General features: G+C 43.6%; 2 non-coding genes across 2 annotated transcripts; both read right to left on the bottom strand.

The window, feature by feature from the left end:
• Positions 1-31,770: 31,770 nt before the first annotated feature.
• Positions 31,771-31,857, bottom strand: TRNASTOP-UCA (transfer RNA opal suppressor (anticodon UCA)). Its single transcript has one exon. It is a non-coding gene; the product is annotated as a tRNA-Sec (tRNA).
• Positions 31,858-40,437: 8,580 nt separating this feature from the next.
• On the bottom strand, positions 40,438-40,524 carry TRNASTOP-UCA (transfer RNA opal suppressor (anticodon UCA)). The gene has a single exon. It is a non-coding gene; the product is annotated as a tRNA-Sec (tRNA).
• Between the last annotated feature and the right edge of the window lie 31,565 nt (positions 40,525-72,089).

Raw genomic sequence — 72,089 nt, 5'->3', positions numbered from 1 at the left:
TCTCTAACTCCCTTCAGGTTCTTTGAAAATCCCAGTCTAAATCATTCATAGGCAAAGAGACAGCTATCACAGTTACAACAGCTGCATCTTTTAAATCAAAGATGTATGGACAGTCCTTTGGAAACTCACGAGCGAGTGTTCCTCCCAAGAATTCAGCTGCCCTGCACATTTTAACCTGGCACATCAGCTGCCTTAGCCAAAGGTCAGTGCATGGAGAATGTGCCGGTTTCTGGAATGAATAGGGTGCTCGCTTGCAGTTAGACAACCCAGATGCTTTGCCAGGTGACAGTTTCAGAGACCAGTAATGTATAGGCCGTATTATGAAGTCAGTGAGATGAGGCTTTGCCACAGAAAAATGTGGATAATATATCTTGCCAGCTTTTTATGTGGTTATCTCAACAGTCCAGTGCACTATTTAGATTGAACAGCTGTCATAAATAGAAAGGGAAGGGTAAACACCTTTAAATCCCTCCTGGCCAGAGGAAAAACCCTTTCACCTGTAAAGGGTTAAGAAGCTAGGATAACCTTGCTGGTACCTGACCAAAATGACCAATGAGGAGACAAGATACTTTCAAAACTGGAGGGGGGGGAAACAAAGGGTTCTCTCTGTCTGTGTGTTGGTTTTTGCCGGGACCAGAACAGGAATCCAGGTCAGAACTCCTGTAAAGAGTTAGTAAGCAATCTAGTTAGATATGTGTTAGATTCTGTTTTGTTTAAATGTCTGATAAAATAAGTTGTGCTGAATGGAATGTATATTCTGGTGTTTGTGTCTTTTTGTAACTTAAGGTTTTGCCTAGAGGGATTCTCTATGTTTTGAATCTAATTACCCTGTAAGGTATTTACCATCCTGATTTTACAGGGGTGATTCTTTTACTTTTTCTTCAATTAAAATTCTTCTTTTAAGAACCTGATTGCTTTTTCCTTGTTCTCAAGATCCAAGCATTTGGGTCTGTGTTCACCTATGCAAATTGGTGAGGATTTTTATCAAGCCTTCCCCAGGAAAGGGAGTGTAGGGCTTGGGGGGATTTTGGGGGGAAAGACGTTTCCAAGTGGTCTCTTTCCCAGTTATATTTGTTAGATGCTTGGTGGTGGCAGCAATAAAGTCCAGGGACAAAAGGTAAAATAGTTTCTACCTTGGGGAAGTTTTAACCTAAGATGGTAAGAATAAGCTTAGGGGTTTTTTCATACAGGCCCCCTCGTCTGTGCCCTAGAGTTCAGAATGGGGAAGGAACCCTGACCAGCTATCTAACCATTCAACAGGCATCTCATCCAAATGTGATTTTTTTCATGCACCTCATTCTTCGCCGCCCCCCCCCCCCTGCACTGCCAATTTTATTTAAAGTTTCATGTAAGGTAAAAAGTAGGATTAGTGGTGTAGTAAGAGGCCCCCATTCCCCACTGCCTTGCCCCTTGGACAGTCATCTACCCCTGTACTGAGTGAAAAATGGAACCAGATCAAAATTCTACATTCACATTCACTAGGGAAGCTGTTTGCACCACTTTGCGGTTGCTTGGATGGTTCTGCAGATCTCATTTGACTTCCATGTGATACCTAGCAACCTAGGAGGTGGGAATAGAGATGATGTGACAACAACTTCCCATCTCTCCTCCTCCACCCTTGGGAAAGGCCAGAGGCCAGTTCAGCCCCCGGTGTAATTTAGATCAGGGTTTCTCAGCCCAGGGGTTCTGGCCCAAAATTGGGTCACCAGAATGTTTGAAAGACTCACGTGGCAGCTGCTGTGGCTCCTGTCCCATGGGGCTGGCTGGGCTTGCCTCCCTTTTTCAGGCACTGCAACTTCTGGTTTCCCAGCACCACTCAGGTTTGGCCCAGCCCTCAGGATGACGCAGGGCTGTAAACAGGGTGGGGTAAGTGGGGCAGCTGCCCAGGGCACAAAGCCATGGGGGTGGAAAAATGGGGAAGCAGAAATCTAGGGGGGGGCATGTGACCTTGCATATCCCCCCAGGCTGCCTCAATTTTCCGTCCCTGCTGCTTTGTTCCCTGGTTATGGCCCTGGATGCTGTAATCCCAGAGCATGTGGTGATATACTTTGCTTCCTACCTTATATCGTGTGTTACTTTGGGCAATACAAAGAGTTTTATCTTTATTTTCCATGTAACCATTTCTGACTTCTATGCCTCACTGTTGTACTCACTTAAGATCTCTCTTTTTGTAGTTAATAAAAATTGTTTTATTGCTTCATCTAAACCAGTGTGTCAAAGTTGAAGTGTCTGGGTAACTCCATTTAAGGTGGCAAGTTGTGTGTATATCATTCCCTAAAAGGAATAATGGACTTAATATATTTGAACTGCCCAGGAGAGGACTGGGCAAAACAAGAGATAAATTTCTGGGGGAAAATCCAGGACTGGGAGTGTGATGGGGTCACACTGCAGTATAACCAAGCCAGAGTGTAACCCATGTGTAGCTGTCAGGGACTCTGACACAGATACTCAGGGTGTGAATTGCCCACTGAAAGGCTGTTTGTGAATGGCCCGGGGAGCTACTTCAGCAAGGGCATTATACGGCACCCAAGGTTGCAGGGTAGAGGTGACACAGCCCCTCACTGGTCTGGATTGCACCCTGGTATGTCACAGCACCTCTTCTCTTTCCTTACACAAGTGAGAGGGTGGAAAACAAACATTTGTAAACCATAGCAGAATCAAAGCTTTCTGGTTCAGAAAGGGGTTTCCATCAAGGATAGGATAGGATAGGGCTTGAGTTAAATCTTTGTCCAGATCTTAAACTTTCTTGCCCTTCTTTTAGTTCTGACAAAAGTTTGAGGGGCAGATTCAACAATGCTTTGTGACATTCCACTGTCACAAAGTAGCTGTAAACTCATCTTAACTATCCAAATTCAAAGGACTTAGGGCTGCTTTGCATCACTGGAGTGAAATTCTGGCCTCATTACACCTGTAGAGTGGAGCACCCCATAGCACACTGGTTAGGACACTTTTGGAGGGGTGGCATCTCCTCTTCCTCCTCCTCCTGGCTCTTTTGTGATTCCAGCCTTTTAAAAATGCCCAGAAACAAAGTGTTTCAGGTTGGTTGATGTGTTTTGTTTGACACAGGATGGACTTTTTCAATTCACTGACATTTTTTCTGAATTCTTGGACACAGTTGGACCTGTTGATTTTTCAGAGCAGAGAGCAAACCAAAGAATCAGTTATTCACCAAGCTCTATTACAGAAACTTTGCTGATTTACACTTCTGGGGATCTAATGGAGTTAGAGTGATTTGGCTGAGGAATTGGCCTAAAAATGAGAAAATTGCTTTATTACAAGGCACCTTTCTCAATCAACCAAATTTAATTAGTTTCTTGAATAATGTTTTTAGACAGGTGTCAATGCACTTGTCTTTCTGTATTTTCTCCCACCAAAACCAGTGAAATGCTAGGTATGATCACACAAACAAAAATAATGTATTTAATTAAAAGTGTTTGCCGTGTAGATTTATGAAATGATGTTCAATGCCCACATACCATCCTCCTGACACCCAGCCTTTGTTTTAACAAAGCTGGTAGTCATGCACACCATACATGAATGCACCTGTGGGCATGTTGCCTTGGAAACATTCACTGCTAGCTAATATTGTTATAATTGTCAAGAAAATATAGGTTTTCACCAGTGACTCGGAGAATGCTTCTATTTCACACCCATACTTTTCATTTGCATTCTTTGGAGGATTATTTCTCCCTCCCCCTGCATTTTTATGACAAGATTATTTCTCTCTCCCCCTGCATTTTGTTTTACTGTTAAAAATGCCATTGTGTCAGCAGTGATGCTGTGCAAACACCCTGAGCTCTCTGTGTTTGTCAAGAAGGCTTTTAAAAAAGATTTTGAAAGAAGGGTGTCAAGGTTCCTTCCCCACTCTGAACTCTAGGGTACAGATGTGGGGACCTGCATGAAAGACCCCCTAAGCTTATTCTTACCAGCTTAGGTTAAAAACTTCCTCAAGGTACAAACTTTGCCTTGTCCTTGAACCCTATGCTGCCACCACCAAGCGTGTTAAACAAAGAACAGGGAAAGAGCCCACTTGGAGACGTCTTCCCCCAAATTATCCCCCCAAGCCTTACACCCCCTTTCCTGGGGAAGGCTTGATAAAAATCCTCACCAATTTGCATAGGTGAACACAGACCCAAACGCTTGGATCTTAAGAACAATGAAAAAGCAATCAGGTTCTTAAAAGAAGACTTTTAAGTAAAGAAAAAAGTAAAAGAATCACCTCTATAAAAATCAGGATGGTAAATACCTTACAGGGTAATCAGATTCAAAACATAGAGAATCCCTCTAGTCAAAACCTTAAGTTACAAAAAGACACAAAAACAGGAATATACATTCCATTCAGCACAGCCATTTTACCAGCCATTAAACAAAAGAAATCTAATGCATTTCTAGCTAGATTGCTTACTAACTTTTTACAGGAGTTCTGACCTGCATTCCTGATCTGTTCCCAGCAAAAGCATCACATAGACAGACAGACCCTTTGTTCCACCCCTTCAGTTTTGAAAGTATCTTGTCTCCTCATTGGTCATTTTGGTCAGGTGCCAACGAGGTTATCTTAGCTTCTTAACCCTTTACAGGTGAAAGGGTTTTACCTCTGTCCAGGAGGGATTTTATAGCACTGTGGACAGAAAGGTGGTTACCCTTCCCTTTATATTTATGACAAGGGGTATTAAGATTCTGCCAGTTGCCAAGCATACGTCAACCACATTTTATTCTGTGCACAGCTATAAGCCTGAAATGCAACGCTGGTGTAGGTAGTTGGCACAAGTCCTGCCGAACAACCTTACTTAGACTGTAATCTCTCCAGGGCAGGGACTCTCCTTTTGTGATGTGTTTGGACAGTGCATAACCTAATGGGGTCAACGACTGCAGTCCAGAGTTAATATTGTAATACAAAAAATAATAATAACTTGTTCTGCTGGCTGCTACTAAAGCACTCACATCCTTTATATGCAGCATAGGGGCTCTCCATATGAGGCCCTCATCATACTCCGGCATGGAAGATACCAATGGCGAGGTGGCCTGTGGGTAGCAACAGGAAAAGAGTGTCAGAATTTGTACTCATGCAGATCTAGTGGTCCCAACATAGCGTGAAAAGAGTCTGCAGTTGCTACTCTGGCCCATATGCTGTAAACAGACTTCATTGCAGCCCTAAGCCCTTACGTGAGCCAAATCCTGTGAATTTTTAAGCATATAAGTACCTTACAGGAGGCCACGCTGACGTCAACACAACTATGCATGTGTGAGGAGAGATACTCACATGCTTCCCTTTTTGCAGGAGCAGAGCGAGTGCCGGAAGTGGGACAGCAGCACAGAGATTTGTTGGAGGGGGGAGGTGTCTTTCATCATTGGAGCCAGACATTTTGATTCAGTGCTTACGATTGATCAGACCGCAAAAGTAAACAGAGCAATATTTTGGCCCAGTGCAGCCTCCATATTTTTCCTAGGCTATTCACAGCAAGCAAAAGTAGAATTTATTTGGCGTATAAACCTAACTTAGCAGAAGTGTGCAAGTGAAAGATTATGTGTGACTCGGATCATCAACAAGAGAAGAAAATATTGTTTGCACCATTAAGCTGTGGCAGAAGGACATGTATTATTGTGAAAGCAAAGCAACCAAAGACTCTAAAATACAACTCTGTGCTGCTGAGTTGAAACTGCAGTAAATCTAGGGTAGCCATGGTAACAACACAGCAAGTTGTGCCTCTCCCATACACTTTGTTGTAAAACATACTGGCCTTTATTTATCTGGTTTGGGAAGTCTCAGCTCTACAGGAGTAGAGCTGGGCCAACATTTTTCAGCTAATAGTTTATGTCCACTCCTAGTAATTCATAAAGATGATGAATAGTCACTGAGCCAGGGGAAAAGGGTGAGGAAGATAATGCCTGGTGGTTAGGGCGCTGGTGTCCTAAGATCAAAACCTTGTGCCAATGACTATTTAGTTGCATATAAAAAAGCAGAACAGCTTCAACAGGAAAAACTGAGAAAATTCCTCCCCAGAATATTCCCATAATCCAGGCTGCAAGTTTAAATCCCTTTTCCATATCAGGTGGCAGGGATGGAACTGAATCTGGGTCTCCTGCATCCCAGGAGAGGCCTCCGCTGGCATAAGGTACCGGTCACTTTGTCAGTAGGTGCTGCATTAGGACTACCTTACAGGATGTGCATTAGTTTGCTTTTCGCCTGGCACACGTTCATTGTTCTGTCACATTGGAACTTTGATTGTAGTTTCATGGAGAACTCGTACTTTCCCTAAGTCTCATGTAGATCAATATTATCCTGACATCTTGACATGACCAGGAAATGAGCAAACAATGACCTGTCTGAGGTTAGCTCTATAATAATCCCTGACACCTTCATTCTGACTTTCTACTGTGCATTTGAGCACAGCTTCAGTTTGTTCTTCTTGATTAGAGTCCATAGACTGACAGAGCTTTGGATAACTTTTTGGGTTTTGCAGGCTTCATACAAGTCCTGACTCAAAGGATCCATTTGATCGATAACTTTAGCCATCTCATCACTGAAAACTGCTTTCATCATGATATTGATTAGATCCAGTCAGTCATGTGAATAGGTTCCTAGTACAAGTAAGCTCAATCTGTAGTTTTAAAATTGCCCCTTCTTGGCATGCTTAATGTTTCATTCAAAATTCAATGGAGTTCTGGGGTTGTCCAAAAACCAACCAACCAAAAAAAACAAACAAACAGCTAAGAGCATTTGGATGCTGTTGCATGCCCACCAACCCCAACCACCCATCTTCCAATGGCTTTCATTGCTCTGTTATCATGTCATAAGGCTTTGTCTCAACCAAGTGCACATCAAGGGAACTGGTGACCCTTTAACAACCTAATTTCCTTTTTGAAATTCCTCCCATATATTAGGGTCAAACTTCTCTATGTCTCTTATTTCAGCGTGGTACCAGGAATCAACACAGAACAGCTGGTTAAATCTAAAGTAAAAAAAGTTTTTCATGAAGTCTTCCCGTGCTGCGAGTATTTCATGAAGTCTTCCTATGCTGCGATTGTGATTTCTAATTAGCAGCCCTGACTGTATAAAGAGCAGCAGAGACTCAACTATCTTCATGTGTTGCCTCACCATATTGAAAACTGGCTTTGGTGCTGAGTCAAACTCATCAAATTGTTTGTTCCTTTCTGTGATACTGCAGCTCTCCGTCATGTACAATAGGTCACTGAGAGTAGGATGTACACTGGATGTTTGTACGCCCATGCAAGGAGGGTTACAAAATGGGTAACAAAATGGAGGACTAGAACAATTGGTGCAGGAAGTGAAACCAGATATTATAGGAAAAACAGAAACTTGGTGGAATAGTAGTCATGACTGGTGTACAGGTACTGAAGGGCATGTGCTGTTCCGGAAAGACAGAAATAAAGGTAAGGGTGGTGGAATAGCATTCTACATTAATGATGAGGGTTAGAAGTAATGGAATGGATAAGACAAAGTCTGTTTGGGCCAAAATCACTCTGGGGAAGAAAACTACTAGACGTTCCCCTGGGACAGTGCTTGTGGTATGCTACAGACCCCCTGGATCTAATCTGGATATGGATAGAGACCTCTTCAATATTTGTAATGAATTAAATAGTAGTGGGAATTGTGTGATTATGGGAGACGTTAACTTCCCAGATAGAGATTGGAGGACAAGTACTACTAATAATAGTAGGGCCCAGATTTTCCCGAATGTGATAGCTGACAGATTTCTTCAGCAAATAGTTGCTGAACCAACAAGATGTGATGCCATTTTAGATTTGGTATTGGTGAGTAGTGAGGACCTCATAGAAGAACAGGTGGTAGGGGATAGTCTTGGTTCGAGTGATCAGGAACTAATTCAATTTAAATTAAATAGAAGGATAAACAAATATAGGTCTGCAACTAGGGTCCTTGATTTCAAAAGGGCTAACTTTAAATAAATAAGGGAAATAGTTAGGGAAGTGAACTAGACTGAAGAACTCGGGGATCTGAATGTGGAGCAGGCTTGGAATTACGTAAATCAAAGTTGCAGAATCTATCTGAAGCTTGTATCCCAAGGAAGGGGGGGAAATCCTATAGAAGTGTTGCAGACCAAGCTGGGTGAACTAGCATCTCAAACAAGTCATTAACAAAAAGCAAAAAGCCTACAAGGAATGGAAGATGGGATGGATCAGCAAGGAATGCTACCTCTTGGACATCAGAAATTGTAGGGATAAAGTGAGAACTGCCAAAAGCCAAGCAGAGTTGGACCTTGCAAAGGAAATTAAACTCAATAGTAAAAAGGTTCTACATCCATGTAAATAAAAAGAAAACAAGGAAAGAAGTGAGACCATTAAGCAATGAGGATGGGGTGGAGATTAAAGATAATCTAGGCATGGCCCAACACCTACATAAATACTTTGCCTCAGTTTTTAATAGGGCTAATGAAGAGCTTAGAGGTAGTGGCAGGATGGCTAATGGGAACAAGTATATGGAGGTAGAAATTACCACATTTGAGGTAGAAGTCAAACTCAAAGAGTTTATTGGGACTAAATTGGGGAAGTTGAATAATCTCCATCCAAGAATATTAAAGGAACTGGCACATGAAATTGTAAGACCAATAGTTAGGTTTTTTAATGAATCTGTAAACTCAGGGGTTGTACCCTATGACTGGAGAATTGATAATATAGTTCCTATTTTTAAGAAAGGGGAAAAAACTAATCTGGGAAATACAGGCCTATTAGTTTGGCCTCAATGATATGCAAGGTCTTGGAACAAATTTTGAAAGAAAGAGTAGTTAGGGACATATAGGTAAATAGTAATTGGGATAAAATACAACATAGTTTTACAAAAGGTAGCTCATGCCAGACCAACGTGATCTCCTTTTTTGAGAAGATAACTGATAGTTTAGACAATGAAAATGCAGTAGATCTTATCTACCTGGATATCAGTGAGGTATTTGATACAAAAAGAAAAGGAGTACTTGTGGCACCTTAGAGACTAACAAATTTATTTGAGCATAAGCTTTCGTGAGCTACAGCTCATTTCATCAGATGCATGTGTTAGGGGGCTTATTCCTTCACCCACTCACTTCCCTGGTCCTTCTCGCATGAACAGAGAGCAACAATACCCGAAGTCCAAAGGTGCAAACAATTCGATGTTTATTGGGGTGAACTTCCAGCAAGCATGATTCCAGTTTCCTTTCTTAGTGTCCCCCTTCCCAGGTCTGACACCACAGAGCCTTACACCTGTGTCCCTGTTCCCATTCCTGCCCTTAGCAAAACATGATTCCAATTTTCTTACCCCCATTCCCTGTTCCCATCTTCCCCACCCACCCCCACTCCCCCCCCCACTTCCTGATTGACTGCAGACTATATAGTAAAACTTGAGTTCTGCTTAGCTATACCTTAACCAATCATTTTTCCTGAAACTTAACTAACCAATCCTAACATATTGTAACATGATTATGTACCTAATTATATTCCACCACCTTAATTAGTTTACACCCAGCAAAATTAATTATACAGCAAACAGAAACAATCACAGAACCAGACAGAGATTATACAAGACAAACAACAGCAAAGTGGGAACTATAATGACAAAACAATACAGAAGTGAGGATTTCACATCCCAGCTATTGATAAGTGAGTTCTTGCCAGACAGGATGCTATCAAACTAAGTTTTCTTTTACATTTTCTAGGCACTTCCCTTTTTCTGGAGGTGATAGGCACTATCAGGACAGGATTGTATTCCTAACAGCCAAATAGCACCTTATTTCAGTGTGACTAGTTTGGAATGTGAGGATGTGACCATTCGCTTCCCAGCTTATGTCTGCCTCTGCTGCTTAGCCAAAGGTCTTAGCCTAAGCACAGGGCCACAAACTGTCAGAGTCAGAGAAGGCCCTTACACCGGCAGACAGTGAATTTGATTCTTTCTTTTGTACCTCTATAACTAGCCAAGTGATAAGAATACACCTAAATTCTTAGAGTATAGGCCTTTACAGACAGGCCTGAATATCTATATCCTAACAGCATGTAGTGGAAAATACAGTGGGGAGATTTTATATACACAGAGAACATGAAACAATGGGTGTTACCATACACACTGTAAGGAGAGTGATCAGGTAAGGTGAGCTATTACCAGCAGGAGAGCGGGGGCGGGGGGGAACCTTTTGTAGTGATAATCAAGGTGGGCCATTTCCAGCAGTTGACAAGAACATGTGAGGAACAGTGGGGGCGGGCGAGAGAATAAACATGGGGAAATAGTTTCACTTTGTGTAATGACCCATCCACTCCCAGTCTTTATTCAAGCCTAAGTTAATTATATCCAGTTTCCAAATTAATTCCAGTTCAGCAGTCTCTTGTTGGAGTCTGTTTTTGAAGTTTTTTTGTTGAAGTATTGCCACTTTTAGGTCTGTAATCGAGTGACCAAAGAGATTGAAGTGTTCTCCGACTGGTTTTTGAATGTTATAATTCTTGACGTCTGATTTGTGTCCATTTATTCTTTTATGTAGAGACTGTCCAGTTTGGTCAATGTACATGGCAGAGGAGCATTGGTGGCACATGATGGCATATATCACACTGGTAGATGTGCAGGTGAACGAGCCTCTGATAGTGTGGCTGATGTGATTAGGCCCTATGATGGTGTCCCCTGAATAGATATGAGGACAAATCTGCACAGACACACCCCTGGAACTCTGACCAGGGGTATTCTATCTGCTACCCAAGATCCATAAACCTGGAAATCCTGGATGCCCCATCATCTCAGGCATTGGCACCCTGACGGCAGGATTGTCTGGCTATGTAGACTCCCTCCTCAGGCCCTACGCTACCAGCACTCCCAGCTATCTTAGAGACACCACTGACTTCCTGAGGAAACTACAATCCATCGGTGATCTTCCTGAAAACACCATCCTAGCCACTATGGATGTAGAAGCCCTCTACACCAATATTCCACACGAAGACGGACTACAAGCCATCAGGAACAGTATCCCTGATAATGTCACAGCAAACCTGGTGGCTGAACTTTGTGACTTTGTCCTCACCCATAACTATTTCACATTTGGGGACAATGTATACTGTGACCAGGCAAGGCCAGATGGCTATAGAAAAGTAGTGAGAGATAGATATATTAGCTCCAGGCTAAACAAATCCCTGGTGCCAGGATAAGTGAAATGGCAGCTGTTCCAGGTCAATTAAGACACCTGGGGTCAATTAAGAACTTTCCAGAAGGCAGGGAGAATGCTAGGTTGATTGGGACACCTGAAGCCAATCAAGGGCTGGCTGAAATTAGTTAAAAGCCTTCCAGTTAGTCAGGTGGGTGTGCATGCCAGGAGCTGTGGGAGGAAGTTGCGCTGTTGGAGAGAGAGGCTGGAGACAGGTATTAATGTCTAGTGGTATGGGCCTCTGGAGAGGGCCCAAAAAGAAAAGGATAACTTGTGGCACCTTAGAGACTAACACATTTATTTGGGGGAGGAGGGATAGCTCAGTGGTTTGATCATTGGCCTGCTAAACCTTGCATTGTGAGTTCAATCCTTGAGGGAGCCATTTAGCGATCTGGGGCAAAAATTGGGGACTGGTCCTGCTTTGAGCAAGGGTTGGACTTAGATGACCTCCTGAGGTCCCTTCCAACTCTGATATTCTATGATTCTATGATTTGTTGGAGCGACTGAGCAGTACACACCATATCAGGCACAAGGAAGGAGGCCCTGAGGTAACAGTGAAGTGGAGCTTGAGGAAGTGAGGGCTGCTGTGGGGGAAGTAGCCCAGGGAATTGTACATGTTATGTTTCTAAAAGGTCAGCTACCATAGCTGATACTATTAGGGTCCCTGGGCTGGAGCTTCCCCCCCTTTGCCCCCTGATTAATCACTGAGACTGGGAGACAACAGAGACTGTGCAAGGAAGGATAACTTCTCCTCACCTCCCTCGTTGGCTTATGATGAAAATGGCTCAGTAGACTGTGACCCTTGTCTCTAGAGAGAGAAGGGTTACGTGGAGGGTCACAGTGAGCCTCTGAGGCTAGCGAAATCCGCCAGGAAACGCGGGACCCATGGAGGCAAGGACAGAGCTTTGTCACAATACCTTCAAATCAGCATCACTGCTATGAGTACCCGCATGGCCCCACAGTATGCCAACATCTTTATGGCTGACTTAGAACAACGCTTCCTCAGCACTCGTCCCCTAATGCCCCTACTCTACTTGCGCTACATTGATGACATCTTCATCATCTGGACCCATGGAAAAGAAGCCCTTGAGGAATTCCACCATGATTTCAACAACTTCCATCCCACTATCAACCTCAGCTTGGACCAGTCCACACAAGAGATCCACTTCCTGGACACTATGGTGCTAATAAGCGATGGTCACATAAACACCACCCTATACAGGAAACCTACTGACTGCTATGCTTACCTACATGCCTCCAGCTTTCATCCAGACCACACCACACCACACGATCCATTGTCTACAGCCAAGTTCTACGATACAACCGCATTTGCTCCAACCCCTCAGACAGAGACAAACACCTACAAGATCTCTATCAAGCATTCTTACAACTACAATACCCACCTGCGGAAGTGAAGAAACAGATTGACAGAGCCAGAAGAGTACCCAGAAGTTACCTACTACAGGACAGGCCCAACAAAGAAAATAACAGAACTCCATTAGCCATCACCTTCAGCCCCCACTAAAACCTCTCCAATGCATCATCAAGGATCTACAACCTATCCTGAAGGACGACCCATCACTCTCACAGATCTTGGGAGACAGGCCAGTCCTTGCTTCCAGACAGCCCTCCAACCTGAAGCAAATACTCTCCAGCAACCACACACCACACAACAAAACCACTAACCCAGGAACCTATCCTTTCAACAAAGCCCACTGCCAACTGTATCCACATATCTATTCAGGGGACACCATCATAGGGCCTAATCACATCAGCCACACTATCAGAGGCTCGTTCACCTGCACATCTATCAATGTGATATATGCCATCATGTGCCAGCAATGCCCCTCTGCCATGTACATTGGTCAAACCGGACAGTCTCTACATAAAAGAATAAATGGACACAAATCCGATGTCAAGAATTATAACATTCAAAAACCAGACGGAGAACACTTCAATCTCTTTGGTCACTCAATTACAGACCTAAAAGTGGCAAATCTTCAACAAAAAAACCTTCAAAAACAGACTCCAACGAGAGACTGTTGAATTGGAATTAATTTGAAAACTGGACACCATTAACTTAGGCTTGAATAAAGACTGGGAGTGGATGTGTCATTACACAAAGTAAAACTATTCCCCCCCACACACACAAACACTGTTCCTCACACGTTCTTGTCAACTGTTGGAAATGGCCCACCTTGATTATCACTACAAAAGGTTTCCCCCCACCCCTCTCCTGCTGGTAATAGCTCACCTTACCTGATCACTCTCATTACAGTGTGTATGGTAACACCCATTGTTTCATGTTCTCTGTGTATATAAAATCTCCCCACTATATTTTCCACTACATGCATCTGATGAAGTGAGCTGTAGCTCGTGAAAGCTTATGCCCAAATAAATGTGTTAGTCTCTAAGGTGCCACAAGTACTCCTTTTCTTTTTGTGGATACAGACTAACATGGCTGCTACTCTGACACCTGTATTTGATACAGTTTCACATGGGAAATTATCAGTTAAATTGGAGACAATGGGGATTAATATGGGAACTGAAACATGTATAAGGAACTGGTTAAAGGGGAGACTACAACAGGTCATACTGAAAGGTGAACTGTCAGGCTGTAGGGAGGTTACTAGTGGAGTTCCACAGGGATCGGTCTTGGGACTGATCTTATTTCACATTTTTATTAATTACCTGGGCACAAAAAATGGGAGTGTGCTAATCAAATTTGCAAATGATCACATCCCTCGATCTGCTGCAATGTTTCTACTTATACAGCCCAAAATGCTGTTAGCCTTCTTGGCAACAAGGACACACTTGATTCATATCCAGCTTCTCATCCATTGTAACCCCTAGATCCTTTTCTGCAGAACTGCCGCCTAGCCACTCGGTTCCTAGTCTGTAGCAGTGCATGGGATTCTTCCGTCCTAAGTGCAGGACTCTGCACTTGTCCTTGTTGAACCTCATCAGATTTCTTTTGGCCCAATCCTCTAATTTGTCTTGGTCCCTCTGTATCCTATCCCTACTCTCCAGTGTATCCCAGTTTAGTGTTCTCTGAAAACTCGCTGAGTGTGCAATCCATCCTCCAGATCATTAATGAAGATGCTGAACAAAACCAGCACCAGAATTGACCCATGGGGCACGCCGCTTGATATCGGCTGCCAATTTGTCATCGAGCCATTGATCACTACCCATTGAGCATGATGATCTATCCAGCTTTCTATCCAACTTAGTCCATTCATCTAATCCATATTTCTTTAACTTGCTAGCAAGAATACTGTGGGAGACCGTATCGAAAGCTTTGCTAAAGTCAAGGTATAAACCTAATTTTAAGCCTAGTTGGGGCGGGGGGTGGCGACGGGTTCAGCTGACTAATCACAAGTGTGTTGGCATCTTCCCTCTTAAAGGTCCAGTGTCATCCCATACACAGATCCTGTTAAGATACTTTAGTCAGATTTTCTGAGTAGCTCAGAATGTAGAATTCTGAACTATTGAAAATCTTGCCACTTATTTTTGCACTTAAATAAGATCTAATCTCTTTTGAAAATTCTGACCTTACTGTCATATTGTCCAAACTAAATTATTGTGGAAAAAAAATCAGTTAAACCAGTAAAGCTATGCTTAGTATTGACAGCAGGATGATTCAACAAGTCCGAATGAGAAAGAAAGAAAGAAAGAAAGAAAGAAAGAAAGAAAGAAAGAAAGAAAGAAAGAAAGAAAGAAAGAAAGAAAGAAAGAAATGCAGCAAATTGAACTCATCTAACAAATACTTAAACCTGTGGAACACTTATTGGATGCTGGAGCTAGATCTCTAATTAGACAAACTGTCAAAAACATCTATACTTTTAAGTAGAACAGAGACTAAGTTGTTTTCTGTGAATAAAATATTCCCTTGAACACATATTGATGATTTCCCCCCCTTCCATTCAAATACTCTATAGATATGTGTATATAAATCTCCCCACTGTTATTTTCCACTGAATGCATCTGATGAAGTGAGCTGTTGCTCACGAAAGCTTATGCTCAAATAAATTTGTTAGTCTCTAAGGTGCCACAAGTCCTCCTTTTCTTTTTGCGGATACAGACTAACACGCCTGCTATTCTGAAATCTATAGATATAGGTAACACAGTTCAAAGACTAGTATTTAAATGGAAATGTTCCTAACTCTTTCTGTCTTAATATACCCATAATAATATTGATGAAATACAGTTCCAATTATTGTTTATTGTCTTCTAAGCATATTATTAGCTAAAGTTTGGCACAGTCCTCAGGCATAAAACCTGTAACAGACATAAAACCTGACCTCATAGGTTAGGTTTACATACCCCTTTACCATTTTTGCGGCCCTCAGCATGGCGGGCTGGACTAGATGATCTCATAGACTCATAGATATTAAAGTCAGAAGGGACCATTATGATCATCTAGTCTGACCTCCTGCACAATGCAGGCCACAGAATCTCACCCACCCACTCCTGCAATAAACCTCTCACCTATGTCTCAGCTACTGAAGTCCTCAAATCATAGTTTAAAGACTTCAAGGTGCAGAGAATCCTCCAGCAAGTGACCCGTGCCCCATGCTACAGAGGAAGGCGAAAACCCCCCAGGGCCTCTTCCAATCTGCCTGGAGGAAAATTCCTTCCTGACCCCAAATATGGTGATCAGCTGAACCCTGAGCATGTGGGCAAGATTCACCAGCCAGATACCCAGGAAAGAATTCTCTGTAGTAATTCAGATCTCTCAAGGTCCCTTCCAGCCCTACATTTCTGTGATTCCACAGGTTATAAATTAACTTTTCCAATGTGAAATCATTCTCTAGCTTGTCAAATAAAATGATAAGGAAATGTATTTTCTATCCTTTTTGCCAGTCACCCACTGCTTTATTGTTTTATATAGCACAGTGTGGAACTGACAATGCTAGAGTTAAGAATGAGAAAGTATTGTTGTGTGAGTAAGACATCAACAGGGGCTGTTTTGTGCTTATCATTCCTGACTGCCAGGACACTCATTTAGATGTCTAACTACGCACTTAAGAGCCCAATATTAGACATCCATTTTTGTAAAAGCTTGGCAAAGACACAATGACTGAGCGAGTTTGACCTGAAATAAAAAAAGCTCAAATGAATCTTTATCCAAAGTGTAAACTAAACTCAAAAATACTGTTGGTCAAAAATACGTAATCTCCTTTCATTCCTGTTGTTTTTAATTTTGATCGGATTCTGTGCTTCCCAGTTCTGTCTGTGCTGGGAACCAGAACAGCGAAAGTACTGGGAGGGAGGTTCTTCTTTTGAAATGATCAAAGTCAGAGTGCTGGTTCATGAGCTGGAAAGACCTATTTTACATGACAAAGAGGTTTTGGCAGTTCACACAAATAGATCCAAAGATTTCCAGGACCAGAAAGACCATTAGGTTATCTAGTCTGACCTTCTGCATAACACAGATCAGAGAATTTCTCCAGGTTAAATAACCAAAATCAATGCTTTGAACCTAATATTCCCTCATCACTGTGGGCTTGATCCAATAAAGTCAATGAAAAGATTCCATCAACTTCAATACATTTTGGATCACGTCTTATTTTCAACATTTTGAAACTTGGGCAAAATTATTCCATTACCTTGTATGGGGTTCAACCAAATTCATTTTATGCCTGATTTTAAAAAAAAAAATCCCTTCTCTTATGGAAGCTCATATGGTTTTATATTCTGTCCATACTCTATTTTTATTTTCTTCATCATCTGAAGTACTTACGAGTTTGTCTTATGAAACCCAAGGATGGTCATGCAGGTTGAACTGTTTTCTTTTCGTCTACTATACTGATCCACTTGGATATACTGATTCACCACTACAGTACTCTCCATGTACACTGCTTTGTGACAGGGTCTGCCTCTGTGATGCCTTCTTGTAGCCCAATGCCTTCTTGTAGGGTCTCCAATGGTCGTGTGCTGCCCCTCACAGGTCAGATGCAGTGGTGCTCTGGATGAGGCACACCTGAGTTCAATGTCTTCCTGGATATTCAAGTGGAGAAATGAAAGGAATACTACAAAAGGGCAAACCAATCATTGGTTAAACAGGGGATCCTCGGGTGTAGAGAGGTTATTTCAAGTTGCAGTGGGGGAGGTTTAGATTGGATATTAGGAAAAACTTTTTCACTAAGAGGGTGGTGAAACACTGGAATGCGTTACCTAGGGAGGTGGTAGAATCTCCTTCCTTAGAGGTTTTTAAGGTCAGGCTTGACAAAGCCCTGGCTGGGATGATTTAACTGGGAATTGGTCCTGCTTTGAGCAGGGGGTTGGACTAGATGACCTTCTGGGGTCCCTTCCAACCCTGATATTCTATGATTCTATGATTCTATTTTAGCTTTGTAGTTGGCACTGGTGTCACTGCTGCTGGATACTGTATCCAGTTCTGGTGCCCACAATTCAAGAAAGGGATTGATAAATTGGAGAAGGTTCAAAGAAGAGCCACAAGAATGATTAAAAGTTTAGAAAAAGGTTTTATTATGATAAACTCAAAGAGCTTGATCAGTTTAGCTTAATAAAGAGATGGTTAAGGGGTGACTTGATTACATTCTATAGCTACCTGCAAGGGAACAAATATTTAATAATGGGCTCTTCAATCTAGCAGAGAAAGGTATAACACTATTCAATGGCTTGAAATTGAAGCTAGCCAAATTCGGACTGGAAATAAAGTATATTTTAACAGTAAGAGCAATTAACTATTGAAACAGTCTACCAAGGGTCATGGTGGATTCTCCATCACTGACAATTTTTAAAATCAAGGTTGCATGTTTGTTCTAAAAGATCTGCTCTAGAAATTATTTTGAGGAAGGTATACCACAGTTGCATTTAATTTCAGAAAGGTGAATTACACAAAAATGAGGAAGTTAATTAAAGAGAGAAAAAAATGTACTGTGCCAAAAGTGAAATCCCTGAAAGCTGCATGGAAACTTTTTTAGAACACCATAATAGAGGCTCTACTTAAATGTACACACCAAATTAAAAAATATAGTAAGAGAACCAAAAAAGTGCCAAACAACAAAGTAAAAGAAACAGTGAGAGGAAAAAAGGCATCCTTTAAAAAGTGGAAGTTGAATCTTAGTGAGGAAAATAGAAAGGAACATACACTCTGACAAGCGAAGTGTAAAAATATAATTAAAAGGCAAAAAAAGAATTTGAAAAACAGCTAGCCAAAGACTCAAAAAGTAATAGCTATTTTCTTTTAAGTACGTGAGAAGCAGGAAGCCTGCTAAACAACCAGTGGGGCCACTGGATGATCGAGATGCTAAAGGAGCACTCAAGGATGAAAAGGCCATTGCAGAGAAACTAAATGAATTCTTTGCATCGGTCTTCACGGCTGAAGATGTGAGAGAGATTACTAAACCTGAGCCATTCTTTTTAGATGACAGATCTGAGGAACTGTCCCAGATTCAGGTGTCAGTAGAGGAAGTTTTGGAACAAATTGATAAACTAAACAGTAATAAGTCACCAGGACCAGATTGTATTCACCCAAGAGTTCTGAAGAAACTCAAATGCAGAATTGCAGAACTACTAACTGTGGTTTCGCAAAAAGAAAAGGAGTACTTGTGGCACCTTAGAGACTAACCAATTTATTTGAGCATGAGCTTTCGTGAGCTACAGCTCACTTCATCAGATGTTTACCGTGGAAACTGCAGCAGACTTTCCACGGTAAACATCTGATGAAGTGAGCTGTAGCTCACGAAAGCTCATGCTCAAATAAATTGGTTAGTCTCTAAGGTGCCACAAGTACTCCTTTTCTTTTTGCGAATACAGACTAACACGGCTGTTCCTCTGATAACTGTGGTTTGTACCCTATCATTTAAATCTGTACCAAAAGACTGGAGCATAGCTAATGTGATGCCAATTTTTAAAATGGGCTCTAGAGGTGACACCGGCAATTACAGGCAGGTAAGCCTGACTTCAGTACTGCGCAAACTGGTTGAAACTATAGTAAAGAATAGAATTGTTAGACACATAGATGAACATAATGTGTTGTGGGAATAGCCAACATGGTTTTTGTAAAGGGAAGTCATGCCTGACCAATCTACAAGAATTCTTTGAGGGGGTCAACAAGCATGTGGACAAAGGGGATCCAGTATATATAGTATACTTAGATTTTCAGAAAGTCTTTGACAAGGTCCCTCACCAAAGGCTCTTAATTAAAGTAAGCTGTCATTGGATAAGAGGGAAGGTCCTCTCACGGATCGGTAACTGGTTAAAAGATAGGAAACAAAGGGTAGGAATAAATGGTCAGTTTTCAGAATGGAGAGAGGTAAATAGTGGTGTCCCCCAGGGGTCTGTACTGGGCCCAATCTTATTCAACATATTCATAAATGATCTAGAAAAAGGGGGAAACAGTGAGGTGGCAAAATTTGCAGAAGATACAAAACCACTCAAGATAGTTAAGTCCAAAGCAGACTGCAAAGAGCGACAAAAGGATCTCAAAAAACTGGGTGACTGGGCAACAAAATGGCAGAGGAAATTCAGTGTTGATAAATGCAAAGAAATGCACATTGGAAAACATAATGCCAACTATACATATACAATGATGGGGTCTAAATTAGCTGTTACCACTCAAGAAAGAGATCTTGGAATTATTGTGTATAGTTGTCTGAAAACATCCACTCAACGTGCAGCGGCAGTCAAAAAAGCGAACAGAATGTTGGGAATCATTAAGAAAGGGAAAGATAATAAGACAGAAAATATCATATTGCCTCTATATAAATCCATGGTACGCCCACATCTTGAATACTGTATGCAGATGTGGTTGCCCCATCTAAAAAATGACATATTGGAATTGGAAAAGGTTCTGAAAAAGACAACAAAACATATTAGGGTTATGGAACAGCTTCCATATGAGGAGAGATTAATAAGACTGGGACTTTTCATCTTGGAAAAGAGATGACATGATTGAGGTCTATAAAATCATGGCTGGTGTGGACAAAGTAAATAAGAAAGTGTTATTTACTCCTTCTCATAACACAAGAAGTAGGGGTCACCAAATAAAATTAATATGCAACAGGTTTAAAAGAAGCAAAATGAAGTATTTCTTCACACAACGCACAGTCAACCTGTGGAACTCTTTGCCATAGGATGTTGTGAAGGCCAAGACTATAACAGGGTTCAAAAAAGAACTAGATAAATTCATGGAGGATATGTCCATCAATGGCTATTAGCCAGGATGAGCAGGGATGGTGTCATCCCTAGCTTCTATTTGCAAGAAGCTGGGAATAGGTGACAGGGAATGGATCACTTGATGATTGCCTGTTCTCTTCATTCCTTCTGGGGCACCTGGCATCAACCACTGTCAGAAGACAGGTACAAGGCTAGATGGACCTTTGTCTCACCCAGTATGGTCATTCTTATGTTCTGATGTCTCTTTCCTTTGTTATACAGGAGGTCATATTAGAGGATCACAATGGCCCCTTCTGGCTTTGGAATCTATGGATCAATGACAACTGAAAAACAAAAGGAGTCTTCAACAGGACCCCTCCTTCTACTTTGGGCTTGTCTTCATGCAGACAGTTCTTTTGGTCAGTCTCCCTGGGCCTAGTCATCCGATCCACTGGGAGGCTCATCTAGAAAGCAAGCTGTCTCCAACTCTTGGTTGAAACCAATGGAGAAGCAAAGCTTTGCTCTCCTTCCTGGTCAGCCCCAAACTGAGCTGGACTTTCTCCTTTTTTAATTCCCCTCTCCACACCTGACAACTGCTGCAGGTGTTATAGGACGAGGCCAACTGTATCCCCAGGCCTTCATGAACCCCCTTGTTGCCAGCATGGGGCCTGTATGCCCCATCACATCATATGACCCATTGATTTGAATGGAATCATTATTATTTATTGTCATGGGTGTGCATTTCCTGACAGCCCCTTCAACTGTCATTTCTTCATACAGCCTGCCATCTGATCATAGAATCATAGAAATGGAGTGCTGAAAGTGATCATGAAAAGGCATCTATTCCAGCCCCCTGTGCTGAGGAAGGGCTAAGTAAACCTAGACCATCCCTGACAGGTGTTTGTCCAACCTGTTCTTAAAAACCTCCAATGATGTAGATTCTGCAGCCTCCCTTGAAAGCTTATTCCAGAGTTTAACTACCCTGATACTTAGACATTTTGACCTAATATCTAATGTGAATCTCCCTTGTTGCTGATTAAGGTCATTTTGGGATGAAAACAGGTTTTTAAAATGTCAGAATTTCACATTGGATGGAAATTGTCATTTCCATTTTCTGACCAGTTCTAGGCAGATGTCCTCCTCTTTGAGGTCCGGAGTCAGCAAACCATTCAGGTCTCAGAGCCATTGCCCTGGTTCTGGGAAACCACAGCTGTGCACTGACCCTTACTCAATCTGGAATTGTTAGTATGGAGCTGGCTATGACATCACTTAATATGGTGCCTAGTGTTCTGTCTGATACCCTTTATAGTAAGGATAAATGATTCTTTCTGAATGGACCAACCACTGGGTGTAAATGTTTATGTAGATGTGTCACAGCCGTTTCTGCAAAATGGTGGAAGGGCAATGTGTCCGGCCTGCAAGAATAACTATTATGCCCAAAAGCGTCATAACAGAAACCCTGAAAGGGATAGATAGCATAAATCTACTAATTATATTCCCTGTACGTGTAGCACGGTTCCTCTCTACCGCAGGTGGCTGTGTGGCAAATGTCAGCAAAGCTTATCCTTGGGCTGACTCTGTGCTAGGGTGTGGTATCAGAAGGGGAGTGTCCAGTTGTTGGAGATTTTGCAAGAGGTGAAGCAGAAGAAGCCTTGAACAAACAGCGGATGGCATATGGACATTGTACTAGCTTATAATCATTACCTAGTAGGCCTAAGGGAGCATTTGTGACAGAATTGGAAACTGGATGGATCTGTGTTTTCTTTATTATCCTGTCTTTTGCCCCCTTGTTGCAATTTTGCTTTTAGCCACCAACAGGCAATGGTCTTCTCCAGAGCATTGTGGCTTAAATTTTGTCCAGGAAATAGAAGAAATCTGTTTACCAGGAGCCACTGGTCAGTACAAACCTGCAGCTCGTGAGCCTTCTGCCTTTATTAATAACTCTGCTTACCCAGAGCCAAACCACAGTGGTGCTTTTGGGCCACAGACCACAGTGGCTGCTTGTAAAGATGCAATACCGTTGTGATTTTGTTTTGGTCTCTTCACACCTGTGGGACTTGATAACAAGCAACTCAAGCAGCCCAGCTGGCCTGAGACGTGTCTCTGCATAAGCAACAGAATGGTTCCATTCAGAGAGCAAGACACAAGTCATTCCCTCCCACCGGTAACTAAGTGCTATGGTAACGAGAAAAACAACATTTACACTCCCACCTTCCCTTGATTTCAGCCTTGGGGATATAGCCTCCCATAAATTCCACAGGTTTGAATAGGTTTGAATAGGAGAAATGTGTCAGATGGGATTTCACAGCAGGGACAGTATTAAGGCACAGGCCCAAGCCCAGGGTGCCAGCTTCTGGAGTCTTGTGATTACGTCACAATTGCAGCTTTCCTTTTAAAAAGAGTGAGTTTCCGTCCTTTGTGGTTGTACAGAACAGATTGAAAATGCCTCTCTCACCCCACCCATGTAACCCACAGAGTGGTGTGTGCTGGAGTCTGCAAATAGCATCACACAATAGCTCTGAGAGGGGAAACTGCCCCATTGGTTGTAATGTGGTGTGACCGCCAAGACCCACTGCTCCTGGGGGCTCCTCCCACTGAGCACTGTGTATGTGGTAGAAGGGATAGAGTGCAGTGAGCCTAACACACCCACCTATGCAGACATAGCTAACGCAAGTCCTGGTGGGCCCCCCTGCTTCTCCGTGCTGCTTTCTGTAGGAAAAAAAAAACACCTACACCACTGTTCTTGCCTCTCAGGGGTGGCAGGGAGGGGTCTGCCACCACCACTGCAAGGGGGATAGGGCTATAGGGGTGAAGACACTGGGGAGCGGGTCTCATGTGCTAGTCTTGAATTTCCTAATCCAGCCCTGCTCTCAGCCTACAAAAGGTACCTGTCCTACCACACCACTCATACATATTCTGCACCCAGCACTTTTGTGGCAATACAGACATGTCTTGCAGGAAAGATTGCTCACACTTGAGGTGGATTTATTAACACCTCCTCAACCCAGGCACTGGGTGAAATGGTTGCAACACATCCCAAACTCCCTGAGATTTGCAGAAAAGATCACTCAGTTCAGCTTGTTTTGTCCCTTGCAATTAGATTCTGCTCATGATTAAACCACTTGACTGCCTAGCCATCTAGGCTGTTTTCCAGCTGCATAGTTACTTGGACTTAATATGTGTTGTTCCATTGGACTTAATGGATTATCTTAAATAGTTTAAGATGTGGTTAGTGGTGCCGGTTACTCCCCCCACCACACACACACACTTTATTTGTTTGGGGTTTGGGGGGGGATGATTAGGGGAGGATGAAAAATGCCTTTTTTATCATTTGGAAATTTCCATGATACTTTTTTTGCCAAAACCAAAAATCCCCAAAGTGACAATGTCACTCCATTAAGATGAAACATGTCAGGGTTTTATTGTCAAAAACCACAAAATTGTCAGTTTTGGGTTTTCAAACTGATTGTTTTAAAAAGCAAACAAAACCAACCAGATTGTTTTCTTTGAATTTTTATATGAAAAAAAAATACATTTCCTGATCATTTTAGGGATTAGGCTGGCCTTTTATTTAATCAGAGCACTGTTTTAGACTGCCCCACATCATAACTATATGCCACAGTGACGACATGCAGAATGAATGAAAAATCTTTGTCCACCCATATGTGGAGCTGGGGAACGAAAGCATAAGATATGTGTGTGCAAGTCAAAACAGGGCACCCTGTGTCAGCTGAGCTCATCTGGAGCCATTCATGGAGCTAGCTAATGGCTGAACACTGGCCATTTTGCAGGGGTCATGATGATGTGGGAAGTCCTAAAACGATCCTTCTATAACCACATCATCAACAGACAGCTGAGAAAGAGGATGTAAAATGACTCCCGCCCTTGACCTTTGAGGCATTGGCCGGATATGTGCCCAAATCCCCAGGTACAAGGAAGTTAGCCTGAATTGTGCATCTTTGATATTTCTCTTGGGACATGAAGCAGCTGGATCCTGTTAGTTTAGAATTCCTTCATTTGAGGGGTTCCCTGGGCCGCGTATGGGTGGTGTAATAGTCCTATGTCACTTTGTGCCAATGTCCTATGCACTCCTCAACACAAAGACACACCAGGGGAAGGGCAATGGGGTGGAAAGAGATACGGGGTGAAACTCTCTGTCCTCTAGCTATTCTGTGACACTGGTGTGAACGATAGACAGCTGTGGGAATCTGCAATTAATTACAGCAGCAAGTTCCTCGGGCTACTCTAATTATGCCTGAGATAAGTATCTGGTAGCACAATAGTGGGTTAATGCCTAAAAGGTACAACTCAGAGCCAGGGTTAAACCTTTAAGAAACACTGTACACGCTGAGTTTAAGGACAAATAACTGGAATGGAGTCATAACCCTGCTCCCACTAGGATCTAGTTAAATCAGGCCACTTCTCATTTGTGCTGTTTTATCAATGGGAGCAAAGTTACACGACGTGTGTGTTTACTGGATCAGGCCCACCGGGAGTTGATGAGAGATCTCAGGAACTGCTGTCCTACCCATCAGGTTCCCCATGGAAACATGCCATTGTCATGTCAACCATTCATATGTACAATGATTCTGCTTTCAGTAGCAGCGCTGACTTCTCACTCTCACTCCCATTGGAAGGGTCAAATGAATACAAATGCTGAAGGTAACCAACAGCAACAGAGCAATGGATCCATTCATGCTGAACTTGGTATGGAAGAAGATGAGAGGTGCCTGACAGGATCTTGCCTTTCTCTGAAATCAGTGGGAGTATCTGATATCTTTCACCATAGATCTATGACCACAAAGTGGCCATACTCCATCCCTTCCAGATCTAGTACCCCCTGACCACAAGATGGGCTACTTTGAGAGGATGAAAGCCATGGATTTTTTTCAAGTGCATTTTCATCTTTGGTGGGTTTCTAGGATGAAAGGGGCATATATAGTCCACAGCTATTATTGGTAATAAAAAAACTGTCCTGTTGTGTACACTACCTCTGAAGATCTGGTACTGGCCACTGTTGGAGACATGATATAGGGCTTGCTGGACTATTGGTCTGACCCAGAAAGGCAATTCTTCTCCCACTCTTCCCAACAGGCACTTTCCTTCCATATGAGTGTCTTCTGCTGCACCTGGGCTCCTTGTCAGTCCTCTGCTGCCCCTTTGCCAGCATAGCCGCCTCAGCTATTCCAGCTGGAGTACAGCCCCACCCTTCCCAGGGGGAACCCTTACTGCCGTTCTGCTGGGAGATCATTCTCACCAGGGGAGCATCCCACCCTTCCCCCAGCCCTCTCACTTTCCCTGGGTCCAGCTTTCCAGTATGGAGATGTCAGCAGGAAAGCTCCTCCCCTGCTCCCCTGCCTTCAGCTCTCTCCAGCCCTTAGCTATGGGGCTCTGGCTCTGGGAAGTCAGCCAGCAACCCCCTCCCGCTGCCCCCCTGGCCTTCAACTTTCCACCTGGACTCTGACATTCCAACTCTGGCAGGTCTTGCTCAGGTAGCTCTGATTCACCAGGCCTCTATCTCAACAAGCCTCTCTTTCCTTGGGGCCTAGACGCCCTGATCCTTTATAGCCCAAGGGGCTACTGGCCCACGGTCTTAATCAGACAAACTGGGAGCACCTGGTCTGGCACTGTAGCATTGGACCCACTTCATTCACAGGGGCCAGCTCCCCTGTGACACAAATCCTTCTGACTGCCATATATGACCTCATCAATGCAGCAACTGAGCGTCTCCCAAACCATTAATGTTTCCAGGGATTAGAGTAGGGGGAAAACATGGTGGCGCACTTCTAGGCTCTGCTCACAAAATAAGCAATTCACCCATCTAAGTCCCCAAATGAGATGCTGTTCTTGGTAGGCTGTGTAGATATTCAAAATAGGATTGAGAAGCTGCTTGGCTCCCTTTTTGGGGGGGCTCCAAGATTCCCAAGTACTTGGCTTCTTGGTTGGGGGAATATTAGTGGTGTTACTGTCCAAATGCAACCCACTTGTGGCACCAAAATCAGATTCACTTGGAATAAATAGTGCAGCTGTCTGACCCTCCCTCTCCCTTCTTACATGATGAATTACATATTTGACAGCAGTGACATTTAAATGATCATCGCTGGGCAGCTGAGTGAATCCCTCATTGAGATTAATAGGACAGCTCACACCTCTCAGAGCTATTGGTCCAGGCTCTCTGCAGAATCACATAATGTCTCTGCATCTATTACGCTCAGGGCAGGTCTATAGTGCACTGGTGCTTGAGAGAGGATGCTTCTATGCCAACAGGAGAGCTTCTCCCATTGGCGTAGTTAATCCCCAAGAGGCGGTAGCTATGCCAATGGGAGAAGGCCTCCTGTCCACGTAACATGGTCTACATGGGGGGTAAAGTCGGAATAACTGTATCACTCAGGGGTGTGGAATTTTCAGACCCCTGAGCAACATAGTTATACCGATATAGGTCTGTAGTGTAGTCCAGACCTCAGTAGACGTCTCTGAGGTTTTCTTCACAACTTTTACAGCTAGAGATTTAAAAGAGAGAGCCAGCTGAGATTGTGTAGAACAAGTTAGTAGTTGGAATAGGTGCTGGATGGAGAATATTAGCTGTGAATATAGCCTTCCAACATGGCAGAAAACTATCCCCCACTTTACTGAGGAACAGAAAACTAAGGCCCAGATCATCAAAGGTATTTAGGTGCCTAAATCTCATGGGAATAAGTAATAAAAATATCTTTGAGGATCTGAGCCTAAGTGATTGGCTCAAAGTCATGCAGGAACACTGTAGGAGAGCAACAGACTGAACACCGATCACTGACCCCCCACCAGCTGCCCTAACCATAAAATCATTCTTCCTCCCCACAGCTACATGTCTTCCTCAACACTGTTCCCTCTAAGCTGAGTGCGTGCACACACAGATCCTAAACCCCACGCACATGGAGAAACACCACGTGCACAAAAATTTGCACAGAAGCATAAAAATTTGCACAGAAGCAATTTTTTGCACACATGGCCTGTCAAAAATTAGAGGGAACATTATTCCTCAGTAATGATCCCTCCTCCCTCACAGCTGCTCACTAATTGTATGCACAGAATAGAGGCTGAGTAAAGAAAAACTATTTGATTCCCTTAGGCATGGGGCCAAATGTATCAAAAAAGTTTGTTTTATTGATACATAATACCAGAACAGAATGAAACCATGCTCCAGTCTGATTTAGCTCAGTAAAGGTAGATCTTTGCTCCTGGGGCTGTGTGGAACAAAACAACTGGAGTGTTGCAGGATAAATCTGGAGTAAATTAACTCAAGATACAGTGAACAGACTTACCTAAATTGTTCCTCTTGTACTGAAGTTTCTAGTCTGTCTCATCCAGCCTTCACTTTCCTGAGCAGTTACAATAAAAGAAAATCATCCCATTCACCTCTTCCCAAATAGAGATTTCCAAAAGCAAACCAAGGTTAACCACTTGACAAATGATTTTCTATTGCTGTAAGTCAAAACAAAAGTGTCTATATTAAATTGCATTGGCCAATAATCTGATAACCAGGAGATTGAATTTCTTAGCCAATAGTTCCCTGCTACAAAATAAAAGCCCACACAGCGTATCTTGATGCTTCTGAGTAATTGGGTCTTTGTCACTTCATCACAAAATAAATGCTACTGCATTTTAATGAAAGGGCTCAATTTCAGGTTGACTAACATAAGGCAGTTGATATCTCCTTTTTAATAATTGTGATGCATAATTCCATTTCCCCTTCTTAACAAAGAAAAAAAAAACCTGTTTGTCACACAAAGAAACAGTCATTGTTTCCACAGTTTTGCAAGAAAAATGGTACTGACACGAAATCAGAGGCATGAGATATTATTCATGTTCAACTTTAAAATCAGCCATATCCAAAATATTCTCTCTTAATTTGCATGTCCCTTGATCTATTAGAGTGTGGCTGAGACAAGAAAGGAAATTAAGTCAGAGATAGATTTCCTTCCAATTAAAATGTAATAGAGACAGAAGGTTTCATCCTTCACTCTCTTGCACTAGTTTTATGCTAGCATTACTGTGCTGGCTCTAATCGTGTAAAACATGAATACAACAATGGCAAACCATACCCACAGGTTTATAGGACAGATTCTCTCTCTTTGTTCTGGCCATTTTTACTGCTTAGATGGTACGAAGTGGCAAAACCTGGCTCTAACTGGCCAGTTGAGAATTGTCTATGTTGGTGAAGCTCTCAGCTGACATAAAGCGCTGAAATCAACTCCTGCGTCAACTGTTTTTCCTACCTTAGCATAGCTGGTTGAGGGAATGCTCGAATCTGAACTATACCCATTCACAATGGGTGCATGGTCCATAGGGACCTTGGCTCATTGGTGTAAATTAGAGTTGCCCCTAAACTGCTGTAATTTATGCTAATGGCTGGGACCAGAGCTGGTGCAGCATGAGAATCAGGGAGGCATCACTTGCCCTTTAACCAGAGGTGAAAGTAAGCCGTGCCAAACCAGACCGGCTTCCCTGGTGGTGATTTAAAGGGCTGGGGCTCCAGCTGCTGCGGGGGAGCCCCGGGCCCTTTAAAGTGCCACCCAAGTCCTGCTACCAGAGCCCAGGGTAGCGGCAGCAGGGCTCCGGCAGTGATTTAAAGGGCTCGGAGCCCTGCAGCAGCTGGAGCCCCAGGCCCTTTCATTCACCCCTGAGCTCCCAGCTGGTATTTCCGGGTGATTTAAAGGCCCTGGGCTCCCAGCCACAGCCAGAGCCCCGGGGCCTTTAAATCTTGATTTAAAGGCCCCGCCTCTTCCGGTTGAGGTCATGCCCCCGCTCAGGACTCCAGCACATCAGTAAGTCCTTTATGTTTACTTTCACCCCTGCCTTTAACAGATCTCAGCAGAGGATAGAATCCGGCCTGTGTATTTGTTCTTGTTTAAATCTCTCTATGGAACTTCAGGATTCCTTCCAGGTTAACCCTTTATCTCAAGCCTTTATGTAGTCCATCAGTTTTTCCATACATTATGGTGGATTTAGTGGTCTGTGTACAGTCCAGATTAACTGCCTTTTAAGCTATAGAATTTGGAGATGGGAAAGGTCTGTTAGACCACTGAGTCCATTTTCCTGCTGCAGTGGGATTAATTGTACTCCACAGATGCAGGATGAGTCCAACAGCATGTTGAAACTACCCTACCTTACCTGCTGAAAGAGCGAAAAGAATTGAGTCCATTGTAGAAAACTGCTACCCCACTAAGGGTGAGATAATGAACCACTGTAGTCAATGGGACATCCGTGAAGCAGGATTGGGTCTGCACTGAGGTAATGCAAGAGCCCTAGTGATCATTAAAAAGTTATGCAGACAAGGCTTTGTGAGAAGTACAGGAAGTAATGAAAGGTTTGAGACTTGGCGGAATTGTAGGTCCTGACCCTCCAATAAGATCTGCTTGGGGGGGGTCCAGTTTCCATTTCAGATTCAGGGCTGCAGTTTGTTAGATGTTTGCAGCCCAGTTTAAGAAGCACTTAAGAGCCCGGCTTTTTAAGCATAAGCTTCAGTGATCTTCTTGAATAGGGGTGATTTCCTGAATCAGGGTCCTGGGTCGGAATTTTGCCAGGACACCAAAGCTTCTACCCCTTCACATATCGCTTACCCATTGCAATTCAGAGGCACACTGCTAGATGCATACCCTTTGCCTCTGATGGATTGTCAGTCTCTATAACTGTGCTCCTCTTTTGCAAGAATTCTGAGCTCTGTTGCTAAACCCAGCAAGGGGTTAAATTCCTGATATGTATGGCAGAGTTTTAAAATGTCAGCAGCAAAACCCACATCATTCTTGTGTGTGTGTGTGTGTGTGTGTGCACATTAGGATTTAAATATGTATGCCAAAAATAAAATGCAGTATATTGAACAAAGAAATGATAGGTTTCTTAAGATAGATCAGTCTTTCCATTTTTGAAAGAAAATGGTGAAATCAGCAGCACCTGAAAAAGCAGTAAATAGGGAAAGTAGAAGAATCATGGATAATTAATACGCATCAGAGAAAGAAATATTTGATAGAAAATATATTCTCAACTGGTGTAAATTAGCTTAGATCTATTGATTTTGAAGCAGCAATACTCATTTTCATCACCTGAGGATCTCAATCAGTGTGATTTCACATATATATATATATATATATATATATATAATTGAGGGTAGTCAATAGGTGGACCCTGAAATCTTTTTATTTACTTATTATTATCATAATTGTTATTGTGGGTTTTTTTAAATTATTTTGTCTGGGGTCTGGACCTTGACTATACTTTGACCAAGAAATTTGGACCTTGACAAAAAATAATTGGCAACCCCTTATCTTGTTTCAAAATATGGAGATGGTGTAGCATAAACTGTCATATTTTGCTTATTAATTATTTTCAAGAAGCTATGATTATTTTGCATATTGATTCCTTACAGAGCTAATAACATAATAAAATACAACAAAATGTTTACCTACATGCTCTTATCTTTCAAACAAATAAGATCAATCCATTTGAAAGGTCACTTTAAAGGCATAAAGTTCAGAACAAAAGTTGCCGTATGATCAAGGGTTCCAAAAATGCTATTAGAGCGGATGCTGGCTCTTGCCAATAGAGAAATATTTGCAGAAACAGTTTCCATTTTGTCTCAAATACACAACTCTCTGCAATATTCCTTTTGGGGACTGAAATGTTCTCGGTTTGACATTTACTCAGAGGTGAATATTTCTGGAAAGTCTGAACAAAATTTCTTTGTCCAATTGTTAGTTATATATATATATATATATATTGGCGGGAAAAAAAATCTCATTTTCAAACAATTATTTTCCCCACAACTTGCCGATCCTGCAGAAATGACTGACATTTTAAATTTGGCATGCAAGGAAACCAATGCGCTCTTTTCTAGGATTGAAAATAAAAAAGGTAGAATAACAATAAACTTATAAGCAATTGAAAAATCAGTTTTGACTGTCGTTAATAGCCTAATGACTTTGTCTGTGGTAGCATAACATCCCCTTAGGGCAGTGATTCTCAAACTGTTGTACTGGTGACCCCTTTCACACAGCAAGCCTCTGAGTGCGACCCCCCCCTTATAAATTAAAAACATTTTTAATATATTTAACACCATTATAAATGCTGGTTGCAAAGTGAGGTTTGGGGTGGAGGCTGACAGCTCGCGACCCCCCCCATGTAATAATCTCATGACCCCCTGAGGGGTCCAACCCCCAGTTTGAGAACCCTGGCTTAGGGTGTAGCTACACTGCAATTGAAAACCTGTAGCTGGCCCTTGGCCAGCTGACTTGGGCTCAGGCTAAGAATCTGTTTAAACATCTGAATCTGGACTGTAGGATCCTAAGCTCAGGCAGCACCCTGATTATCTAAACCTGCAATTCCACAGCCCCTCAGCCAGCTGTGGCTATTTAACTGCAGCATAGATATACGCTTGGAGGCAAACTGGAGTTTTCCCTGCTTTTCTCATGTGTTCCCCCATTCAGGGGTCTTAATAGATGTCTCCATCAGACAACAGAATAATAACAACCTACCATGCATCCACCCAAGAGGTGGAGTTGAACCACTCTGTTCCTACACAGCTACAGGTTTGAAGCCTGCACCCCAGACCACTGAGGATCACCTGGGCAGAAACAAACACCCAACTCCTAAATATATAAAGCACCAATAGCTGAATTCTTCTCAGTGGGGGTTATGTAATAGAGGTGGGCAGGAACTGCCTCTGTTTCTGAGAGTAATGTGGCCAGTTGGTTTCATCTTTCTAAAAGCAGTTTATTTTCTCCTATGAGGACTTAACAGACTGGCTGGCTGAATAAGGATAATATAAGCTCTCATTTGCATCCAGTGCAGATACAAAGGATCCTGGGAGGCTGATCAGCTGCCACACTGTATCCTTATCCAGAATTACAGGGCTTGATATCATCTCTTGGGGAAGACAGCAGGGCAGTTTTTTGAAGTGGGATGTTGCAGCTTTAAAGGGGCCAGGCACTGCCAGAATGTTTGGGAGCACATTTCCACACAGAGAGCCCTTTCCTGATTAAGGGCTTCTCCAGCCCTCTGCAACAAGCCAGAGGGGGCCACTGTGACTACTTCTCAAAGGCTCTGTGTTCTGTTGAACTCTCCAGTTATTGATATTGCATCCACCCTATGTGTTTCCCTTCAGGCGAGGGTGCAGGTGATTTTGCACATTCCTCTTCACAGAGAAAGCATCTCAGAAAGGAGGAGAGAATTAACAGCCACAAAACATGACAGCTTGGCCCCTCAAAAATGCCCAGGAAGAGATGGAAAACCTTATCTAGGTTACAGAAGAAACCTGTGCCAAAGGCAGGTGTCACACTAAGACGTCCTATTCCATCGCTTTAGCATAGACAGCAGCTCTCCTCTTGGCTGGAAGCTTGATAAGGAAAGAGCATGACAATTGTCATCTGAGCGCTGAACCCCTGCTAGTCAGAGCTGAGCTTAGAAGCTGTGACAGCTTGAACTCAAGAGGCAGGTTTTGCAAAGACAGACATCAACTACACACAGTCTACTTTCAGAGTAACAGCCGTGTTAGTCAGGAGAGTAGGGTGGGAGGAGGTATTGTTTCATGGTCTCTGTGTATATAATGTCTTCTGCAGTTTCCACAGTATGCATCCGATGAAGTGAGCTGTAGCTCACGAAAGCTTATGCTCAAATAAATTGGTTAGTCTCTAAGGTGCCACAAGTACTCCTTTTCTTTTTATACAGTCTACTGAGGACTAGTGCTTGAGTCAGAGTGACGACGCTTGTCAGCAAAAAACAGGGGCTTTAACCTTGCTGCTGTTGTCACTGTCTATCTTTCTGGCAGAAGAATTACTAGTTTTATGGATTTTAAGGCCAGACGGGACCATTTAAATTGTCTAATCAAAGCTTCTGTATCCTGGGAAGGGTGCTGGTTTCCCCCACAAAAAAATCCCTCTAGATCTCCCAAGTTCCAAGGATGCAGAGCAAAATGAAGGGGAAGCCAGCCCTGATTTGTAAAGGTGATGGGAAACAAACTCAGGGCCTTTCAGATCGGGCACAGAAGGCAACACCAAACACACACTGAGCAGCTCATATTTCTAGTCTGGGATTTCCACCTGGCCCCCTCAAAAAGATGATCCTGTGGCAAATCAAAATCAAGCTGGGACAAGATTTCCTCTGCCTTCAAATAGAAGACAATGGCCGACAGGACAGGACATGCTCTGTCTGTGCTCTCGGTTCACGTAGAAGAATGTTTCCCCGATCTCTCAGTGTGACGCAAAATGCTACACTGTTGTTTGTTGACTAATCTACAGGCTGTGGTGTCCTGTTCAGTGCTCCAAGCACCAGTTTCTTCCCATCGATGAAGAACACAACATGACTCCCTTCCCACTGGGTTACAGGAGATTTCAGAGTTCTCCTCTTAAGAATGAAAATGCTTCCTAATGAGCGGGGAGCACAAGCTCAAAGAAAGATGGGCCATCACCACAATTGCCTCCAAGAGGTGGAATTGAACCACTCTGGTATTAGACAGCTACAGGTTTAAAGGCTATACCGCCACATCACTTAGGAACACATAGTTTTGTGTAGGGTCTAGTTTTTTACCTATCTAAAACACAGCAATGCACACTCTTTGCACTGAGGGCTATGTGACCCAGGTGGGAAGGAAGTGCTCTGCCACTTTGCTGTGTGTATAATTGCCAGTTGGTATCATCTCTCCAAAGCAAGTTTCTGTGGGAGAACAAAAGAGGAGAGTGGAAGGGTTAGCTGATTGAGGAAAGGGTAGGGTATAATTTGCACCAAGCACGATGATAATGAAGATATTGAAAACCTGCCATACTCTCTCCTTATCAAGTACCAAACTGTCTGGCTCAGGAGTTGGAGTCAGAGATCAGGACAGTTTTGCTTTTTCGAAAGAGTGGAACAATGCAGACTTAATAGGGCCAAGAACGGATAGCTATTTTTCAGAGAGAACAATTCCCCAGTTGGCCAGCAATGGAAAGGAAAAAAAAAAACAGCTACTAAACTAATTAGAATGGTATAAAATGGATTCTCCATTCTCTAGCAAAAAATATGCATTGTGAGTTGATCTGGTCTGAAAACTGATGTTCCATCCCACAATATGCAAATCAAGCTATCACATAGCCCAGTGATTAGGGCACTCTCCTGCATCTGCAACATAGAAAAGACCCAAGTTCAGTGGTTTCCTCCACAGCAGGTAGAAGGGTGTATTCAACCTGGGCCTTCCTAACTTCCGGCTGAGTGCCCCAACCTCTGGACTAATGCTTACAAGATAAGCAGCACCACCACCAAACCCAAGCCAGACTGTTCTTCAGAACTGCCAGGGAACCAAAAAAGTCCCAATTACCTGCCTAACTCTACTCCTGAGTACTGTTCTTCTCCTGAAGCCACAAGATTGCTTTCCCATGCTAACAGTCATCTAGGAAGAAAACCCATGCAGTTTCTAATAAAGATTTCCTAAGGTCACTCCTGAAAAGATTCCTTGTGTGCCAGCGTCAAGCCAAGAGAAGGATCCCTCCACCTCAGAGTCAAGTAGTCTGGACAACTCACCTTCATTGAATGTGTTGTTAACTATCCCTCAAGGATGCATGAAATTCGACATTGTGCTTTACTGCCTGCTCTACAAATTTTCTCTTCGGATACACAATACTAATCTTTTTATACATGCTCACACACAGGATTGATTCGCTTCCCATCCCAATAGGGGGCAGCTGATTGTGGAATGTTACACTTGCTAGAGAAAGAGTTTAGAATAGAGAAGAGGAACTGCAGGGAGACCCTTGCATACACCTAGGAGACAGAATCATAGACTATCAGGGTGGGCAGGGACCTCAGGAGGTCATCTAGTCCAACCCCCCTGCTCAAAGCAGGACCAATCCCCAATTTTTGCCCCAGATCCCTAAATGGCCCCCTCCAGGATTGAACTCAGAACCCTGGGTTTAGCAGGCCAATTCTCAAACCACTGAGCTCTCCCTCCCCCCAGTTGAACCACTCTGTTGAGCCACTTGGAATTGAACCACTCTGCTGCTAGACAGCTACAAGTTTGAAGCCAGCACCCCAGACCCACTCAGAGTCCCTAAGGCAAAGAAGCACAACCCACCCTGACCTATAAAAAGCACTGATAACAATCTCTCATTATAGTGAGGGTGGGGCAAGGCTTATGGAAAGAAACTATCCTGCACCTGCACTGATTGTGTCTTTCACAGTTGGACTCATCCCTTGAAAACAGGTTTCCTTTCTCTTCTGAGGAAAAAGTAGAAGGGTTGTCTAACTGTGGAGCGAGAAGAGACTTGTTTCTCTGAAACCAGGTGACAAAGCATCTGGGGATACTGCACAACGTCCATGCTCTCTCCTATTCCTATATTAAACTGAGTAAAACACATGCTGGCTAGAGTCAGAGATGAGCGGAGATTTTACAGTGTGGCAACATTACAGGTTAATAATGTCCGGGAGCAGCCAGCATGCTTTGGGAGCTAATTGTCATGCACAGCACTGCCCAAATGGGTCAGAAAAGCTTGATACTAAACCAGTGATGAATGGGATAACATTTCTTTTTCATTCATTACCCTGCAATTAGCAGGAAAAAATGTTTTGTGAGCCCTTATTAAAGGCTTTGTGTCATGTTGTTTACTGAATTACAAATAGGTGCCCTTCATTGTAGCATGTGACTTCTTTACAATTATTATGGGATTTATCATCATATGACCCATATGTACTGATAAAATATTAGAATATCCCTTTTAGAGAGAAGGGAACACAGACTCCAACAGATTAAAGTCTTGCCTTGGTTACAGACTCAACTTGTTCCGCTGACAGATGTCAAGCAAAGAGATCCCATTCCACTACCTTGGGGAAAGCATCAGTTCTTCCCTCGGCTGAAAGTTTTGCTAGAAAAAGATCTTCTTAACGGCTGCCATCACACTTATTGAGATAATTGGACCTACAAGTTATGCAAATTGTCAGCTCAACTGTAGAAAGCAACTGAAAGTTTATACAGTGTCACAATAACCTTTAACAATAAATGTTAATGGGGAAAGGTGAAAAAGGGAGACAGACAGATTGAATTAGTCCAAACAAAAAGGCCTCCTGATATAACTCAAGGACTGTGTTAAGGTTATGGCTGAGGAACAAGAAAAGTTCCTAAAAAATGGAACTAAAAAAATGGACCAAAATGTGCAGAAATTAGGCCTAACTGGTGAACAAAATAATGAAGGGATGGGCTAGTCCATCCATCGTCCCTTTGAGGGCTTCTTAAAGAAAGAAAGACATGGTGGTGGGAGGAAATATGGATGGATGGAGGAAGAAGCCGTCTGTCAACACCCACTGCAGGAAGCTTTACAATCATGGCTGCCACTCTTGCTGTCTCCTGGGATCCAGCGTGACACCATTGTGCTTTCTTTGTGCTAATCCTGAGAGTTGTCCCAACCAGACTGGGCCAGAGAGAGGGAGGGAGATGACATCACTGCACACATAAAGCCCTCAGTGTGAGCTTGCCAGGTCTCGAAGTGGCTAAAGAGATAATGAGCTGTGCGTGTGTTTCTCCAGCAATGAGACTGCAAGTGAAAGTCAACACCGGAGGCAGAACCCACAGTTTCTATCTGTGCTGTTCTTTGTTTTTTCTCTCTTGTGTGGGTTTGTTTTGTCTTTTTGGAAAAGGGACCAGACTTTAACAACAACAACCACTTCAGCCCATCTCCTCTAACCTTTTTTCTCCACACACCCCTCGCAAAAGGACAGCTATAACCCTGTAAGAAATGTGGGGGTTGGGGAGAGGACATTCCTTCTAAAAACTTGATTTTTAATCGCATATATGCCATGGTACTAAGCAGGCTGAGGTCTCTGTATAAAAAACTCTCAACTTTATTGATGGTTCTGTTAACTTTTCAGGCCTTTTATTCCATACAATGTAATACTCCATACCAAACAGCTGCTATCAAACTTATGCCCTCCTCAGTGAGGACATCAGGTAACTACAGCTTGAGCTAACGTTCCAAGCTCTTCAACACTTTCCTCCTCCTCTATGGACTGGCCCCAGCTGGGACAGAGACACGCTAAGCTGTGGGTTAGAAAAGCTCCCAATTTTAGCTCAACTCCAGGCTCAATCTGAAAGAAGGTTTCCTCAGCCTCGACGTAAAAGATCATGGTCCAATGGTAGGCAGGACAGGACTTTCTCTGTCTATGTGTTCACTTGGAAGAATTTTTACACACTCTCTGAGTGAAATACACAATGCTATGCTGTCATTTGCTGACTACTCCACAAACAGCTGTGGCGTGTTTGTGGCCCAAGAATCAGCTTTGTTCCATAGATTAAGGACACATTGAGATTCCCTTCCCACTGGGGAGAACAAGATTTTCGAGTTCTGCTTTATTAATTTAAAAAAATCCTATTAATGAATAAAGAGCAATCTAAGAACAACCTGTCATCATCACAGGAGCACCCAGGAGGTGGAATTAATCCACTCTGTGGCTAGACAGTTATCAGTTTGAAACCTACATCCAGACCGCTGAGGATCACAGAGTCAAAAAAGTACAACGCCTGCCAAGCAATATACAATACAGACAAATTGTTTTAACCGGAAGCAACACAATTCAGGTAGACGGAATTGTTCAGTCCCTTTGCTGTATGTATAATTGCTAGTTGGCATTCTCATTCCAAAGCAGGTGTCAAATAGTAGAACAAAAGAAGTAAAAGCTAGGGTTGCCTGATTCAGGAAAGATTAGGCTCTGATTTGCATTAGTCATGGTGGCAAAGGATCCTGGGATACTGAACACCTGTCATGCTCTCTCCTTATCAGTTTTAAACTGCCTGATACAGAGTGACAGGTTTCAGAGTAACAGCCGTGTTAGTCTGTATTCGCAAAAAGAAAAGGAGTACTTGTGGCACCTTAGAGACTAACCGATTTATTTGAGCATAAGCTTTCGTGAGCTGTAGCTCATGAAAACTTATGCTCAAATAAATTGGTTAGTCTCTAAGGTGCCACAAGTCCTCCTTTTCTTTTTGTTGATACAGAGTGGCAAATGTCAAATGGCTATGCAGCTTTTCAGAGGGGGGTGTTGTAGATTTATGAGAGCCAGGAGCTACCAGCACGTATTGGAACTAAATTCCCCTGCACACACCTCTTCTCCAGCTCCTGCTGCTGTTTTGTGAATGACATCTAAATCCACTTGTGAATCCCCCAACCTTTGGGGGGCTGAAACGATTGGGCAAACTCATGTCAAATTTGCAAATAGTTTAGGGTTGACTGAAACCGCATATTTTGCTGAATAAGCTATCGTTGGGGAGGCAGGAGGGAGAAGAGGAAAAGCCCACTTCTAATGGGGACCCCTTCATAAAGGCTTTGTGTTCTTTTTATTTATGTAGACATTCAGAGGTACCCTTCACAGGAGCATCTGACCCCTTCCCATGTATTGCTGAATTTAACATCATAAGGGATTTGAGTACAAAATATAAAATGACAAGCAACATTATAATACCTATTTTACAGAGAGAGGGAACAGATACACAAAGAGATACAGTGTCTTTCCTTGGTTATAGAATAATCCTATTTCACAGGCAGGTCTCAAAGAAAGATCTATTCCACTATCTGAGCAAAATTACCAGCTCTTCCCTTGTCTGAAAGCTGTAGCAGCCACCTTCTTAACGAACACTGGGTATCAAATCATCAATATCCGGGACTAAAGTAAAGATTAACTACTGTTGGAGCTGAAGCCCCAGGACTTTTAGCAATGACTTCTCACAGTCTCTGGTTTGGACAGATGGGGCATTAAAAAAGCTTAGAATTTTAAGACAGGATTTCCTGTAAGAAACCTAACACCAATCTCAAGCTAAGAAAAGCTTTTCCGTGTCTTGAAATGAAAGAGCCCGAGAAAAGGGCAGGCAGGTCAGAACACTTTCTGTCTGTGTCTTTGCTTGCACAGGGCACAACAAACTTTCCAGCTATGATTTTATATAAGAAGAACTTCTTACCTAATGCTGACACATGAAATCCTGAAGTATTGCTTTGTGTCTAATCTACAACTATGAGGGGCATATTTCCTTCATTGATGGCACAGTCATCATCTTCTTTCCACAAACACTGGACAGGGAAAGCTGATTCAGGAGCGACTTTCTCAGAGAGGAAAGCTCTCTAAATAAAGGCTGGAACACATGCTGAGACAGAAGGCCTGTCTGGCACATGGAGAACACCCAAGTGATGGAACTGAACCACTGTGTCACTAGACAGCTATGACCTTGAAACAGGTACCACATAGATCTGAAGCTCATTTAGGCGGCAAAATGCGCCACTCACCACACATTATAAAACCCAATAGAGATCAGATCTTGTAGCTTATCACTATGTAATCCACATAGAAGGAACTGTCTTGCTTCTGTGTTGAGTGCATAGTCTCCATTTGGCATGATCCCCTGAATACCGGTCTCCTTCCCCCTGTGAGGAGGAAGTGGAATGGCTCTCCGAAAGAGTAGGCTCTAATTTTCCTCCAGCATGGTGACAGAGCACCCTGGGATATTGAACAGCTCCCATTCTCTCTCCTTATCCTCTATAAGGGTGAAGCATACAGTAGCTAAGCTGAGAGATGACAGCTGATTATCAGAGTGTAGCATTGCATATCCGTAAAGCCCAGGCACTGCGAGCATGGTTTGGCATTTAATTCCTACACACAACATTTCCCATATTGGCCAGAAAGAAAAAAAAAACAGCCAAAAAAAAACAAAATACTGGCTGACTGAGGAACTATTTTGTTCTAATTTGTATGAAGAAGGAGACAAGGAATCCCAGAATATTGAACAAGAGCCATATGTTCTCTTTATCGAATCTCCAGCTGTCTTATACAGAGCTGGAGTCAGAGATCAGTGCAGTTTTGTACTCCCCAAAGTTGGGAATTGCTGTTCGAACTGGGCACTGAAGATTTACTTGAACCAGGAACTGTTTGGCCAGAGAAGAACAGTGAGACTAAACTAATTAGAATGGAGATAAAACGGCTTCTTCACTCTTCTCCCAGCAACAGCAACAACAAAAGGAGCGGTGCGGGTATTGCTTAAAGCCTGTGTTCTATTCAACTCTCCAGTTATTGCGATGGTCTCCTTCACATGCGTATTCCTTTACAGAGGGGTGAAGGTCATCTTGCAAAACTCCTCTTTCTAGATAGATTCTCAAAAGGGAGGACAGCATTCTCAGTCATGCAGCATGAGCCCTTGGTACTGCAACTGCACCCAGGAGGTGGAATTGAACCACTCCGTTGTCACAGAGCCAAAGGTTTGAAGCTTGTACCTCAGACCACTGAGGATCACCTGAGCAGAAACAACTATTCCACCTATTTCCAGTGACAGTTATATACACTGCTAGAAAGGTGCCACCCTGGCCCAGTGCTAGGTGTTATTGTCAGTTGGAATCATGTTTCTAACACTGGTTTCCTTTCTCCCATGAGGAATAAATGGAAGGGCTGGCTGAAGGAGGAAAAAGTTGATTCCAATTTGCAGCCCACCTGGTTGCAAAGGTTCCTGGGATACTGCCATATTCTCTCCTCATCCAGTATAAAACTGTTTGCTTTCCTATTCTTCCCTTTGCAAGAAGCAAACAAGAGACATTATGAGCATTTCTGTAAGGCTCTTGTGTTCTGTGTACTTGTCAAGTTACTGATATGGGCCCAGACAGCTTCTGATCCTCTCAAAGATATTCATACTTATTCTTAAATAGCACTTTTTGTTAGTAGATCTCAAAGCATTTTATAAAGGGGTCAGCACAGTTACTCCATTTTACAGAAGGGGAAACTGAGGTTGCATTAGTAGGAGCATTGCCAGCAGATCGAGGGAAGTGATTATTCCCCTCTATTCAGCACTGGTGAGGGCACATCTGGAGTACTGCATCCAGTTTTGGGCCCCCCGCTACAGAAAGGATGTGGACAAATTGGAGAGAGTCCAGCGGAGGGCAACGGAAATTATTAGGGGGCTGGGGGCACATGACTCATGAGGAGAGGCTGAGGATTCTGGGCTTATTTAGTCTGCGGAAGAGAAGAATGAGGGGGGATTTGATAGCAGCATTCAACTACCTGATGGGGGGTTCCAAAGAGGATGGACCTAGACTGTTTTTAGTGGTAACAGATAACAGAACAAGGAGTAGTGGTCTCAAGTTGCAGTTGGGGAGGTCTAAGTTGGGTATTACGAAAAACTATTTCACAAGGAGGGTGGTGAAGCACTGGAATGGGTTACCTAGGGAGGTGGTGGAATCTCCTTCCTTAGAGGTTTTTAAGGCCTGGCTTGACAAAGCCCTGGCTGGGATGATTTAGTCGGGGTTGGGTTCCGCTTTGAGCAGCTGCATTGATACAGATGTGTCGCTGTAAGCTCTGTTGTGTAGACATAGCCTTAGAAGTATATTGCTATGTCAATGGATGGCATCCTCCCAGCTCTCATTCATTCCTCAGTGTTGAGCTGAAGCACATTCAGATAACTGCTGCCTTCGTTTGTCAACTCTCACAATATTATCATGATATTTGGCACTTTTCTTATCACCCAGCTCCAAGAGCCAATTGAACATGTGAGAAACTCAGCTTAAGTTTTTTTTCCAGAGTAAGTTTCTAGCCCATGGTCATGGGGAAAAGCTTAGATTTGTGCCCCATAAAGGTTCACCAACTAGACAGAAAAGAGTAAGGTCCAAATGTACTATTTCTTTTAATTGGCTTCATGAACTTTTGGGTCCTGACTTCTGATTTTGGAATCGTTGGGGTTGGCAGTACTGGTTATGTCTACATAGTAAATACACACCCACAGCTGGCCCATGGCAGCTTACTTGGCTGTAGCCCAGACTCTGGTACAACGCGAGGTGGAAGGGTCAGCCCCGTGACACCAAGTCAGCTGACACAGAGTAGCCACAGGTATTTAATTACGGTGTAAACATACCCACTGTGACTGCCCCAGTTTTCACATCCTGCTAAAAGCAGGTCATCGACAGAGCTGCAGTGCTTTTGGTGAAGATGCTCTAAGATGATGGCAGAGAGCTCTCCTGTTGGCTTAATAAATCCACCTCCATCAGAGGAGGTAGCTGTGTCTCTTCTGCTGGCATAGCACTGTCTGTTGAGCAGTTAAGATTTTTACACACCCCTGAACAACATAGTTATACTAAAGTAAGTGTGTAATGTAGACCTGGCCTTAATGCTTGTGTTTGACAGGTGTGCTGGGGCTGCATGAGGAATGAAAGAAAAAGTAAAGGAAAACCAACACACAAATAAATGCACTTAAAGACATTTGCAGTAGCAAATGTGATGTTCTTCCTATGCCTCTCCTGATTTAGGGCAAGATTCTGATGCCCTTCATCACACTCACCTAGACTAGATTGGGATTGTGAGGAAGGACCTAACAAAACTCAGTGAGTGGACAACATGATGGCAGATGAAATTCAATGTAGACAAAAATGCAATGTAATGCACCCTGCAGCTTAGATGGGTTTCAAATTAACTGTGACCAATCAAGACCAAGATGAAGGCAGGACCCTGGGCCGCTTGATACCAACATCTGCTCACTGTGCAGTAGAAATCATAAAAGCAAACCCACTGGGCTATATAAAGAAAGGGACAGAGAATACGGAAAATGTTATAATGCCATTACAGACACGTCTGGTACATCCTAACCTGCACTTTAATCTAGGTACTATAGGCCCATTCCTAGGTTCATGAAGTTGCGTGATGACATCAAACTCTCAGCTTTCATTTTAAAAAATCTGTTTCTAGCCCTCATGGATGCAAGAGAAAGTTTGAAAATGAGAACTGAGTGCATGCCTGAGTTTTCAGACCAGAGTTCCAAGAAGTATGAACTGCCCTGTTCATTTAAACTCTGAAATCAGCTACTACACTCAAGACAATGAGATTCCCTGGTGCCAGGGTAAGACTAGATTGCCATAATTTAGCTCTATTTAGATTTGTTTAGATTTGGGTCTTTAGTTCTGGTGACCACATTTCAAAAGCGTATATTAGAAGCAGAAGGGGAAAGAAACGGTATGAAAATAATTAGAGGTACATCCAGCTGTAATATTCCCATGACTTTTTTTTTGCCTTTCCAAGCCGAACTGTCCCAGTCTTATTAATCTCTCCTCATATGGAAGCTGTTCCAGACCATTAATCATTTTTGTTGCCCATCTCTGAACCGTTCTCTAATTCTGACATATTAATTCTGAGATGGGGGGGACAAGAACTGCATGCAGTTTTGAAGGGGTGGATTCACATAGTGCCATTATTCACAGAGGGAGTTTGCCTGGGATCTGTCTGAGAGGAGGTACACTAAGTGCTGCATTAGGGGGGCTGTGTTGGTGAGTATCTGAGTGTCTGTTGCAGGGACAGTTTCACCGTGTGCTTGATTGATTGTTTGAAAAGTGTGAATTGGGAGTGCTTTGTTCCAGGTGAGCCTTGAGTGGGCCTGACTGCTCTAAAAAGCCAGTCAGCTGCGAACTAGCTGAGCAGCGAACAGCAGAGAGGCTAACAGAGGGAGTTCGCCTGGGGAGAGCCCTCTGAGGTTTACATCTTACAGGCTTCTCTGAGTAGTTACTACAACTCCTGAGAAAGCTCGTAGAAGGAAGGTAATATGGATGGGGAGCGTTCAGCTGTTGTGACCTGCACTGGATGTGCCATGTTTGTCTTTCTTCCACAGGACAGAAGCGACTTTGTCTGTACAAAGTGCAAGATGTTTCTCCAGACCTTGAACCTTCTCTTCCAATATGGAGACTAAGTATTGACCCTGCACTGCATAAGAGAAACTGAAGAGTTCCTGGACAGACGTCAGGATATGCTTCTACGGACACAATGTTCTGAAGATTCAGAGCAGGCTGCACTGTGGGGACAGGAGGACGTTGAAGAAATTTGACAGCATGTGACCTCCAGAAGAAGAAAGGGGAGAGTCCATGTACCAGCAATGCAGATACAGGTAAGCAACAGTTTTCATGTCCTCTCCACAGGTACTAGTGCGGAGAGTGGACTAGATGATACTTCTGAGGGAAGGGAACAGAAGGAGACTCCACCGATTGGAAGGCATGAGATGCACTGTCCTAGGGATGGGGGTTCCACGACCACCGTCCCAAGAGAAGGAGGCAGGTGGTGGTGCTCAGGTATGCTCTTCTCAGGCGGACTGAGTCATCCATCTGCCGCCCCGACCGGGAAATCTGAGAAATCTGCTGCTTGCCAGGAGCTAGGATTCACGATGGGATGGAGAGACTGCCGAGACTCATCAAGCCCTGGGATCACTACCCCTTCCTGCTTCTCCATGTGGGCACCAATGATACTGCCAAGAATGACCTTCAGTGAATCACTGTAGACTATGTGGCTCTGGGAAGAAGGATAAAGGAGTTTGAGGAGCAAGTGGTGTTCTCGTCCATCCTCCCCGTTGAAGGAAAAGGCCTAGGTAGAGACTGTTGAATCATGGAAGTCAACGAATGGCTACACAGGTGGTGTTGGAGAGAAGGCTTTGGATTCTTTGACCATGGGATGGTGTTCTAAGAAGGAGGCGTGCTAGGTAGAGACGGGCTCCACCTAACGAAGAGAGGGAAGAGCATCTTTGCAAGCAGTCTGGCTAACCTAGTGAGGAGAGCTTTAAACTAGGTTCACCAGGGGAAGGAGACCAAAGCCCTGAGGTAAGTGGGGACCTGGGATACCAGGAGGAAGCATGAGAAGGAGAGCGTGAGAGGGGAGGGCTCCTGCCTCATATTGAGAAAGAAGGATGATCAGCGAGTTATCTCAAGTGCCTATACACAAATGCAAGAAGCCTGGGAAACAAGCAGGGAGAACTGGAAGTCCTGGCACAGTCAAGGAATTGTGATGTGATTGGAATAACAGAGACCTGGTGGGATAACTCACATGCCTGGAGTACTTTCATGGATGGATATAAACTGTTCAGAAAGGACAGGCAGGGCAGAAAAGGTGGGGGAGTTGCATTGTATGTAAGGGAGCAGTATGACTGCTCAGAGCTCCGGTATGAAACTGCAGAAAAACCTGAGAGTCTCTGGATTAAGTTTAGAAGTGTGAGCAACAAGGGTGATGTCGTGGTGGGATTCTGCTATAGACCACCGGACCGGGGGATGAGGTGGACGAGGCTTTCTTCCGGCAACTAACGGAAGTTACTAGATCGCAGGCCCTGGTACTCATGGGAGACTTCAATCACCCTGATATCTGCTGGGAGAGCAATACAGCGGTGCACAGACAATCCAGGAAGTTTTTGGAAAGTGTAGGGGACAGTTTCCTGGTGCAAGTGCTGGAGGAACCAACTAGGGGCTGAACTCTTCTTGACCTGCTGCTCACAAACCGGGAAGAATTAGTAGGGGAGGCAAAAGTGGATGAGAACCTGGGAGGCAGTGGCCATGAGATGGTCGAGTTCAGGTTCCTGACACAAGGAACAAAGGAGAGCAGCAGAATACGGACTCTGGACTTCAGAAAAGCAGACTTTGACTTTCTCAGGGAACTGATGGGCAGGATCCCCTGGGAGAATAACATGAGGGGGAAAGAAGTCCAGGAGAGCTGACTGTATTTCAAAGAATTCTTATTGAGGTTACAGGGACAAACCATCCCGATGTGTAGAAAGAATAATAAATATGGCAGGTGACCAGCTTGGCTTAATGGTGAAATCCTTGCTGATCTTAATCACAAAAAAGAAGCTTACAAGAAGTGGAAGATTGGACAAATGACCAGGGAAGAGTATAAAAATATTGCTCGGGTATGCAGGAGGGAAATCAAGAAGGCCAAATCACACCTGGAGTTGCAGCTAGCAAGATATGTTAAGAGTAACAAGAAGGGTTTCTTCAGGTATGTTGGCAACAAGAAGCATCTCAGGGAAAGTGTGGGCCCCATACTGAATGCGGGAGGCAACCTAGTGACAGAGGATGTGGAAAAAGCTAATGTACTGAATGCTTTTTTTTGCCTCTGTCTTCACGAACAAAGTAAGCTCCCAGACTATTGCACTGGGCAGCACAGCATGGGGAGGAGGTGACCAGCCCTCTGTGGAGAAAGAAGTGGTTCGGGACTATTTAGAAAAGCTGGACAAGCACAAGTCCATGGGGCCGGATGCGCTACATCCGAGAGTGCTAAAGGAGTTGGCAGATGTGATTGCAGAGCCATTTGCCATTATCTTTGAAAACTCATGGCGATCGGGGGAAGTCCTGGAAGACTGGAAAAAGGCTAATGTAGTGCCCATCTTTAAAAAAGGGAAGACAGAGGATCTGGGGAACTACAGGCCAGTCAGCCTCACCTCCGTCCCTGGAAAAATCATGGAGCAGGTCCTCAAGGAATCTATTCTGAAGCACTTAGAGGAGAGGAAAGTGATCAGGAACAGTCAGCATGGATTCACCAATGGCAAGTCATGCCTGACTAATCTAATTGCCTTCTATGATGAAATAACTGGCTCTGGGGAAGAGGGGAAAGCAGTGGACTTGTTATTCCTTGACTTTAGCAAAGCTTTTGACACAGTCTCCCACAGTATTCTTGCCAGCAAGTTAAAGAATTATGGGCGGATGAATGGAGTATAAAGGTGGATAGAAAGCTGACTAGATTGTCGGGTTCAACTGGTAGTGATCAATGGCTCCATGTCTAGTTGGCAGCCGGTATCAAGTGGAGTGCCCCAAGGGTCGGTCCTGGGGCCGGTTTTGTTCAATATCTTCATAAATGATCTGGAGGATGGTGTGGATTGCACTCTCAGCAAGTTTGCAGATGACACTAAACTGGGAGAAGAGGTAGATACGCTGGTAGGTAGGGATAGGATACAGAGGACCCTAGACAAATTAGAGGATTGATCCAAAAGAAATCTGATGAGGTTCAACAAGGACAAGTGCAGAGTCCTGCATTTAGGACCGAAGAATCCCATGCACCGCTTGTGACGAAGTGGGACTGTTCTTAATGTTTCCTCTGAATAATGTTGGGGTGCCTCAGTTTCCCCTATGCCTTTCTTAAGTCTCTAGGTGGTGGGATGAAGGGGTGTAATTGTTGCAGAGCAAAGGGCCCAGGTACATAAATGGCTGACACTCTGTCTCCTGGCAACTGATGGCCTGGGCCCTTCCCCTCTGCAAGGTGATAGCTAAAGGGGTTGGAGAACAAAGGAATCAGGTGACCTCCTGGCCCAGGAAAGAGACAAAGCCCAGAAGAGGAGTGGCTGGTGGGTGAGTTAGTTTGGGCTGGCTGGGGATGAGGAGTGAAGTGCAGACATGGTTGTCTGGCTCAGTGCCCCCCTCCCCGTCCCCCCCCCGCCCAAATGGACTGGGCTGAGGGGTCCTGTTCTCTGTACCTGCAAGCTCTGTTTTAGATCATGTGCCTGCCATCTAATAAACCTCTGTTTTACTGGCTGGCTAAGAGTCACGTCTGACTGCAAAGTTGGGGAGCAGGACTCTCTGGCGGACTTGCTGTGGGAAGCGCACTGAGGAGCAGAGGATGCTGAATGCTCCCAGGTCAAACCAAGAAAGGTGGAAGCTGTGTGAGCTTTTTGCCCTGAATACAGTCTGCTCACAGAGAGGAGACATCACCAGAGTCCTAACTGGCTTCATAGGGAGCAGTTCCAGAGCATTGCCCAGAGATTCTGTGACACCGCTACAGACTAGGGACCGAATGGCTCGGCAGCAGTTCTGCAGAAAAGGACCTAGGGGTTTCAGTGGATGGGAAGCTGGATCTGAGTCAACAGTGTGCCCTTGTTGCCAAGAAGGCCAATGGCATTTTGGGATGTATAAGTAGGGGCATTGCCAGCAGATCGAGGGACGTGATTGTTCCCCTCTATTTGACATTGGTGAGGCCTCATCTGGAGTACTGTGTCCAGTTTTGGGCCCAACGTTACAAGAAGGATGTGGAAAAATTGGAAAGTGTCCAGTGGAGGGCAACAAAAATGATTAGGGGTCTGGAACACATGACTTATGAGGAGAAGCTGAGGATTCTGGGCTTATTTAGTCTGCAGAAGAGAAGAATGAGGAGGGATTTGATAGCTGCTTTCAACTACCTGAAAGGGGTTTCCAAAGAGGATGGCTCTAGACTGTTCTCAGTGGTAGCAGATGACAGAACAAGGAGTAATGGTCTCAAGTTGCAGTGGGGAAGGTTTAGGTTGGATATTAGGAAAAACTTTTTCACTAGGAGGGTGGTGAAGCACTGGAATGCGTTACCTAGGGAGGTGGTGGAAATTTTTAAAGTCAGGCTTGACAAAGCCCTGGCTGGGATGATTTAGTTGGGGATTGGTCCCGCTTTGAGCAGGGGGTTAGATTAGATGACCTCCTGAGGTCCCTTCCAACCCTGATATTCTATGAGTCTCTGATTATGATATTTACTGTTTTATTATCTGTCCCATTCCTAATGGTTCCTAATATTCTGTTAGCTTTTTTGACTGTCGAGGCACACTGAGCGGATGTTTTCAGAGAACTGTACACAATGACTCCCAGATCTCTTTCTTGAGTAGTGACAACTAATTTAGGCCCCACCATTTTATGTGTATAGTTAGGAATATGTTCTCCACTATGAATTATTTTGCATGTATCAACATATAATTTCATCTACCATTTTGTTGCCTAGTCTCCCAGTTTTGCAAGCTCCCTTTATAACTCTTCTCAGTCTGTTGTGGACTTAACTATCTTGAGTAATTTCGTATCATCTGCAAACTTTGCCACCTTACTGTTTACTCCTCTGTATTTAAAATAAACTAGGAGATTTTTTTTTCCAAAGTCAGAAGAAACAATTAAGATCTGTACAGCAGATGCACTCAATGCACTTGTTCAGGACACTGCAGTAAAACCAGGAAACTGACATTTTAAAAAAATCCCCCGGTTCTCCCTTCCCTCTACATTGACATTTTTTGCCGATTACAATTTTCCGACTACAATCTTGAAGGATCAGATTATATAACATGAGCTAGAATCCTTGACACTTTGTCCCTCTCCTAGAATGTGCATCTGAATGTATTTATGTTCCGTGTGCCAGTTAAGCTTTCTCATAATCTTCCAAGGAGGCAAAATACATAAATATATAATAAAAAATATCAAAGTGATTCACCTGGAGGCTTCTTTCCCTCGCCCCTCATTGACAATAATAAAAGGTGCCAGAAGCAGAATTCTGTCACGCTAACCTGTCCGATTGATTTAAAGGAAAGAAACCATAACACAGGAAGTGTTATTTCCTCAAGAGTCTACAGGAGACAATTAGACAAGTGTCCAAATCGTCCCTCCCAACTGTTGGCAAATGGAGATGTGTGCAACCAGACACAACTACAGCCTGAAGTGGAAATGGCCTATCCTATTAAGCGTACTTCTATACCAACATTTTAATTTGCTTTTACTAGGGGGTAGTCGAAATGGGATCTTTCAGCATAGTGTGTGACTCATGGCAGAAATGAAGCCTGCCTTTATGCAATTAATGTTGATGACAGTCTTTGACACTACACTGTAAAGGCTAGAGACCTGACTAGAATAGTCTGCAGCACAGCAGAACATAACAAAATGTGCAATATGAGACATTACCTAAAAGAGGCCCTGGGGCTGCGTTTTGCTACTTATCTGGCATCTACCGAATTGCATAATAGAGTAGGGGCAGCATGGAGCTCAATCACAAACCATCAACAGAATCTGGGGAGACGCTGTAGCATGGTAAAGTTTGCTCGCTCTCACTGTCGCATTCCTAAAAGGTTGTGCAACATGATGAACACCCCCCCACACACACACACACACAGTGGAATCTGGGATGATTTAAGGCTCCGTTTAATTACACTACAAATTACATATGTGCTCATTCACATCAAGGGAGAGCACATTTCCAGCAAAGCCAAGGCGAAAGATGGTGCAGTCCCATATGATTTAACACATAAAAGATATCGGGCATGGGAGTCCTTGGACGCTGCTTTGCAAATGGATCACACTTTGTTCCAGAACTCTGGACACTTAACATTCAGATGGCTTCAGGGTGGATGCACAATGTGTGCTCTTCACTCACATATATCAGCTCACAGGTGAGGAGTAGGTAACTACTGTCATAGAGACTACTCAGTGCTCCTTAGTCTTTCATCACTCAGGCATTTAGATACTGCTTACAAATTACAGGCTATGGCTTTCTGAATACTTACTTATTTTTAAAACTAGTGGGATAGTCTAGATCGGAGACCCATCTCAGGTTACTGTTACACACTTTAAAAATGTCATTTAGAAGCTGCATTTTTTAAAAAAAAGTTTTATCTGGATACATATCAGATTAATTAGTTTCAGCATATTAATGAACTTGGCACTGACTGGTGAAATATGGAACATCACAAAAGGTAACAATGGCAACAAAATATACACCAAAGACAATAAGTGCTTTATTATTGAAATATAGCATACATAAAATATTTTCTTTTTATTAAAAAACCCAAGGAAATTCACACCTAATCAAACTTCATTTAATGTTAGTTCAGGCTGTTCTCACAGCACTCACCAGGGAGGTGGGAGACTCAGGACCAAGACCCCTGCTCCAAAGAACTTTTTAAATTATTTATTTATCCACCGTGGAATAGCTTTCACAGCAGAGACTGAGGGAGCCCCACATCAGAATATCCCATAGCCCAGTGATTAGAGCACCCACCCGAGAGGCAGGAGATACCTGTTCAAATCCCTTCTCCCTAGAGAAGGGACTTGAACTGAGGGTCTCCCAGCTGAATACCCTCACCTCGAGGCTAAAACCTTTGAGGGAGGTCATTGTTATTGTCCTCCTCTCTCTCCTCCCCTGCCCAGTTTTGTGTTAAATGTATAGGCACCTAATGCCAAGAGGGGGTTTGCAGCTGAGGAGCTCAAGTAGAGGTAGGTGCCACCGTGCAGTCTTGATTCAGGTGCCTATCTTTGAGAGGGGCAGGGCTTAGCACACACTCCTCAGCTTGGCATCTCCCATTGACTAATTTAGGTGAGGCGCAGCCTATCATTCTGGCTTTTGTGAATCCCATTCTGAGTCACCATCTCCTCATTCTGTGTACATGGAGTCAAGGTGTAAAACTCAGGCTTTGTGAATCCTGGTGATCTTTCTAGACATCTATAAGTTAGGCAGGGTGATGCTTCAGCGTCACCCTGCCTAAGTGTCTTTCTGAATCTTGCCCCTGGAGTCTATTCCTGCCTCTGACACTAAATTCTCGTGTGATGCTGTGCAAGTCACTTACACCCAACTTTTCACAGGTGGTTATTTCTGCATGTACTTATAGGGTGTATTATAATGCATACATGCAAGGAGGACAAATTAAGGTGCAGTGACAATGTTCATTCTGGCGTTTCCTAACTTGAGAGTGCTTGACAGTGACCATTTTTAATCCTTAACTTTGTATTTCCTAATATTTTGTGGTTTAGTTTATTGATAAGAGCAACCTTAACTAATACTGAACCAAGTTTTCTGCTTGTAGATTTGTAGGACAGTGCTACCTGGAGATACAGCTGAGATTGGGAACCCCATGTTTCAAAGTGCTCTTACAAATATATGCTGAAAGACAGACCCTACTGCTGCAGAATTTACAATCTAAGTAGACAAGACACAGAAAGTGTCGGAGTGGAAACCAAGGCACAAAGAGGTAAAATGCGTTTCCCAAGGTCACACCTCAGACCAGTGGCAGAGCTGTTAATAGACCGCACATCTTTTGAGTCCCAGTCCAGTGCTTTATCTACTGGAGAACAGTGATGCTCAACACGCACAAAACAGCCATTTCCATAGGCAGAGTGGATAAAACTTCTTCCCCCTTCCTCCTGTTAGGTCAGGTTTCAAGCCCATCTGAGATCCTAGAGTTTGATGTTCTCATATCAAAACCTGGTGGATGGCATATCATTTGCCATTAATGATGCATAGCCATTAAGAGGCAGGCGTAGTGAGGTGTTCTCCTGGGAGATGGGTAAAGGCAGAGGTCATCAGAAGGACATCACAGAAGAACTTACCCATCAGCACCCTAACGACTCCTAGAGACAAAGCAGACATCAGCTCTCACAGTCACCAGTCCTGTTAATCCTCAGTAGTCACTCAAAATGTTCACAACATGCCACAATGGAAGACAATCTATTTACCACATGCTTGAGCATGCGGTGACAGTAACACAACTGTAAAGCAGCTCAGCGTCGTCTGTAGTAATATTGACATTTCAGGGCAGATGTGTGATGACTCAGCTAAGCCGCACATCGCAAGTGGCCTTATTGCTAATTTTATCTGAGACTGGTTGTGTGCAGTTCTAGGTGATTTGTGCTGAATTTGGCTCAAATGTGATTCATACCCAATGGTCCAAAATAATAGTAAATTCAAATAGCACTGGAGAGTGGGGCTCATTTTCTTTGTATCTGCTGAATGTGGGCACCCATTAGCATTATCAGGCTCATTGTACTGAGAATCCAATATCTGCGTGCAAAATGGCATTGGGTAGATGTAGGACTGCTCTGAGTTCAGCTCTATTATTTTCAGTTATAGACAATCACTCCTAATGCCACCTAACTTTCCACACTTGTTAGGCCTGCAAAAGTCATGACACAGTAAGCAAACGGCACTGCATTGCTTTAATTGGAATGTAGACACTTGTGACTGGCATCAACTGAGTCTCTGCTGAGTGTGATGATGGTGATATGTCCTCTGCTACTCAGTGTGACTAAGGGTGAACAATTGGGTCCCAAATGTGCCGGACTGACTGCTGCAGTGTTTGAATGGGGCCATTACAGGCAGAGAGCAGGAGATTTAAAGGAGGAAAATAGAAGTGAAGGGAAGCATAGAATGAGAAAGGAGTCCTGGGGAAGAGATAAAAGGAGCAAGAAATGAGAAGCGTGGAGAATAAAAGTAGGAACTGGGGAGAAAAAGACAGGGAGGGGTGGAGGGAAGGAGACTGGGGCAGCAGGAATGGTGGGGGAGAAAGATGAGGAAAAATGGGAGGAAAGAAAAGAGAGACGGGAGAATATGAGAAAACAAAGGCACAAAGAGAGAAAATAGAAATGACAGAGAACAAGTGTGTCATAAATATAAAGGGAAGGGTAAACACCTTTAAAATCCCTCCTGGCCAGAGGAAAAATCCTTTCACCTATAAAGGGTTAAGAAGCTAGGATAACCTCGCTGGCACCTGACCAAAATGACCAATGAGGAGACAAGATATTTTCAAAAGCTGGGAGGAGGAACAAAAACAAAGGGTCTGTGTCTGTCTGTGTGATGCTTTTGCCGGGGACAGAACAGGAATGGAGTCTTAGAACTTAGTAAGTAATCTGGCTAGGTATGCGTTAGATTATGATTTCTGTAAATGGCTGAGAAAATGAGTTGTGCTGAATAGAATGGATATTCCTGTCTGTGTGTCTTTTTGTAACTTAAGGTTTTGCCTAGAGGGAGTCTCTATGTTTTGAATCTAATTACCCTGTAAGGTATTTACCATCCTGATTTTACAGAGGTGATTCTTTTTTACTTTTTACTTCTATTAAAATCCTTCTTTTCGGAAACTGAATGCTTTTTCATTGTTCTTAAGATCCAAGGGTTTGGGTCTGTGGTCACCTATGCAAATTGGTGAGGATTTTTACTAAACCTTCCTCAGGAAGTGGGGTGCAAGGGTTGGGAGGATTCTGGGGGTAAAGACGATTCCAAAGAACGCTTTCTTAGGAACCCAGAGAAACGTTTGGTGGTGGCAGAGGAAGTCCAAGGGCAAAGGGTAAAATAGTTTGTATCTTGGGGAAGTTTTAACCTAAGCTGGTAAAAGTAAGCTTAGGAGGTTTTCATACAGGTCCCCACATCTGTACCCTAGAGTTCAGAGTGGGGAAGGAACCTTGACAAAGTGATTTCTCTGACTACAGTGAGAAAGAAAGAAACCCCCAGAAAAGATGCTGTCTTGCACCTTCCAATTATAAAAGCAATGTCAAAAGCTTAATAAAATTCCTCAGGATGGGGGAAGGTGTTGGGCAGGGGGTTGGGAGGGGCGAAGAGACATGGGGTCATCCAATAGGAATGAATGATAAATGGCTCAAACATCATCATGGTTATTACCAGATCTGCCTACTAGCATGTTGAAGTTCTGTTAGGTGCAAGTGCTTGTTGATAAGTTTGGTTAAATAACTATACACATGCTGCGGTCCACTCCCTGTCAAAACAGAATGTAACACTGTGTTAGGGTGTCTTCACACAAAGGTGGAGAAAGGGTTAATGTAGGCCTGAGAGGCCAATTATCTCATCTCCTTGCATCTGAAGGGTGAGACAGACCCAATGAAAGAGGAGCCCCAGCTGGGGGAAGAACTGGGTGGTTTCTAGGAAGAAAGAAGGCCCCATGTAGAAGGTGACAGCAGGGAGAGGGGAAAAATTCTATAGTCCTTTTCTGGACAGAGAAGCTGTTTCAGGAGGATGGGAAAGGAGAGTAGCGGTGAAGGTGATCCCTGGAGTGGGCCTGAGAGAAGGCCAACCCACAGGCAGACAGACGTGGGGGTCAAAGGGAGTTGACAATGCAAAGTAGGGGCAAGACTCCAGGGAGCTCACCTTTGACAGTCAGTGCTGTGCAGAAGAATGGAGCACTGGGGAGGATCCAGGAGGGATTAAAAATTCGAGCCTGAGAAAGGGGCAGAAGTTGCTTTTGTTGTGTTTGGGCTTTGAGTTTGGTTGTAAGACTCCGGGTAGAAGCTCTGGGCCCACTGCTCAGATGGAAGAGTGGAATGGAAATGGAGCACTGGAGGGATGGAAGGTGTTAGACTGATGCCTAGTATTGCACAGGATTCTATCTATGCGGGATGCGGAGACCCAGGAATGGGGAGACTTTAAAGTGACCTGGCCCCAGGGCTGAATGATGAGAAAAGAGACCACTGCAGGGCCAGAGCAGTGGTCAGCAGGGAGCTCAAGGTGACAAATGAGATGCTGCACCATGCCCAGCCATGAATGAGAGTGTTTGTGGCAGGTATGCTCTTCTACAGACACCCTGCCCTCTAAAACACTGTTGCAACAACTTCAAGAAGCACATCTCTGCCTGCGTGTGACTCTAAATATGACTGTTCTTGACAAATATATGGGGGGGTGGGGAAGGGGAGGAGCTATTGAAGCAAAAAGGGTAATGTTGGCGTAAGTACAAAAGGGTATTGACTCTCTATACCTAAACTCTGAATGGAAATGAGAAGCAGTGGGGACGAACAACCCAACTAGTTCTAAGATGGAGCTTGATAAATTAACAACGAGGATTATATGGTGGGGTTGACCTGTGACAGCAGGGGACTGGACTTAACGAGCCAGGAGGTACAGTGTAGTCCTATGTCCTAGTTCCCTAATAACAGCTGCAGTTTCTTTGGATGTGGTGGGGAATTGTCCGTGTTTTGGCTGGGTATAAAATAAAAGCAATATATTTGATTTCAAAGGCAGCTTCAGAAGGGAATGAGCTAAACTTGACATTGTAAGTTCTTAAGGATGAATCTGTTAGGTTTCCTTGTTTTGCTTTATAATTATACAATGCTGATTTGACCTACCTGAGCCTGTCTTGGATCAGTGACCTGGAGATCAAGACTGGTATTTTCAAGGGGAGGACTAAGGGATTTAAGTGCCCAAGTTACAAAATGTCGGTGGGATTTAGGCACCATGGAACACTGTAGCCTAAAGTGTCCTTCATGCATTAGCAATGCCCTGAGCCATCCCCTCCTTATAATGATAGAGCTGAACCTATGAGGTTCAGACAGAGTAACCTGCCGATATCATCACACTAAATACCTGAAGAAAACATGGTTATTTTTTTGGGTCAGTCAGACCTGCAAAGGGAAGGGCTGATCACAAGGTGGATGAGCCAATTTTTCTTCACTTATTGCTTCTGGTTTTAAACCAAAGCAGCTAAATACAAAGCAGGCATGAAGGTGAGAGAAGAAAGGAATGTTGATTCAACCGTGAATTACTGGGCTTTTTCTTTTCACTTTGTCACCAGATCTCATGTAAATTAATCCTACTGCTTTAACATTTAATTTAGTATGAAAAACATATCCTGGTTCATATCTGTTAATGTTGCATATGAATTATAAAATGCTATGCTTTCATAAAATGCTGTGTTTAACGTGATCGTGAGACACAGTTAATTTCACTGTTTGCTGTGCAGAGTTACACAACCTCCAGATTGCAAGGGTCAATACTAGCGTACTAGTTTTCTTTTAATTTCTCCTCTCATCTGCTGAGGTAAAGTTGACTATGCAGTAGCACTGTTGAGAAACTGGGATAAACAAATGCAAAGATTACCCTTAAGATACCTGAATCCCTCTTATTTACTGAGGACCAGATTCAGTAAAGCATCACTATTCAGGAAGGCATTTAAGCACATGCTTAATAGTGTTAGCCAATACACATAATGGTGTTAGCCAATACAGACATGTATTGGCTAAGGGCATACAATATTAATATTGTATTATACTAAACGTGGGCAGTTATGTTAACCAAGTTATATCTTTCTCACCGTTCGACCCAATTATGTCACTAATACTCTGGAAAGCTAAAAGTAGCTTTTGGCATTAGCGAATATATGAAGCCGGTCAAAGCAAGAGACATTCGTCCTATATTTTAGTACAGGTGCCTTCACAGGCAAATGGTTTAAAATGTAGTAACCAAAACAGAGATAAGGAAAGGTCCAGAATAACAAGTTAGGGAACTGGCACAAGCTGGTGGGTTGGATCTTAATGGACACAAAGTGCTTTCTAACTTGTAAGCAAGCAGACTATAAATAGAAGTGGTTTGGGGGCATATTTCAAAGCACACCTACTTTAAGATCAACATGCTGTGAGGTAAGAATTTCTTCCCCCAAAAGGGGTGTGTTTGTCTCCCTTTAGTATTCTACTACTTTCTTAGACAAGCTTTGACTAAGTGTGGTTATTTGGTCTTTTGAACACGTTTTAGTGGTAGGAGAGCCTGGGTCCAATCACTCTTCTGTTATTTGTCCAGAGTTCAACAGCATCAGCAGAAAATCCCACAGCTCAGTGGTTACAGCACTTTCCCGAGAAGATTTGAACAGGATCTCCCTCCTATCTCCTCCTCTGAGAGAGAGTGGGGGGCTTTGAATCTGCGTTTCTCATATCCTAGGTTAGAACAGCTCTGGGCTAAAAGTTATAAGATGGGCACCTTCTCTTCCTCCAAAGAGATTTTGAATGGGACCTGATCTGGTAGATGTACTGGGAGGGTGCCTGGTGGATTGGGCCTCACACACGACCTGGGGGCCAAATGCCTGTCTTGTCCTGGTTCATGAGTTTCTCTGGGGTTTAGGCAAGAGATAGGTATCCGGATGCCCCTGGTGAGGCATCAGTGCATGTGCCCAGAGACAAAAACATATGTGCTGAGGGACTTTTACTTAGGAAAGGTTTGGCACTGAGTGAGTTTAGGAACCTACAGGATTAAGCATAGCAATGGAGCCAAAACTGGAATTTAGATGCCTAAAGCTGAGCATTAGGTACCTATGTATCTTCCTGGACAACACCCTAAGTTCCTAAAAGCAGCATTGATGTAATGGAAGTTAGGAACCTAAATACATCTGAGGATATGGGCTCGGGTTACTTATTTTGGTGCCTTAAGGATTTAGGAGCCTAATGAGGCATTTATTTTTCAAAATCTTAGCCCACTTGCTTATCAATATTCATTCCCTGTTAAAACAACTTGGCACATCTAATATTCTGCTTTGCTGATTTCAAACAATCACACTAGTCATCAACATTTATTACAGTATTTTAACACTCAATTCCTCTCATTTAGGCTTAATGAATGGTGAGTTCTTTACAGTACACCAAGGGGGGTTCAAGTTTTAGATGCACACACACCAAGGAAAATGACAATGTCCAAATTGAAGGGGAAAATTGCACTTTAAAAAAATCTGTAAGATTCAAGCCTGCAGAAATGATTTGGAGGAAATTGCTTTTGTTAGCCCTAGAGTCTAAGCCACAGTCCTATTTCAAGGTTGATAGACCACACAAGGGTTGGATGCTCCTGGACCGTGGTGGCATTAAAGATGTGGCAAAGATAAATAACCACTCTCTACATAAAAACATTTTCATAGCTCACCCAGTGTCTGGCAGCTGAGCTTCTGTAATGCCCCAAAGCATAAAGAATTGGCTCACACCACCTGTTCAATACAGAATTCAAACAGTGGAACTATATCACTCAATTAGCAAGGCACATACCAGACAAATGAAAACAGCTGTAAGCTGTATTGTCCTTGTAAGGAGGATGGAAGAGGAAAGGATGGTATTGTAGTAACAGTATGAGATTTGAACATCTTTGGCCCTTTCAGTACCAGCGAGACTATGAAATGATGGGTCAAGGGTAATGTATCAATGGGTTTATTCCAAGAAATAACCTGATCCCCAAACGTTTAGCAGATTTGCTGTAACTTTAAATACTAGGGGCCAGAGTTTCCAAAGAGCTCGGATCTGAACAGTTCCCATTATTCTCAGTGAGGGTTGGAAGGTGGGAACTCTCTCTATTGCTGTCCTGCTGAACCCTCTTGAAAAATCTGGCCATTTCTCCTGAGGCCCAGATCTCCCAAGGGATTTGGGCACTTAGGATCCAGAAAAGGACTTAGGCATTGCAATGCTGAATGTCACAGTGACTAACTTTTAGGCACCTAGACAGTCACTTGGCTTTGTGGATCACAGTCGTGTCCAGGTTCGGTGCCTATGCTTCTATACTATGAATGGGGAGGGAGAGACACCTTCGAATGCAATCCACACAAGTCAGCATGTGAGGTGGGAAGCAGCCTAAGCTAGGCAATGGGAAATGCTGATCATAAAGGTGTGCGCTAAGCCCTGCTCCTCTCTGAGGTAGGCACCTAAATCTAGGCTGCAGGAGGTGCCTAGTTCTGCTTAACAGTCCACGAATGGGAACCAGCCACCTGGAGTCAGGTATCTTAGGCTCCTTAGCTGTTCCTGACCAGAATGAATTCCTGCCTTGTGCCACACGAAAAGGCTGGAGGAGGTAGTGGTGCCCAGCCCCCTTTATAACGTAAATCCCACTCTCTTTGTATATACGAGACCCAGGTTCACCTCCCTGACACCCAGGTTCACCTCCCTGACCTCTCTGACAGAGCGGGGAAAGATTTGACCAGGGGTCTCCCACCTCTCAGGAGGTATGCTACAGAGTCTCTCTCTCTGACTAAATATCTATCCCCAATCAGTGGGGGAGAGAGTGCTGAAAGCGCCAGTTAGGTGTCCTAAATCCAACATTTAGGTGCTACTGAGATCTTTGAAATGCACACGTAGCGGCTGCATAACCCTGTAGGTGCCTAAATGTCTGCTAGTGGGTATGCACCAGTGTATCCCGGGGTGGGTGGCTAAGGGTTCCAATACATAACCAGGCACCTAAGTTAAATGCTGCAATTCCTAAGCCCCTTTGTGGATATAGGTCCAGATCCTCAAAGGACTTTAGGCACCTAAAATCACAGTTTGATTTGGTTACCCTAGCCCCCGAGGCTGTCTAGTCAAGCGTACAGAAGCCTGCGACTGTCTTTGTGAATGGTATTTTATGAGTGCAATTGGTCTTGGGTTATATTTGGACATGTAAATAGGTATCTGAATGATAACTCAATTGCATGAGTATTCAGATGACCCAGTGGTGATCCTGAAAAGCTTGCTAATGTCACCCAAGATACAATAACCTCAGCATTTGCAATATTCCCTTTTCCTTCTCTATATGCCCCATGGCAACTACCTCAAAATGCTAGTACTGAGAGTAACCAGCTGAAAATCCCAGTTCTCAGGAAACGCGAAATTTCACTACCTGATTCTCCACTACAGTGCCTCTTCTTTTTGCTTTCTCATTTAAGTGTTACTTTTTTTACTAGTTAGTGCCATATGCTGTTCAAAACTGGGAGTGCACATGCCAGTGTCACTTCTGTAATTTACACATGCAACATAAAGGCACCTGTTAAAAAGTCAGTGGTCGAAGTCTCCTCAGGTCCTGGACCCTCTTCACAGTTCCACAGCCTCTTTCACCAAGCAATACCGGAGCACTGGGGGATGAAGCTAAGAGGTGTTGTACAAAGCAGGAGTCTGCAAGTCTGTTATGGAAAAGGTATTTCCCGTAATGTTCAGATTAAAAGAATTCCCCACTGTTCAAGAAATTCATTACAAACAGATCAGCTTGTGAACCATTTACTTACACTGCTGTGCACTTATTCAAAGTGAGTAATCTCAGTCACTTCAATGGGATTGCTCATATGAGTAACTGCTCACTCATGAGTAAAGGATTCACAAATCAGACCCTCCTGAATGGAGAGAGGACAAAGCCGTCAGAGCTGTGGAAGATCATAGAATCATAGAATATCAGGGTTGGAAGGGACCTCAGGAGGTCATCTAGTCCAACCCCCTGCTCAAAGCAGGACGAATCCTCAATTAAATCATCCCAGCCAGGGCTTTGTCAAGCCTGACCTTAAAAACTTCTAAGGAAGGAGATTCTACCACCTCCCTAGGTAACGCATTCCAGTGTTTCACCACCCTCTTAGTGAAAAAGTTTTTCCTAATATCCAACCTAAACCTCCCCCACTGCAACTTGAGACCATTACTCCTTGTCCTGTCATCTTCTACCACTGAGAGTAGTCTAGAACCATCTTCTTTGGATCCACCTCTCAGGTAGTTGAAAGCAGCTATCAAATCCCCCCATTCTTCTCTTCTGCAGACTAAACAACCCCAGTTCCCTCAGCCTCTCCTCATAAGTCAAGATGCAGGGTGTTGAAGACAAATATATTAAGGGTTGGTAAGCACTCCCATGCTAGGGTAATGGGGGCCTGCAGAAGGGCTAACTCGCTGCTAGCATGCTCCCTTGTGGCTGGACATAGCAGGCTCTTCTCATCCAGTGCCCTCTGCCAGCCGTCACTCTGCTCCTGTGATGGTCACCTTTTCTCACCACATGGTCCTCCAGCCAGATCAATATTTTAGTCCCACATCCCTTATAGGGTAACCAGGTCCAACAAAACATAATTCCAAGAGCTTGTGTCAGGTCTCCAGCCCTGACACCGGATCCACTGGGCATTGTATCCAGCAACTGTATCCTATGGTCCATATCTCCTAATGCCAGGGGGCTTCATGCTACCTTCCCAGTGGCTGGTAGGGGAACTCAGGCGCTCCCTCTGCACTGGGTTCCAACCTAGGGATCCTAGGACAAGCAGCTAAGTCTTCCCTGTCAGACACCTCACCACTGCTTCCCTGAACTCCATCCTGATATTAGTGCTTGCTTCAGCCTTTCTCCTCAGCCCCTTCTTGGGCTATTTGTAATGAGCAACAACTCTCAGGGCTTCTCCCCAGAGGTCCAGTTTCTGTCCTTGTAGAATGGTCAGCTGTGGGAGCTTGCTCCAATCCTGTATCTTCCACATGTCTCCACTCTCTAGCACCCAGACAGTGACTGCAGGTTCTTTCCCCTCTCCCTGTGATCCCCATGCTCCTGTGCCCATGCCCTGAGGCTTTACTTCCTCCAGCTTCTTCTGGGCTCAGAACAATCTACCTCCGGCCCCAAACTCCATTGCCACAAGCCTCCCTGGCTCCAGCACCTTGGTTCTGGCTTCAGACTTATCTTAGCCCAAGAGAGGAGACACCCAGTTACCTTGTCCTTGGTCGTTATTCCTCTCCTCTGTGCTCTTTCGTTTATGAAGACCCAGCTCCTCCCCAGCTGGTTTGAATACCAATTATGCTTAACACTCCTTCAGGTGCTACCCAGTGGCCTAATTGGGGCCAGGCTCCTGTTAACTTGTGAGTAACCAGTGTGGAGTTTATACACCCCATCACAGGGACAGATGAGTGCCTTAGATTGCAGGCACTGTAATGCCTCACCTAATAGGTTCATAGACTTTATGGATAGACGGGACCATCGTGATCATCTAGTCTGATTTCCTGCACATTGCAGGCCTCAGAATCTCACCCACCCACTCCTGAAATAAAACCCCTAACCTCTGGCTGGGTTACTGAAGTCCTCAAATATTGATTTAAAGATTTCATCTTGCCTGATACCACATCCCCAACTATAGCACATATCCATTGACAGCTCTTTTCATTTCAATCTAGCAGCAAAAGGTCTAACACAATCCAATGGCTAGCAGTTGAAGCTACCCAAATTCTGACTGTAAATAAGGTGTCTGTCATTAACATTGAGAGTAATTAGCCAATGGAACAAGTCACCAAGGGTCCTGGTGGATTCTTCAACACTGACAATTTTTAAATCAAGATTGGATTTTTTTTTCCTAAAAGATCTGCTCTAGGAATTATTTTGGGGCAGTTCTCTGGCCTGTGCTATACAGGAGGTTGGACTAAATGATCACAGTGGTCCTTTCTGGCCTTGGAATCAATTCATATGCAGAAATAAGCTCGCACATGAGATCTGCCAAACTGTTTCAACTGAGAAATGAGTTCATGGAAAAATCCACGCCATCTATTTGCAAATAGTCTGTGAACAGAACAAAATACTGCTGAACTCTGAGTGAATTATGCATCCCACATAGCTCACACAGAATTAATATATGCTATCTCCTGTGAGCCAAATAAAAAAAAAAACCAAGCAGCTAAAATTCCCTCCTGAGAATTAAGTCCCTAGAGAATTAGATTAACTAGTCAAAGACAGAACAGATGGTAGCTGCTGCTATTGTAGCAATAAGCCATGACACTGTGTGTATTAGTCACCCGATAGTGCATCTTAAGTAGTAAGAATGTCCTGCAGTGAAACTACAAAGAGAAGCACCGTTTCTCTTTATTGCTGTTCTGGCTCAAATTTTCCCCTTGGGTGCTCCAGCCCTGGAGCACCCATGGAGTCGGCGCCTAAGGTGCCACTTTTGGCCGGTTGTTATATTTAGAAGCCCTTTTAGAACCAGTTCTCCCTCGTGGAACAACCGGTTCTAAAAGGGCTTTTAAATTTAACAACCGGTTCCAGTGAACCGGTGCAAACCGGCTCCAGCTCACCACTGGCTGTGGACTGATTGTTTGCTTGGCCCTGGCAGGGGTTCTGAGCCCTCCTTATCGCAATTGCTCGATCCCACAGGAAGTCCCCCAGTTGTGTGATGGGGTGTGCCAACCCTGCCCTGGGCCAATGAGGGCGGCCCCGTTCGACACGCAGGGCCCCCCGTGACAGGCCCTATATGTCAGTCTTGAGTTTTACTGTTCTTGCTCGGCCTAGTTGGGAAACCTTTTATTGCCCTTTCTGGTCACTTTACAACTTTACAGCATGCAATTACTGTACAGAAGGAAGATCTGGACTGGATGCTGTTGCACACTTCAGTTTAACCTCCGCTTGGGTAGGATATGAAATGTGATTAGTGTGTTTCAGGAATCCTAATTCCCTTGTATATCTACTCTGAAATCAGAGGTCAGCTCAAGGTATGTCCTGTTTATACTGGCTTGCCTCAGCACCTCCTCCTGAGAAGCTGCCCTGATTTCCTGTCCTACCCGAGATCTCTTTTAAAGGGCTGAAGTCCAGATTTTTAAAAGCATTTAACCACCTAAGTCTCAAAATCGGGGCCTACATAATTACTCAGCAGTGAAAAGTATCACGTTGTGGTCATGTTGAGTTCAGTGGAATCGCAGCAAGGATGAATCTAACTGTCTGTCTGTCTTTCTTTCTTGCTAACATATGGGATTTTCTATTCAGAAAGCGCCTTTAGGCACCAGACTGAGCAAGAGACCATTCATGAGCTGCAGCATCACTGGTTCGTAGATCAGGAGGCAATCATCTCCTCTTGGTCTATACCAGCAATAAATTGACACATTCCATGCTAGCTCAGTGGTGCAGGCCAGAAGTGCGTGTATGTGTGGAGATTTCAAATTCCTCATCCCTCCCCACCCACTTATTCCAGAAGTAAGGAGATATATAGCATCCCCTTACTCCTAGATTCCTGAAGACTCAAGGTCTGTAGCCTGTGCAGGGGTGTCAGAGGAGTTCCTATACTCATTGTTTCTGGGAAGCAATATATCCTAGTGGATAGGTCACTGGGCGAGGATTCAGGAGACCTGGATTCTGTCCCCAGCTCTGTCTTTGGCCTGCTGGATGACCTTCAGCAAGTTACTTCACCTTCATTTACTCCATTTCTCCATCTGTAAAATGGAGATAATGAAACTCCTTTGTAAAGCAGTTTAAGATCTGGTGATGGAAAGAACTATGTAAGAGCTAGAGTTTGGAGGGCAGATAATCTGAGTAACAATCTAACTCCATATTTATAAAGGACAGGGGTGCTAAGGGGGCATGACCATTTTTTTTTATTTGACAGGTTTCAGAGGAACAGCCGTGTTAGTCTGTATTCGCAAAAAGAAAAGGAGTACTTGTGGCACCTTAGAGACTAACCAATTTATTTGAGCATGAGCTTTCGTGAGCTACAGCTCACTTAGCTGTAGCTCACGAAAGCTCATGCTCAAATAAATTGGTTAGTCTCTAAGGTGCCACAAGTACTCCTTTTCTTTTTTTTTTATTTGGTTACTGTTGGGTGACGTTTCATTTTCTGCAAATGATTCCTCGTAAACCAGGGTGACTATAAAATATGGCTTTATAATCTATCAGATTATAGTTCTTTAGAAGAAAGATTGAGAGACAGAAAGAGAATTACAATGGGAATTGTTGTTGTCCAGAGCTAACCACACAAACAATGTGTAATCATTTTTCTACTAGAGCAGAGGATTGTTCATCATTTACCTCGTGTGTTTGCCCTTGGGCTAGCATCATATGAGTGACATTTCCCTACTGCGATGGAACACCTGGTAGCTATAGCAACAAGATTTTCGTATCCACCTGTACATTCCCCTGGCTCTAATTAGGTCATTCATTTATAACAGCATTGAGAACACAAGCGAAGCAAGAGCAGATGTACCTCCCTTACAGTCACCTATCTGAGCCCCTGGTAACATAGATGCCATGTGAAGGTGAAGCTGATTTCTTCCCATGCTGTCAGATGTCACCTAGGGTACAAACAAGGCTTTGTCAGACATGTCTATCCTGCCTGCTCGTGCATGACCTCTGGGGTTAAGTCCCAAACACTTTCCTTCTCTAAATACCGTTTATTATTCATGTAGTTAAATCAAACAATGATACCTTTCCTTTCCAGCAAACTACCTGCTGTGTTTTTTTTTTAAATGTGTTTTTTCTTTGATAGCGTAGGTGTGAATTTTTCATACTAACACAGAGCCCTGAATTCTCACATAGGCTATTCATTGTGGCTTTTACAAATAGCAGGCGGCTGGTTTTACAAGCCGAAAGCCTGTGCAGTTAAACTTAAGAATTTAGCTGTGCAATCTAGATAACCATAAACCATGTAATCTAACGCAAATGACAGGTAAATGATGAAACATGAATGCTCTAGGAAGGAAAACCAAGTAATGCACAATTGCAAAAGTTCAATGGCTTGGCTTGTTTGGCCCACAAATTACTTTCTCCTCCCCAAAACAATAAAATCCAGTGAACAATTTGAAGTCTGATTACATGATTTAAAAAAGATTGATGGGCTGGCAAGTAGTTGAGAGAGTTTGCTTTATTGTTCATGGAGTCAGTGTTCGGTAGTGCATTTGTTCTTTGTCAATTGTCAAAAAAAGACAAATAACTTTTGCACATTGGGCTACGTTCTATCTGGGACTTGCATGGGATTCTTTTGCAAGAAGAAAAAAGATCTAACACCTGGATTTTGGCCTGTGTGAAACTGCAAGGTATATTTCAGCAGAGCTCAGGAGATGGGCAGTTTACACTGTTATTGTTTGCTATTAGTGTTATTGTAGGGTCTAGGGGCCCTAATCATGAACAAAGACCACATTGTGCTAGATGTCACACAAACACAGAACAAAACGGCTGTCTATTGAAGGATTTTTGACATGGGGAAATTAGATCATGTTAGAAAACTTATTATTATTAATTGACCATGTTAAATATGATAGCTCTCAGTGTTGATGAGGAATGACTTGTTAAACATCTACATGGAGGTGGAGGCTTTCAGAGGTCCCTAATGGTATGTCTATACTATGGTTTAAAACCCACAGCAGCAAGTTTCAGAGCCTGGGTCTACAGACTCGGGCTCAGGCAACAGCATTGAAAACAGCTGTGTAGATGTTTGGGATTGAGCTGGAGCTCAGGTTCTGAACCCCAGGGAGGAGAGGTGGGCTTCGGAGCCTGACCTCCAGCCTGAGCTGCAGCATGTACACTGCTAGTTTTAATGCCTTAGCGCGAGTCCGAATCTATAGACCTGGGCTCCGAGACTCGCTGCCGTGGGTTTTAAAACATAATATCAACATACCCTAAGGGGTTTAGGAGAACAAGTTCCACTGGGAATTGAGCTCCTCTAAATCCCTTAGGCATTTGTGAAAATCCCATTCTCAGGGTTTAATATTGTGTGTGTTAATGTTTGCAATTTCCCAATGTGGACAAGTAGAGCTGGGTGAAATTTTTAGGCGAAAACTTCCCCCTCCCCCCCAAAAAAATGCAGATCTGGTGACTGCAAATGCTTTGTGAATCCATGTTGGTTTTGCTGAATTGTTCGTTTAGAAAATAAATCTGAAAGAAAGGAAATGTTTGGAAAATGCCAGAATGAAAGAAAATGTTTGTGTTTGATTCCAAATAGCTTTCCACTTTGAAATTTCCTTTAATTGTATTTTTAAGAAAAACCTCAACCCTTTAAACATGCTCAGAATCTAAATGAAACATTTCACATCAGGTCAAACAGAATATTTTGTTCAACCCCAAACGTTTTTTTTTTCCTTTTCCTTTTTGATTCACTGATTTTTTTTTTTTTTTAGTTTGGTCTGAAACTTTTTTCAGTTTTTTTGGACTTGCCAATGAACTGAAAAATCCATTATTTTCACAGCTCTATATACAAGCCTTCATAGCCTACAAGGCTGCTTGTGATTTTATTTACATAGGTGTAACTCTATTGAATGCAGTGGTGTTATTCCTGATTCACACACGTGTGACATCAGAATTGTATCCACAATTTTGGGACCAGAAGATTCTAGAACAGATGGGAAAGACAGTACTGTATGCGAGTAGCTAGTAGAAGGTCTAAACATGTGCCTTACACTAGCCTAGAGGTTGTGCATAAAGTATTTAGATTCCCTCTCTCATTTTTACATGTTTTTCTACGTCTGAGTGTTGAGCTGATTCTAACATAGTCTGTCTCCAGATAATCAAAAGACAGGAATACAAGAGGACTCACAAAAGTTTCTACTCCCCTTTGAATCCCCAGTATGTCTGACAACAATAACAACAGTGTACCTGCCATTTGGGGCATCTGAGGCATTGCCCAATTCTGAAAATAGAATAAAAGTATCATTTGCCCAGTTCTGTGTGCCATCCAGAGCTGCTAATTTAACATTGACTTCAATAATTCGTTGAATAATTGATCTTATTCCTAACTTTAAAAATAATGTAGTGTTGACTCCCATTGACATTTAATGGGAGCTAAGTGCCTAACTCACCCATTGGGTGCTTTGGAAAACAACACCCATCATGACTCCTGTAACGCTTCCAATGGTGATGCAAGAGCATGAGTACCAACCTCAGGGCAGACTGTTGAAAACCAGGGCACAGACCCCTCTTGGCTCATGAGGTCTAAACTTAGATTTCACTAATCAGCTGGACCAAGTGCAAACTTCTCAGGCACTTTATCAGCCTGAGTATGTAGTCACAGAGAGCCTCCTTGGTTACTTCAGTCTGCCTTGCCACCCAGGTGAGTGTACCTCTGATAGATGGCTCCCTACCCCAAGACAGAGCAATACTCAGGTTACTCTTGACAGGGCCAGCCCACAACATTTTGGCACCTGAAGCGGGGAGCTCAAATGATGCCCCCATGCCCCCTCGCTTGGGCAAAAAATTTGAAACTTTGGGTCCTAGTGGGGGCCGCCTCAGTTCGCCTCATGGTAAGGCCAGCCCTGACTCCTGATCCCAAAGGACCAGTCACTTACCCTACGTCAGTTGTGCTTTAGGTCTGGTGAAGACTTCATTAATAGGCAAATGAGATTAGAGGGTTATTAACAAGGTTAAAGAAAGCAAATAGACACATTTATGAGTTTCAGTCATAGGTTTCGAAAGGTAGTATAGGATTCGATAATCAGCAAGCTCTGTTTGACCTGTATGGCTAGCCCAGGCTAAGCAGCTGGGAATTTCTTAATGCCTAGAAACACCCCCATACCCTTTCCTCTCCACATCCAAACAGCATAGAAATATTCCTTTTATTTAAGCTTTTTATCCCCCTCCTGCCATGTGCTCTGAGCTACAAACTCAGCTCATGGGAGGAGTCCACTTGCATGACTCCAGGGGAAGAGCAGAACAAAAACAGTCTTGTGACCTTTTGCTGATGGTTTCTCAATCCAGATCTAGGGAATTTCCAGTTGTAAGATCCAACTGGAACCCGCCTGGTATCCCTGGGTCTCCTCTTTCAGGAGGGGCATAACAATTTCTGTAGAAGAGATGCTCTTCACACTAATTAATGTCCCTCCTCTGTATGGCCATTCATACAGTCACAGGGGCCCAGACTACAGCCACTCAAATATTACATTACGGAACACAGCTATTACAAGAGAGATTAGTTCAGGCAATAACTCAAGCATTCAGCACTACACTCTAATTCCCATTCTACCAATGTTAACCCACATGTGAGCCAGCCAGATTCCAGCTATGCATCTATCAGTGTCCCACTGAGAAATGGGGACCTTAGAATCATAGAATATCAGAGGTGGAAGGGACCTCAGGAGGTCATCTAGTCCCACCCCCTTCTCAAAGCAGGACCAATCCCCAATTTTTGCCCCAGATCCCTAAATGGCCCCCCCAAGGATTGAACTCACAACCCTGGGTTTAGCAGGCCAATGCTCAAACCACTGAGCTATCCCTCCCCCCATGACCTTGGCATGAGCTGGTGCCAGCATCACAATTCCATCTTCCAAATGAAGAATCCATGCAACCCCCAAACCCAACCGAGCACAGTGGAGGTTGCGAAGGAAAGGGTTGTGAGGCAGCAGCGTCGGGATTGCAGGTAGCACAGCAACAACAGCAAGCGGGTTTGAGGGAATTTTCAAGCTTAGGTTAATCATTGAGTGCATGGCATTTATAATATCCAATCTTAAACTTCATCCAACAGCAGCTCCAAATTAAGATAAGAAGGAGCTCTAGTTATGCATCCAAAGCCATTTATTATTTTGGTGTCTTACTTTTAGACCCAATACCCAGAGAGGCAATTGCACTGCACTTCATTAGCTGATTAAAAAGTTTCCTGACATCAGTTTTCAAACTTAGAATTCAGCTTACTGATTTCATTTTCAAGTTACACGGGTACACATCCTTTTGACTACGAAGTTTCTAAAGCTCTTCTTTGTGTAAATAATTAAATAGTAACTGAAGCAGGGTATTTAAGCCATCTTTTCCACCTGCAAGGTGAAGGCCTTATCCAATGGCCTGGAGGAGACCCAGGTTCAAGGCCCTCTTCCAATTAATATTTAATGTATATAAAAGTGGAATATCTCCAACAGAAGAGATTCCCTCACTTCAGAATACCCTGTGGCCTGGTGCTTAAGGCATGATGCTGCAATGTTGGAGGCCTGCGTTCAAGTGTGAGGCAGAGCAAGGTGTTAAACAAGGATCTCCCAAGAGAGTGTCACAGCTATCAAGCTATTGGCTATTTTGAGGTCTCTGTCTGGTTTTTCATGAAAAAATATCAAAAGGTCTCAGTTTTGTCGCTCTGCAGAATGGGAACCTTTTTAACATCATAAAAATTCTGGCAGTATGGGAAGACCATTTGCTGCCCATAAGGTGTTAAAATTACAATTACCTCTTACCTTGTATTGGGGTGCTGCTGTGATAAACAACATAGCAATCTGAGCTGGGACCTCTAGGCACCACCATAATACTCAGCTTGCTGATATGCCCCGTTTTCTGTATGAAAAATCTCTCTCAAGCTGATTGACTAATTCAAAACTGGAAATGTAACTATTGCAGTCTAATGTGGGGTGGTTTAGGTTATGAAAGATGATAACCAATATATGATAGCATAATATTGCATTTTATTCTAGACATTACGCAAAGCAGATCTCTGTCATGGAGAAAAAATAACTATAGAATCATAGAATATCAGAGTTCGAAGGGACCTCTGGAGGTCATCTAGTCCAACCCCCTGCCCAGAGCAGGACCAATCCCCAACTAAATCATCACAGCCAGGGCTTTGTCAAGCCTGACCTTAAAAACTTCTAAGGAAGGGGATTCCACCACCTCCCTAGGTAACGCATTCCAGTGTTTCACCACCCTCCTAGTGAAAAAGTTTTTCCTAATATCCAACCTAAATTTCCCCCACTGCAACTTGAGACCATTACTCCTTGTCCTGTCATCTTCTACCACTGAGAATAGTCTAGAACCATCCTCTTTGGAACCACCTCTCAGGTAGTTGAAAGCAGCTATCAAATCCCCCCTCATTCTTCTCTTCTGCAGACTAAACAATCCCAGTTCCCTCAGCCTCTCCTCATAAGTCATGTGTTCCAGACCCCTAATCATTGTTGTTGCCCTCCGCTGGACTCTCCAATTTATCCACATCCTTCTTGTAGTGTGGGGCCCAAAACTGGACACAGTACTCCAGATGAGGCCTCACCAATGTCGAATAGAGGGGAACGATCACGTTCCTCCATCTGCTGGCAATGCCCCTACTTATACAACCCAAAATGCCATTGGCCTTCTTGGCAACAAGGGCACACTGTTGACTCAGATCCAACTTCTCGTCCACTGTGACCCCTAGGTTCTTTTCTGCAGAACTGCTGCCTAGCCATTCGGTCCCTAATCTGTAGCGGTGCATAGGATTCTTCGGTCCTAAGTGCAGGACTCTGCACTTGTCCTTGTTGAACCTCATCAGATTTCTTTTGGCCCAATCCTCCAATTTGTCTGGGTCCCTCTGTATCCTATCATAGAATCATAGAATCATAGAATCATAGAATATCAGGGTTGGAAGGGACCCCAGAAGGTCATCTAGTCCAACCCCCTGCTCAAAGCAGGACCAATTCCCAGTTAAATCATCTATCCCTACCCTCCAGCGTATCTACCACTCCTCCCAGTTTAGTGTCATCCGCAAACTTGCTGAGGGTGCAATCCACACCATCCTGCAGATCATTAATTAAGATATTGAACAAAACCGGCCCCAGGACCGACCCTTGGGGCACTCCGCTAGATACCGGCTGCCAACTAGACATGGAGCCATTGATCACTACCCGTTGAGCCCGACAATCTACCCAACTTTCTACCCACGTTATAGTGCATTCATCCAGCCCGTACTTCTTTAACTTGCTGAGAAGAATACTGTGGGAGACCGTGTCAAAAGCTTTGCTAAAGTCAAGGAATAACACGTCCACTGCTTTCCCTTCATCCACAGAACCAGTTATCTCATCATAAGAAGGCAATTAGATTAGTCAGGCATGACTTTTCTTTGGTGAATCCATGCTGACTGTTCCTGATCATTTTCCTCTCCTCTAAGTGCTTCAGAATGGATTCCTTGAGGACCTGCTCCATGATTTTTCTGGGGACTGAGGTGAGGCTGACTGGCCTGTAGTTCCCAGGATTCTCCTTCTTCCCTTTTTAAAGGTGGGCACTACATTAGTCTTTTTCCAGTCTTCCAGGACTTCCCCCGATCGCCATGAGTTTTCAAAGATAATGGCCAATGGCTCTGCAATCACATCCGCCATCTCCTTTAGCACTCTCGGATACAATGCATCCGGCGCCATGGACTTGTGCATGTCCAGCTTTTCTAAATAGCCCCGAACCACTTCTTTCTTCACAGAGGGCTGGTCACCTCCTCCCCATGCTGTGCTGCCCAGTGCAGTAGTCTGGGAGCTGACCTTGTTTGTGAAGACAGAGGCAAAAAAAGCATTGAGTACATTAGCTTTTTCCACATCCTCTGTCACTAGGTTGCCTCCTTCATTCAGTAAAGGGCCTACACTTTCCTTGGCTTTCTTCTTGTTGCCAACATACCTGAAGAAACCCTTCTTGTTACTCTTAACATCTCTCGCTAGC

Source organism: Lepidochelys kempii, chromosome 4, assembly GCF_965140285.1.
Source record: "Lepidochelys kempii isolate rLepKem1 chromosome 4, rLepKem1.hap1, whole genome shotgun sequence".
Lineage (NCBI taxonomy): Eukaryota > Metazoa > Chordata > Testudines > Cheloniidae > Lepidochelys > Lepidochelys kempii.
Note: the sequence above shows the minus strand (reverse complement) of the source record. Positions and strands in the feature narration are given on the sequence as shown.